The following is a 70,386-nucleotide window of genomic DNA, read 5'->3' as shown; positions in this document are numbered from 1 at the left end:
CCCTCTAGCAAGGGCTCTTTCTGCTCTTGTTTCACAACTTAAGACAGGAGCTTCAAGTGACTCATGTCTCTCCAGTGTCGTGCTCTGGAAATCCTGCTGCAGGTGGAGCTTTGTTTGATTTTCCTAACAATGAATCATTTTCTGATGCTTCAATTGTTGCATTGTTGGGTCAATTTGCATGCAATAAGACTCCCACAAGTCTTCTCTAGAATATTCTCAAAAGTTTGCCCTTCCTGACTTATGTTTTAAAGCATGCTTAATCTGATCAACAGTTATCAACAGAATGGCCTAAAATCTGGAAGTTAAAGGTTTGCTGTGACAAAAAGAAATTTATGTGTGAAAAATTAGCTTTTACTCACTCCTGCGGAGCGATATGAGTCGTAGAACAAGCAGGACCCCCATTATTCTCAAAACTATAAATATGACTTCTCTGTCAAAAGAAAATTTATTTGAAGATCACAATACAATTCCATTGTCACACCCTGATCATGGTGTTTGAGTCCAGTGTTTTATCAAATATCACGACTGCTTTTGTCACTTGGAAATTAAACTCCACCTTTTGCTTATGAAAGTCACTGTAGTAAACTAACTATGAATATATTAATTAGTGGAGCGTGGAAAGAACCTATGTTTTTGTTAACCACGTACCGTTTCAGCCTATAATTCATTTGCATGCCCCTCAGTTTTAGTTTTATTTTAAGGCTGCAATTGACTTTCCGTTCTTTGTCAAAGCTAGCACACCCTGCTCGTTCTCTTAATGGTGCAGAAAGAAAGATCAGTTGCCTAGTAATCTTAATTTGTAATTGATCAACACATGTGTTCATGACCACATTACAAGAATAACAAAGCGGTCATCTTAATTGTGATTAGTCCGCCCACCATTATTACCAATGTATTCCATGGAAAAGATTAATCCTCTCTTAAAAAGTCAACTGCAAAGCTAGCATAATGTTCTGGTAGGTGATTATTATTTTTTCCTAAGGGCATTCTTAGCAGTGCTTTTGAGGTAAGCTGTTTACTGTGAGCTTTTCACAAGGATCTTTGATTAACAGTTTTAGAGCAACAAGCCTTTTATGCCTCGTGGTTCTTGCCTATAACAATTTTTCCCCTTCATACTGCAGGAAGATATTATTTTTCTTTCATCTTTTGTGTACATCATTTATGCTATGCGCTTTGCAGCTCTGTGTTTACCTCTATGTTGCTTCAGTTTACCTACTATTTATCTACTGGGGTTGCACATGATCCGTATTTGGTACTGATTATTTATCCAATGATGTTGCATAGGATCCATATTTGGTACTGACAGGTCCTAGTCGTGCTGTTGTGATGAATGAGTCTGTGATCATTGAGGCTGAGCTAAAAGTGAAGGGTCCTGATGATGAAGACATATACGTATTCGCTCAGGCTGCCAAAATAAAAAAAAATCAACGTTTGGTGTCAGGGAGATTACGTTTGATGGCCGATGTGGCATGACACTGAGTTTTGAAGTTGGAGCACTCCCCGCATGTGTGGAGGCCACAATATTTATCCGAGTCATTGATGGCACATGGCCAGTTGGTTTCCATGGTCAATTTGCTGCCCGCACCTCATCCTCTAGAAATGAAATCACCCTTATTCAGTTTAACGGCGATGGCATGACTACTAGGGGTGGTAGTGATGGCAACATGATACATTTGCGCCATGTTGTTTCCGTTGAAACTTTGGGAGAGCTGGTGGTATCTTTCAAGGCTTGGAAAGGTGACACGAAAGAGATGGAAGGGCACGTGAAATTCAACCCGGAGATGTCAGGTAGAAGCTGTGGTTATCTTAAGGTTGGCCCGTGTAATGTGGGGGTACTTGTCGTCTGGTCACGTATGCGGCCAGTGTGTGAGGAGCTGATGTCTGATTCACAGATGCAGTTGTGTTTATGAGAAGATCAATGTGCGGCTGCTGCTCTAACTGAGATCTTGCTGCCCTCGCCAATTCGCCAGGCCGCCCGTCCACATCTCGCTGTTGCTTGCAGGCTACAGAAACAGAAGACTTGCATCCATCAACGGCTAGCCAGAGGCACCACCCCTTGTAAAGTTTGGTTTATTTTGATATTTACATATATTATATTATACATCCTTATGCTCGAAGGAATCCCAGCGACGGGAGCACCTCTGCCGTTTCTACGAATTGGTATCTGACGCGTGTTCATCTTTTTTTTACTGTGCAGTCCCACCTGCTCTTTTTCTTTCGTATTGGTTCCTTTTATTGTGGCCTGTAACAATTTTGGGCCTGCTCATGGGCCATGTTTCCAGAGCGTCCTACATCGTCGGTGTCTCTTCAATTTTTCTCTTACCTCTTGCTGGCCTAAAAGTATGAGCAACATGGCCGACCCCGTCACAGCAACATGACTCAATTGTGCTCATTGCAAATTCTGGACAGCGCCCCGTCACCGTAACATGGACGCAGACGGCAAAAGATTAAAATTATCCTATCTAACGCACAATAACCCCACAAAGAAGGCCCAAGTAAAGGTCATAGATTCTGAATTTTGAAGACAACACCAACGTAAATTATAAGGCACCGCAGTGGCGTAGTCTCATCACAAGTGCCTATTTTTCCTCCCCTTTTCTTTTTAGATTGGCGAACAACGATCTCAGCATGCGACTACTGGACTGCTTGCCAACACGTGCTTTGTAAAAGAAAAAGATTAAAGGCTACTGCAAGATTCAAGTCTTCCTGCTCACTTCGTAGAAAAAAAAATGATTGATTGGCTGCAGGTCCACGGCAACCAAGCAGAAATAAGCTCCAAAGCAACAAATTATTCCAAACCGTCGCAGCACTAGGAAAAATAAAACTGTATTTTCAAGAACAAAGGCAATCAAACCTGGTTCTTGCAATAGTATAAAACTACTCTCTCTGTCTCATTATTAGTCGTTTTGGCTTTTCTAGGTATATGCACCATAACAAAATCTATGTATCTAGAAAAGTAAAAAAAATTAAAAAAGAACACTACAGTACCGTTAGAATATACAAAGAACAACCATAAAAAAAGCAGTCAAACCCTATCCTAGAAGACCAGAGCCATCACACGACCCACATCAAACCTTGGATGACGCAAGTAATCTTGCAATGCTTGATGCCTTGCCTTCTTCTGTGAATTTGCAACGTACAGTTTTTACATAATAATAACGTCACGAGTATGTTCCACCCTCTTGCAATCCCATCACATAACCGACATACAAATTCACTCGACCGCATAACTACATGCGATCTGGCAAGGAGTTCACCCAGTACGGCAAGTCGGCAACCCACAACTCTGCTTTGTCAACATCGTAGTCCACCGAACCATATCACATAAACGAAGGCTCCACCACTTCATACCGGTCCACCAAATTATCCACAGAAAATAAAACCATATATATACCTACTTGCTCCACCAGAACCGCATCCTGAACTAAGGTCGTGTTTAGATATTTTGCAAAAAAAAAATTGCGATGTAATCTTACTAATTTGAAGTACTAAATGAAGTTTATTTATAAAACTTTTTGCACAGATGAGTTGTAAATCGCGAGACGAATCTAATGATGCTAATTAATCTATGATTAGCCAATAATTAGCGGATGTTTACTGTAGCATCATTGTTGCAAATCATGGATTAAGTAGGCTCATTAGATTCGTCTCGTGATTTACAGTCCATCCATGCAAAAAAATTTTGTAAATAGACTTCATTTAGTACAGCCCATCCATGCAAAAAAATTTTGTAAATAGACTTCATTTAGTACTCCATGCATGTGTTGAAACATTCGATGTGACTTTTTTTTTGCATTTACGGGATTTATGGAGTGGGACTAAACAGGGCCTAAACAATCAGCCTACTCTATGCCCAACGAATATATATTATTATATTTGAAGTCAGCAGTAGCGTAGCGTTTACTTTCCTAAAATAAATGACAAACACCGTGGAGCCACCGCATGCAGCCACATGCAATGCGAAGAACATACAGCAAACACATGCACATCCATGCATTCACGGACAGCCCGATACAACTTCTTAGTAAAAAAAGATACTCCTACATAGCAAACAGTAACGCTACACCAGTCCAGCCCCATCCACGGGCGCGGCGACGCGCGCTTTCCTACCTAGGTAGCTATATATACCCTCTCGTTTCCAAAAAGCGACGCGCCTAAAGGGCCTGTTCGTTTGTCTTTTCCCGACTTATTTCAGTTTATTTTAGCTTATTTCATCTCACATGATACTATTAAATCAGTCGAAATCTATCGGCTTTTCCACCAGCCGAACAGCCCCAAAACGGCAAGCCAGGGCCAGGCAAATCCTAGAGGCAGCTCCCCGGCCCACTCCCGCGGCCCACACGCGCACCCCCCTGTGCGCTCGCTGCAGGATTCAGTGGAACAGGTCTTGGGTTGGCGCTAGAATCTTAGCGCTACACTGAATTTTTTCCGCATCAAGAACTGAATGAAGTCTATTTGTAAAAAAATTTTAGGGATGAGTGTAATTTTTCGCGACGAATCTAATGACAGTAATTAATCGATGATTTGATATAGTGATACTACAGTAACTATTCTCTAATCGCACGGTCAAAGGCCTTATTAGATTTTTCAGGGTCACTAGCGCGAGGTTCTGAAGTTGGTTTTGTAAACTGATTTATTTGATACCGTAATTAATAGTCAAACTATAACTATTCACTAGCACGCTACAAAGTCATTCAGGCGTGCAGTCACGTACGGAGCTCATCGGCCAGCGGGGGCGTCCGGCTTCCGGGCGCGCGCGCGCCGGCTCGCCGTCGCCGTCGCCGCCGCAGGGAAAATAGGAACAATCTCTGGACTGATCCCAGGGGGACAGCGAGGAGCCCGGTCGGCATCGCCTACCTGCCGCCCTGCGCGCGTCAGCGTTCATGTGCGCCATTATTCCCCCGCCCGTCCTGCGCTCGCGGCTTCCGGATGAGGTCCGGCCGCCGCCCAGCGCCCGTGCTTCATCTAGCGGCGGCGCGCCCGGCGAATCGCCCGACCCCCACCTACCCACCCACCCGCGGTACCCGATCCCCATACAGCGTACGTGCATCAGTGCATTGCGCGCGGGAGCAATCCGATCATCCGACGGACAGAACAGAAGGGAGCTCGAGTCCAGGGCACCAGGCGAGTTACTGCTACGCTGCACACAAACGGACGTGCATGTTCCGTTTCTGTCAGCTGCAGCTGGTACAGTATGTGTGCGTGCGACCAATGACAACGAGGAGGATCGGAGACGGACGAAACGAAATGAAAGCTCGAGCGTGGTGTCTTCTCCTCGAAGCAAATGAGAGGGTCCGGGCGTTTAATTTGCACTGTACTCGCGTCAAGGTCGTACAATTAACTACATACTCCCTCCATATTAAAATACTTGACGTTTTGGACAAGGTTTGAGTCAAACTTCGAGAATATAAATGATGAATAAATCTCAAGTTGTTGAGTTTGAAAATATAAAAATTATATGAATAGATTCATCTTGAAAAATACTTTCATAAAAATATACATATATCACTCTTTGATAAATATTTTAATATAAATAATTAGTCAAAGTTGTGTTTTGGAGACCGTGCCCTTGTCCAAAACGTCAAGTATTTCAATATGGAGGGAGTACGCAGCAACCAACCGCAGATTATCTCACATTGCATCCCAAGGCCGGCGTCAGTTTGGGGTACGTTAGTTTCGTACACACACAGTGAGTGCGCGTGAGAGAGAGATCCTTTTTGGGTCGTCGGTTTCCTTCTCGTCAGAAGGTACAGGATCCACGTGGCATGTGTGCATTGGCACACGTTTATTTCAATGTCTTCATCATCACTAGCTCGCCACCTTCAGGATTACCCTTTACTCAATTGTGAATGTATAGTAAACTTGATCATCTTATCCCCGTTATAAGAGCACAATATTTTTAATAGTTTTAGGGGATGTCAATACCACACCTGGGTATTTTTTCTCTTCTCCACACCCGAATTTTTTTTACCATCAGATGAAGATCTGACGGTGGTGGATCTTCCTTGCACTGTTCATCTTCAACCTCCGACCTCCTCCTTCCTCAGCACCGGCGCCCCCGCCACCGCCCTGCTTCTCCAGCCGCGGGCACGGGAGGGTCTCGCCGGAGCCCCTCCCGCCGTCGCTGCCGCCGCCGCCGCCACATGGCCGTCGTCGCCCCCGCCCCGGCGTGGCCCAACCGGCCTCCTCCACCGCCCGGCCGGCAGCGCTCCCGCGGCGCCTCGCCCTCCGCCGCCGGCCGAACCACCACCTCCGCCCCCGACCTCCTCTAGATCCGCCGGCCATTGGAGCCTCCTCCGACCCCAGAAACTGTTATCGCCATAAATTTATGGGCCGAAATCAAGATGGGCCTAAAGCAAAAGATGAAGGCTTGTAAATCGGCTTCTGCGTGAGCGTCTGGGCCATATTGGCCGAGTATCTTTAGTTTAAGATTAGAGATAGAGTCCAATCGGGACAAGATTAGTTTAGATTGTTTCCCAAGTCTCCGGACTATAAATATGTATCCTTTGTTATTCATGAAGAGAGCGTCATCACGACTCGCAAACAACAACTCTCGGCGCATCGCCACCCCTAATCCTAGGGTTCCATCCAAGTAAGTGCCATGCTGCCCTGATCGCTTCTTGCGATCAGGGCAGTATTGTTCTTGCTTTTACCTTGGTATTACTCGTACTGAAGCGTTTTTGATGGCGAGTAGTACTAGTTATCATGATGTTCGTAGCATGGCTTTTAGTAGGTCTGTTGTGCTTCGTTGCTTATCATCTGCGAATATCATGTTGTCTCTGTGCAGTCACGTTTCAATCTCTTGCTAGTTCTTATCGCATAGAATTAGTCGCACAGGGGCAACACCCTGCTTCCAGTGGCGGAGGTAGGATTGGGGATAAGGGGGGGCTGAATCAATGGAGTTAGGAATTGAGATGGATTTTTAATGGTGAATTAATGTTTTTGCTACAGTATTTTGAGTGTAATTATTTGGTTTAGGGGGGCTGGAGCCCCCCCAGCCCCCCCTGTGCATCCGCCCCTGCCTGCTTCTTTCATGTTTAGTAGATCTGATATGTTATGGTTTGCTCTTATCTTAAGAGTTGGCATAATATCTGCTAGGTTAGGCCTTGCAAACGGATTGGATGATCCGGTGGCGTAGTAGATGCTTTATCTTAGCCTTGATAGGGATTGTTCCGGGAAACGGCTCTTGCTAGTTTTTAGGCCTCTGTTTTGGGTTGTGGTTTAGTTGTCTGTTATGTTCGCTAGGCCTAGTCACGTGTAGGATGTTCCGATCTAGCGGTGAAACTGTTACTATCGTGGATTAGATCAATTAGATTTAACTGAAGCAGTTTTATAGTGATTTGCTCTATTTATCATATCTGGATACAATCAGATCCCATCTGACACCGGGACTCGATCGGCTCTTCAAAGCCGATGCAAGAGTCGTCCCGGGGAGCCGACCACGGCTCGGACTTACGTTTACACGTGTCTTTGTATGCAGAAAACTGTTCGGAGCACGTCTGCACCCTCCTGATCGGGTATAGGTCAGGTGGCACGCCCGGTTTTCATACATCCTCCGGGCGCGTGACGGAAATTGCGGGCCGTCGACGAGGGAGCAGTGCCTCTAGCGCCCTAGCAACCTCCCGGCTCTTCGTGTTACCCGTCGTTGCTCGCCGGTGGATTTCGGTCGACAACACATTCTGGCACGCCTGGTGGGACACTCGGCAACAACATCCACCGCAATGATGATTGGAGCTCAAGATCAAGAACCCGCTCCCAAGCCCGTCACATATGAAGAGCTTCCTCCTGAACACAAGAAGAAGTATGATGAGATCAAAGCTCTGCTGGAAGCCGATCTCATCGGCTCTTTTGAGAGGACTCGCAACCATGGCATCAAGTGGAAGGGGTTCTCACCAGAAGGCGCTCTGGACAATGTAGATCTGTCTGTACCATCTGAAGAACGCACCAGAGCCCTGCGTCAGGAGATGAACTACATGGTGCCCCATGTGCTTCATCGGCACTCTCAGAGCTTGATGAACGAACTCGAGCGCATGGCGCATCGCGTCATCCAGGAGATAATCAAGAACCAGTACTCTCCATCGGGGCCAATCCTGGGGAGTCACACAGAGGAAGCTGCACTGCATTCTAGGCCGCAACTGCCATTCTCATTTGCAGCTCCCAGACCACACAGCTCGCCGATCTACGTCGTCCACAAGATCGGCGGTGATCCTGGAGAAGGCCAGTTCCTCACCGAGCCACCTAAGGAGATTCCGCACGGCTACACGTGCGCCTACATCCCTGACAGCGTCAGTCCAGCACGCTCGGTGCAGATGGTGAACCCAGGAGCTCCTGGAGCAGACGCAGAAAAACAAGCGTGGCTGGCAAAGTATGCTACTGGGCCGAGTGCTGAGCCATCGGCCCCAGGAGTTCTTAGTGTGGAGCAGGTTAGTGCAATACTCAGAGACCAGTTCGGCATCCTGCCCAAGAGGAAAGCGATCGGCTATTCCAAGCCGTATCCAAGCGACTATGACTTGATCCCACTGCCACCCAAGTATCGGCTTCCTGAGTTCACCAAGTTCAACGGATCAGAGGGAGCCAGCTCCATCGAGCATGTGAGCCTATACTTAACGCAGCTTGGGATGATCTCAGTGTCGGATCCATTGAGGGTCCGGTTCTTCGGCCAATCCCTTACAGGCCCAGCCTTTGGATGGTACGCGTCGCTAGCTCCGGATTCGATTCGGACTTGGAGGCAGCTTGAAGATCAATTCCATACCCAGTACCACTCGGAAGCTGCAGAAGCTGGAATTGCCGACCTCGCCCAAGTCAGGCAGAAGCGAGGAGAGACCGTGTCAGAGTACATACAGCGCTTCAGGGAGGTCAAGAACCGATGCTACTCGTCACGCATCACAGAGAAAGAGGCAGTCGATCTGGCTATCCTGGGACTTGCTAAGCCGATCAAGGATGCGGCTTTTCAGTTGGAGCTCACGTCTCTGGCGCACCTGGTGCAGAAGCTTACGGCATACGAGCATTATCATCCTGAGCTGTACCAGGACAAGTTCAAGCGCCATGTAAACATGGCACAAGCTGAAGAATCTGACGACTCGGGTGAAGAGCAAGAAGTGGTCGTGGCAGAGTGGACTCGGGGGGCAAATCCTGTCCCATGCAAGTGGATCAAGCAGCAGGGGCATGTGAAGGGCTTCGACTTCGACGTGACCAAAACAGAGCAGATATTCGACCTGCTCCTCAAAGAAAAACAGCTGAAGCTCCCAGAAAATTACAAGCTGCCGACGGCACAAGAGTTGCAGGGAAGGCTATACTGCAAGTGGCACCACTCGTTTACTCATGCCACTGGTGAATGCAAGCAGCTGTGTCACCAGATCCAATCGGCTATCGAGCAAGGCCGATTAATCCTGGCTCAGCACACTATGAAGGTGGACACGAAGCCCTTCCCACAAGCTAACGTGGTGGAACTGTCAGACTTCAGGTCCAAGGGCCGGGACTTGGCATTCCAGATCAACATGGTGGGACCTATGCGCCGCCATGACAAGCAGAGGAGAGAGGCCGCTTCTGGCAAGCGGCCGCAGAATGAACACGAGTTGGAACAGCAGCATGTGACTGAAGAGCAAGTACGTCACATCCGCAATCAGCTTCCAGCTTCTAATCGGCTTCTGGAGAAATACCAGTACCAGTACCAGCTACGCCGCCGATACGAATCGGAGGAAGACGAGTACGAGCACCGCTCAGGAAGGACATTGGGGAGGCGCCAGGCTATACGCGACCACTGGCATTGCCCGTTCTTCAGGTACTGTTGGAATTCCGGCATGAGCCGATTACCTACTATAGATGATTGCTTGGAGTGCAGGCCTCGAGGACACCAACAGGACAAGACATCGGTGTTCCGGCGTTTGGGGCCCAGAACACGTCAGGACGACCATGTGGGGCGCCCATCCGGAGGTGATTCAGAGCTAGAGGAAGAAGACAGGTACCATCGCCCACGGTGGTGTCCTGACGGGCTCAATCGGTCGCAGAAGCGCAGAGTACAGCGTTTGCGCAATCTGGAAGATGCGGAAGCAAAGTATCTTGACGTGCTGAGGAAAGCGCGTCCAGATCTCGCGGAGCAAGTTAGGCGACCGCAGAGGGAAGAGAGGCGCCCCCCGAGGATGGAGTGGCGCCCCAAGCAGACAAAAGCCGATGAGAAGCCATCGGCTGACGTGAAATGGTGTTCGTGCTCCCGTCGGAGTTTCGAGCACCCCAACCGGAGGAATTGGCCATCGCGCAGCTGGATCTCGGCCCACGGCCAATCATTTTCGAGAAGCCCAAGGAGAAGAGCCACAAACACTTGAAGGGGTTATATCTCAAGGGCTTCATTGACGGCAAGCCTATGAACAGGATGTTGGTCGACACTGGTGCTGCAGTTAAGCTGATGCCATATTCTGTGCTGCGCCGATTGGGTCGTTCTTCTGCCGATTTGATCAAGACCAATGTGATGCTTAACGACTTTAATGGACAGCCATCAGAGGCGATGGGGGTTCTTAATGTGGAACTGACAGTGGGCCGCAAGACTGTACCGACATCGTTCTTCATCGTTAACAGCAAGAGTACATACACGGTGCTGCTTGGAAGAGACTGGATTCATGCCAACTGTTGTATCCCTTCCACAATGCACCAGTACCTCGTCCAATGGGATGGCGATGAGGTAGAGGTGGTCCCTGCAGATGATTCCAGCGAGGTCTCGGTCGCATATATGAACGCCTGGGATGCAGAAGGACAAGAGCCGATTTCCGGGATCGCCCTAAAAGACTGTGATCGGATTGAGGCGACAAAAAACGGACTGAGGCTGGTCTTATCTACTGGCCTCACAGAATAGATGCACCCTGGCTAGCCACGGGGTGTAATAAAAATAGAGAGGCCGATCCCGGCGATCGGCCCCGAAAAATAGAAAAATTCTGTTTTTGGTCGGAATTGTTACATCATGTACACATGATGGCCTCCTCTAGCAGTTGGCTATCTATTGACTATTTGGCTCTGAGAAATAATAGAAGTATAGAAGCGGCCAGCCCGTGCGGTTGGCCAAATAATTTTTCTTGTCATCTCCCTGTGTTTGCTGCTGATATTGTGGATAGTGAAGACTCGCTTGCATTCGCGGCCGATTTTTTAGATGACGGCAAACTCGGATACGGATTCACATCAGCTGATGATTTGGAAGAGGTTGACATCGGTCCTGGGGATAAGCTACGGCCGACATTTATCAGCAGGAAGTTGGATCCGGCTTTGCGAGAGGAGATGATCACACTGCTAAAAGAATACCGGAATTGCTTTGCATGGGACTACACGGAGATGCCAGGACTGGATAGAAGCATAGTCGAGCATCGGCTCCCGCTCAAGAAAGGGTTTCGGCCGTTTCAGCAACGAGCACGTCAGATGAAGGCCGAAGTCCTAGAAGAAGTTAAGAAAGAGGTGGAGAAGATGCTGGATGCTGGGTTCATCAGGCCGTGCCGGTATGCAGAATGGATCTCCAGTGTGGTGCCGGTACAAAAGAAAGATGGCCGATGGCGTGTCTGCGTCGATTTTAGAGATCTCAACAGAGCAACTCCGAAGGATGAATACCCAATGCCTGTTGTAGAGACGTTGATCAACGCCGCTGCTGGCCACAAAATGATGAGTTTTATGGATGGCAACGCCGGTTACAACCAGATCTTCATGGCCCCAGAGGACGTGAACAAGACTGCGTTCAGAGTACCAGGTGCAGTTGGCTTGTTCGAGTACTTGGTTATGACCTTCGGACTGAAAAATGCCGGTGCAACGTACCAACGTGCTATGAATTACATTTTTCATGATCTCATCGGCAAGCTGGTAGAGATTTATATTGATGACGTTGTGGTCAAGTCCAAGTCAGCTGCGGGGCATTTAGAAGATCTGTGTCAAGTTATGGAGCGGACTCGAAGGTTTGGGCTCAAAATGAACCCAAAGAAGTGTGCCTTCGGTGTATCGGCCGGTCAATTTCTGGGATTCCTGGTGCATGAAAGGGGAATCGAGATCGGCCTAAAAAGTCAAGAAGCCGTGAAGATGATGAAGCCACCTACTACAAAGAAGGAGTTACAGAAACTCATCGGTAAAATTAACTTTGTCATGCGATTTATTTCTAATCTGTCCGGACGCATTGAGCCGTTTATGGGTTTAGTAAAGATCAAATCCGATGATGAGTTTCGCTGGGGGGCAGAACAGCAGCAAGCTTTCGATGAAATCAAAGAATATTTGTCAAAGCCTCCAGTATTGGTTCCTCGTCAGCAAGATAGGCCGTTCTATGTGTACCTATCCATCGGTGACACTTCCATTGCTTCGGTGCTAGTCCAGAAGCATGACGGCCAAGAGAGGGTGGTTTTCTACCTCAGCAGATGCATGTTAGACGCCGAGACTAGGTATCCTGAAATCGAGAAGCTTTGTCTTTGCTTATACTTTACATGTACAAAGCTTCGCCATATTTTGCTCTCGGCGGAAACAATTGTCATATGCAAATCGGATGTCATAAAACATATGCTGTCGGCCCCTGTCCTTAAAGGCCGGCTCGGAAAATGGATGTTTGCATTGTCAGAGTTCGATATCCGATACCAGCCTGCGAAAGCAGTCAAGGGACAAGCACTGGCAGATCTTGTTGCGGATAGGATCAGCATTGATATTGCTGCATTATTTATTCGTGCTTGGGCTATGTTCTTTGACGGATCGGCTTGTGATGATGGGTGCGGTGTGGGAATTCTGTTGGTGTCGCCTCGAGGGGCGACTTATTCCTTCTCCATCAGAATGACTGCCCCGTGCACCAATAATCTGGTGGAATATGAAGCCGTTCGCAAAGGGATGGAGTTGCTTCTCGAAGCCGGTGCAGAAGCGGTGGAAATTTTTGGAGATTCGAAGCTGGTGATTTCTCAGCTCACGGAGGAATATAGGTGTGAGAGCGAGGCTCTTTTCCCGATATGGATGCAGTGCCGTGAGTTGATGTCACGATTCAGGTACATCAATTTCCACTGGATACGCAGGACTCTGAACAATGAAGCCAATGATTTGGCACAGATGGCTTCTGGCTACAAGGAGACAGCCGATGGAGTCGAGGTGGAGGTTCAGTTTCTAGAACCCGGAGACTGGAGAGCCGATATCTTCAATTACTTGAAGGATTCGGCTCGGGGGGCACCCAGAAGGATAAGACTCAAGGCCATAAAGTATGTTCTGATAGGGGACGATATGTTCTACAGGACCTTGGAAGGACTATTACTTAAATGCCTGGGACCTTCAGAGTCAAATCGGCTCTTGCATGAGGTACATGAAGGAGCCTGCGGTACTCACCAATCGGCTCCCAAGTTGAAGTGGCTGATTAGGCGATCGGGTTATTACTGGCCCACTATGCTTGAAGATTGTTTCAAATATTACAAGGGATGTCAAGTGTGTCAGAGGTTTGGCAAAATTCAGATAGTGCCAGCATCAGTGATGAACCCTATCATCAAACCCTGGCCATTCAGAGGTTGGGGCATGGACATGATTGGACAGATCAACCCGTCGTCTAGCAAGGGTCACCAATGGGTCTTAGCTGCCACAGATTATTTCACAAAGTGGGTAGAGGCAGTACCCATGAGGTCAGTGGCATCAAGAGATGTGATCAGCTTTGTCAAAGAACACATCATTCACAGATTTGGGATCCCCCAGACCATTACGACCGATGGAGGATCGGTCTTTATATCGGAGGAGTTCAGAAAGTTTGCCGATGATATGGGGATTAAGCTGATCAGATCATCTCCATATTATGCCCAAGCTAATGGACAGGCTGAACCATCCAACCAGAGCCTCATCAAGCTCATAAAAAGAAAGATCGATGAATATCCTAGGCGCTGGCATGAGGTGTTGTCAGAAGCTTTGTGGGCATATCGTATTTCGTGTCATGGGTCCACCAAGACGTCGCCGTACCATCTAGTCTACGGCCAGGGTGCTATGCTACCGTGGGAAATCACAGCCGGATCAAGGTGTGTTGAGTTTCAGAATGATCTATCTGTTGAACAGTATGCAGCCTTGATGAATGATAACGTGGAGGACCTAATGGAATTGAGACTTTGGTCGTTGGAAAAGATCAAAGAAAATAAGGCTAAAGTCGCCCGTGCATACAACAAGAAGGTCAAACCTAAGGATTTCCAGGTGGGAGACTTGGTTTGGGAGGCAGTGTTGCCATTGGGAACTAAAGATAAAAAGTTTGGTAAATGGTCTCCAATTTGGCATGATCCGTACAAGGTTGATCAGGTTTTGCCTGGGAATGCGTACATGCTCGAGGAATTGGACGGCGTCAAGTTTTCTGTTGCTATCAATGGACAACATCTGAAGAAGTATTTCCCGAGCATGTGGAAAGACGAGTAATTGAGATCCATCTGGCTGCAGTGTAATAGGCCAACACGTTGAGTTGGCCGGTAAAAAAAAATAATATAATGATAGGCCAACACGTTGAGTTGGCCGATAAAGAAAGATAGCCGATGTATTACCATCGACTTGAGATGTTTTTAAACAAGTATAACTTTCAAGTTAACAGGCAGTACTAATTCTCTCTTGAGCCTATCTACTGGTTCAGGAATTCTTCTATGGCGTGGATGGCTTCAGTACGAACGGCATCTGCACGTGCTACAATCGCTTCATCATCCTTGTCATTGCCTGAAACTATCTGCCAACTCAAGGTGCTGATCTCTGCAAACTCTGCTTGTATTTGCTCAGATATCTTCCGGGTTTCTTGTTTGGAGTTTGCAATGGAAGTTTCCTCGGCCTGGATGAGTTCCTTGGTAATGCGGACCTTTTCTTCGAGTTCCGCCAGTTCTTTCTTCAGGAGGTCGAGTCGATTCGTGTTGGCAGACACGTCAGCTTTGATATCTAGAGTTGCCTTCTTCTGGTTGAGAGCCTTGCATTTTTGGGTAATGTCGGCTTTCAGAGAAGCTTGAGAGCGACATGCTTTCATCCTTTCTTGTGCTTTACTGACTTCTATCCGGAAGAATGGGAGGTTGCTGGCTGACCAGAGCTTGATTTGCAATGGTTCCGGGAGTTGGGATTCTATTTGCTCGAAGATGTTCTTTATTTTACTGGAATCATCAACCAGAGCAGTGATTGGGGCAGATAGAAGATCCTTGATAAGTTGAAGCTGATGTGTTAGGTTAGCCGATTGCTGTAGAGATGATGTTTCTGATCCAGGGACAGTTAGACCCATTGATGCAGGGTCAAAGGAAAGCAAACCTGAAATATCAAAACTCTATGGGCATATCTGGAGTTAGTGCAAGATGCATTTATGGAGTTATCGGCTGGTTCAGAATTGATTTTTTTTTTGTAATGTTACCTGTTCTGAAGAAGAAGTGTTGCACGGTTCAGGAGCAATCGTCCTATCAAAGCTGGTGTTGACGTCAAGAGCATCTGCTGCATCGCCTTGTTCCTCGCTTGTATTCATCAGTGCATCAGGAGTTGCAGCTGTCTCATGTTGATCCAGGGTTTTTACACTAGGGATTTCTTCAGCTGCATCCTGAACATAGAACTGCAGTCAACCAGAGTACACATGTATGAGATAAAGAAGAAGTTTCGGAGAAATAAGTTACCTGGTTGGTATTAGACTCTGATGGACTCGAAGAAGCTGGTGCTGGTTTCTTGATCACTCGCCTCGTGATCGTCTTCCTTTTCTTGGTCAAGACTCGGGGGGCAACGCTTGCAGAAGTTTGTCTTCGCTTGGAAGCCGACTAAAGTAAGTCTGGCTGAACAGACATTATCACTTTCTTCATTGGTGGTGATCCTTTGCAGGAGAGTACATCAGGAGCAGTTGGAAGAAAGTGAAATGGCTCCCCAGTACTGGTCATGGGTTCTGGACCATCTTGTTGCTGCTGACAGGATGAGCAGGTTAAGCCAAGAGAAAGGAATAGAGGATTTAAAAGGATGAATGCATAAAATCAGTACCTCTTCCTCGGGGATTACGTATTCAGGATCAATTTGCTGCATTTGAGGGCCTAGAGCTTTTCTGAAGACATGTGTTGTCCACATCTTCCACCAGGTATCAAAGCTGATTGATGAAGAAGTGAAGGACAGATCGGCTGGTATTGGAATGTGGAGGTCATCAAACATGCTGTAGCATCTCGAGCTAATAAGACCGTCAGGCAGATCGGCTCTGCTCTCCACCAAGTGGTGAATATGGAAGTGGGGAGGGACCTGTCTTAGGCCAAATTGCCGAGCTACTATGACTGGCTGGTAGGATTCATAGCCTGGCTTGATAATTCTGTTAGAAGTACTGATGCCAACGGGGAGGAAGCCAGGTCGAATCATCAAAGAATACAGATGCCGAGTGCTATCGTCATCGGCAAAGTTATCTAGTCTGAAGGCAGTTGGGTTCTCAAAGGATTCAGATTCAGTAAACGGAAGGTAGAGAGGATTATCTAGTCCTTTGTAGAAGACTCTAAACCAGTTTGTTGCATCTGCTGAATTTAGTTTACTGCCAGGAAGACTGAATAAAGCTTGGCCATAGCTTGTACATCTAATTGGTTTGCCACTCTCATCAGGGAAAGAGTTCTTGGTCAGGCCTTGGAAGTTGGGAACATGGTGCTGGAAGTACAGTTGTGCCCACAACTGAATAAACCACCAAGGGCCTCCAGTTCTCAGTTTCTTGTGGTTGAGCAAGTTAGATGTCATTAAATGGAGATATCTGTATGTTTCTCCGAGAAAAAGTTTGCCTAGGCCGGTGTGATTACCATGGGCCAGGTGGTAGGCCAAGGGGAGATAGTTCTTAGTTGGAGCTAAGGAAGGGCCACAGAAGATGAAGTGCTCTAGCCAAAGATTTAAGAAGGCTGTGTGTTCCTTCTCAGTCACTGGACCTTTTGTCTTCATGTGCTGACTCATGTAAGTACCGCAATTTGTGCAGTTGACTTTGGAAGAAAGTTTAAAGGGGACTTCTGTCATTTTGTGAGCAGCAGGATTGGGGGAGCTAATGTCTAGTCCGGTGATCATGACAACATCTAGCAGAGTGGGAGTCATGGGTCCATGACAAAAAAGGAAACAATTCAGAGCATCAGACCAGAAATAGCCGATGGTTTTCAGAAGATTTTCATCTTTGTCAAGGGGTGACAGTGATAAGCTAAGTGCATCGGCTATGTTCAAATCTTGCCACAAGGGCATGTGGGCTTTTGCTACTCTGTTATACCATGTTATCCAGCTTTCAGGTGGATTAGGCCAGGGTCTTAAGCAGTCGGCCCAGAGGTTCAAATCAATGTTTTGACTCACAAAAGGGATCATATTTGCTTCACAAGAGATCAAATCTGTGGGGGTTTCATGGGTTTGTGGGCCAAGACAGAAAGATTTTGGATTGGAGGGATGCGGCAGAAGGATGTCTGACACCTGAAGTTCAGAAATTCAGAAGTATGTGTATGGTGTCATATTTCAGAGTTTCAGTTTCAGAAGCTTAGTGAGCTGAAGAAAACTAAAAGATTAGGCCGAATATTACCGTCAAGCCGTGGATTGCCGCATCATTAGAGCTTGTTGTCTGAATTGCAGAATCCGCCATGGTCACAGATCTGTTGACTTAGGGTTTGATTGCTGGAGATTCTGGTTCGAATTCCGGTTGCCTGGAGAATTCTTGCTCGTATTTGTAGAGCTTGTTTTTCGAATTACACTCGAATTTGAGGGTACGTCGAGTTCGGTTCAAGCTGGAAGCGATATTCTACTCTTGTGCGGGTTGCTTCTAGTTTGAATTTCATCGGCTCTTGGATATTTATGGAAGCCTGATGCGTTGCCATCGGCTTTTTGAGAAATAAATGAAAACATGTGAAATTGGGGAAACTCGATTTCATTAAAAAGGGAAGTTTATTACAAGGAAAGCCGATTTTACAAAGGAATCAATCCTTCGGCTTTGAGGTCCTATTCCTACGATGCTACCTACATCTACCAGTCATGGGTGTCTGAGCACCTGCGGCGCTTCAGGCTGCGCGACGGTGCGTCTCCACCATCGTCGTCGTCATCATCGCCGTCGTCGCCGCCGCTGCTGCCATCGTCCTCGGTGCTGCTGCTGCTTCGCCCGCCGCTGCTGCTGCTTCGCCCGCCGCTGCTGCTGCTTTCTTCTTCGCTCCCCTCCAAGGGGGCCTTGAGGAATTGGTGGGGGTTTTCCCCTGCCGCCGTATCATCGCTGGAAGAAGAGCCGATCCCTTCGGAGGAGTCGGCTCCTTCCCAGGAGAAGGCGTCGTCTTCACTGCTCTCCAGTTCCTCTTGGAAGAGGGACTGGAGGTCTTCTTCTTCTTCGGTCATGGGCTCGTCCTCCTCGGAGGCGACCCCGAAGTCGAACTCCTCTGCATCCCAGTACAGAGGAGCCAGCGCCTCGTAGGCTGCTGTTGGGTCCCACTCGGGGGTCGGCTCTCGGCTCTCTGGGATAGAGTCGATAGAGGAGGCCGAGAGGGAGGAAGAAGAAGGAGGAGATGAGGAGGAAGAAGAGGAGTCTCCAAAAGAGTTGGAGCCGGAGGAAGAGGAGATGGCCATGGCTGGTGAATGATTGGATTTTCTGCGTTATTGGCTTTGGGAGGAAGAAGGAGTTTGCTGTGGAGAAGAGCCGATTCGGGTGAGATTAAATAGTGAAAAGATGGAAGATGGATCGGCAGTTTTCACGTTTTACGAGGAGCCAGTTGCAGAGACGTTGCGTCTTCCTTGGTGGTTGCAGTATGATTAATGAACATTAACGGGAAGATGAAGCGACGGATTGGTTTTGGAACTATCATTGCCAAAACCAGGGGGCATGTGTTATCGCCATAAATTAACGGGCCGAAATCAAGATGGGCCTAAAGCAAAAGATGAGGAAGGCTTGTAAATCGGCTTCTGCGTGAGCGTCTGGGCCACATTGGCCGAGTATCTTTAGTTTAAGATTAGAGATAGAGTCCAATCGGGACAAGATTAGTTTAGATTATTTCCCAAGTCTCCGGACTATAAATATGTATCCTTTGTTATTCATGAAGAGAGCGTCATCACGACTCGCAAACAACAACTCTCGGCGCATCGCCACCCCTAATCCTAGGGTTCCATCCAAGTAAGTGCCATGCTGCCCTGATCGCTTCTTGCGATCAGGGCAGTATTGTTCTTGCTTTTACCTTGGTATTACTCGTACTGAAGCGTTTTTGATGGCGAGTAGTACTAGTTATCATGATGTTCGTAGCATGGCTTTTAGTAGGTCTGTTGTGCTTCGTTGCTTATCATCTGCGAATATCATGTTGTCTCTGTGCAGTCACGTTTCAATCTCTTGCTAGTTCTTATCGCATAGAATTAGTCGCACAGGGGCAACACCCTGCTTCTTTCATGTTTAGTAGATCTGATCTGTTATGGTTTGCTCTTATCTTAAGAGTTGGCATAATATCTGCTAGGTTAGGCCTTGCAAACGGATTGGATGATCCGGTGGCGTAGTAGATGCTTTATCTTAGCCTTGATAGGGATTGTTCCGGGAAACGGCTCTTGCTAGTTCTTAGGCCTCTGTTTTGGGTTGTGGTTTAGTTGTCTGTTATGTTCGCTAGGCCTAGTCACGTATAGGATGTTCCGATCTAGCGGTGAAGCTGTTACTATCGTGGATTAGATCAATTAGATTTAACTGAAGCAGTTTTATAGTGATTTGCTCTATTTATCATATCTGGATACAATCAGATCCCATCTGACACCGGGACTCGATCGGCTCTTCAAAGCCGATGCAAGAGTCGTCCCGGGGAGCCGACCACGGCTCGGACTTACGTTTACACGTGTCTTTGTATGCAGGAAACTGTTCGGAGCACGTCTGCACCCTCCTGATCGGGTATAGGTCAGGTGGCACGCCCGGTTTTCATACATCCTCCGGGCGCGTGACGGAAATTGCGGGCCGTCGACGAGGGAGCAGTGCCTCTAGCGCCCTAGCAACCTCCCGGCTCTTCGTGTTGCCCGTCGTTGCTCGCCGGTGGGTTTCGGTCGACAACAGAAACCCAAACCCTAAAGGCCGCCGCCTCGACCTCCGCCCGCGGCCGGCGGCGACCTCGCCACCGGCCGCCGCCACCCACCTCCCACCCCTCCAACCTCGACGCGCGATTTAATAGGCAGGGAAATTCGAGTGTGGGGAGGAGTAGAAATGCTCGAGTGTAATATAGCTTTCCCCTTTTAATAACATAGGGAATGCACATATCTGCTTTTTTTCGTTAATAGAAAAAAAAACTGCTTTTCATCTCACCAGTCACCACATACTAGTTGCCGTCGAGAAAACCATACCGCCATACAATGCAACCGATCCGGTCGCAGCTAATCACCAGGCAATCACAGATTAGAGCAACCGACCCTGCGATTCGCGCGCGCCTCATCTTTTTGCCTCCCTTTACACGCACGTATAGACGCCGGGACACGTGGATCGTCTCCCGCCCCGCCCGGCTTCCCCCGGGGCTCGCAGCTCCTCCGTCGACCTCACACCTGGGTGCTAGGTGGGGTCCCCACCCATCTGACGATCTGATCCCTCCCGGCCTCGCCTCCGTTGACATCTCGCGCTCTCGGATCAGTATTTAAAGCCCCGTCGTCCTCCTCCCGGCCGCTTGCTCCTTTGCGCTGCGGCCACCGTGCGAACGGATCTCTACATCCTCCCCTCCCTCCGGCGTCCGAGTCTAATAGGCGGCTACAGATCATCCGGTCCACGCGGGCGCGCGTCTCCGGCCGTGGCCACCGATGGCCGGCACCACCGTGTGCTCCATGTGCGGCGACGTCGGCTTCCCCGACAAGCTCTTCCGCTGCGCGCGCTGCCGCCTCCGCTACCAGCACTCGTACGTTCGCTCGCCGGCCGAACCTTACTATCCTATACGATTGAATCCAGAGCTTGCTCCCTTCCCTTTACCGGCCGGATCGACTAACCGTTTCCGCTCATTTCGATGCATGCGTGTACGCGCGCGCAGCTACTGCACAAACTACTACGGCGACACCGCCCCGGCGGAGGCGGGCGCGGGCGTCTGCGACTGGTGCCTCAGCGACGAGGTCGGCAGCGGGAAGAAGCGGCCGCACAACTCCTCGGCGTCGTCGGGGTGCAGCAAGCAGCAGCAGCAGGCGGCGGCGCAAGCCAGGAGCAGCGAGCAGCCGCCGCCGTTCCCGCCCAGCGGATGCGGCAAGGGCGGCGAGCCCGCAGGTACAAGCTCCTCAAGGACGTGCTGTGCTAGCGAGCTGCCCGGCTACCTAGCAGCCCGGCGTGCTCGATCGTTGTGCCGTAACACAATGCTCGCTACTTATATTAGACAGGTAAAATTAGATTAGCTCGCCCTAGATCTAGATGGTTCGATCTTTTTTTTTTACCATGCGTCCTTGTACGAGTGCTTGTGGCTTATGAGGGAGTGGTTATGCATGTGTAGAAGCTAGCTGCTGCCTTTGCCGAGACTCTTCATCATCACATCATGCGTGTTGTGTTTGAGTTTGAGTTGGTTAGCCCAGCATCTCATCGTCAAATGCGCTTGATCTTGCGTATCAGCAACTCATGGTCAGCCAAGGGGCGTCACTTGCTTCCGTAAGATCAATCTGCCTTCGTATTTTGACTAGCCGGTCGATGTGACGAAAGTGTTTTTAGTACCTCAGGCCATAACCAAAGCACACTTCACCTACTCCTAAAGTAAAAAAGAAGAAGAAGATGGTCAGATGGACGTCTTAATCGAACCTAGAAGTCTTGCTCTTGCAGTACGCATGGGTTAGAACGAGAATAAAATGCTTGCGGAGATTCTTTTATTCATGGGTAAGAATGCGAGTGTTCCTGCCACCGTGTCTGTACATGGTACCCATGCCATGCGTAGTAAGTACTTTCAGTCTCCTCTCCACGCCGATGAGGTCTGGAAAGCTCTGGAAGGTGGTCGGCCGACGCCCGACGGCAGTTGCTTGGCACCGGCGGTGCCTGGTGGTGGCGAGCTGCTGGACGGATCGCGGATGGAATCAGCCTGCACGCACAACGATCGACGCCATGGGGATCGGAAGTGGCCGACACGCCCCATGTCGAAGCATGCCTGAAAGCCCCACCCCTGCAGCTAGCTAGCGAGAGCATCGCGATCGGGTTGCAGAGATCTTTGTGGGCGCGCGCAACAATCCACCCATGAAACGGCGCTTCCCCTTGATGGTATCCGTCTGACAGGCCAATGCCAATCTGTCTTATGGTCAGCAGTGCCATGATAGCGCCATATGATAAACGAACGGTTTGTGCTCTGCCATGCAGCAGGTCTCTGATGATCTCTTTGTTCGGGCACGTGAAACCTTGTCTGATTAAGTACGGAGCGGGTCTTAATTACCTCGCTGGATCGATTATTAGCTGGTGGGGGAATGTGTATGAATGAATTTGGTTTCTTCATAAATCGATTGATGGGAACTGATGATAAATATATTCCTCACTCGAGTGAGATCTCACCTCTCCTCACTTGATTTTTTGGACCCTTGGATTAAAATCCAACGACTGTGCTTCATCTTCTACCTCCCGGGATCAGCAGGGAGCCTTTCAGTTTCAGGGGATTGAAGTCTCAAGTCTCAACTAATGAGTGTATTGGACGAACCTCCTAGCGGGAGGATAATGTATGGGCCGGTGAAATCCAAGCGTGTTAACTTTTAAGGCCGGGAGCATTTGGTTGATGAGACGGACAGGATCGGATATCATCCCACTAGATAGGGAATGCTTTGATCTCATTCACGATACATGTATCTATATCTTTTTGAGGCACATGCATGCTATAATCAACTCGATAAATATAAAGTATGTGCGCTGATGTTTACAATAAGACTTGAGAGTGGGTGCTTTGGTTTATACTAGCTAGGACAGAAAAGATACTAGCTGATGCATCCACATGACATGCATGCACCAGAGAGCTAGAAGGTGGTCACAATGCATGCTGCACCGTACCATCATGCGTTGACCCTACCACATATGTTTGTTACGAAGATCCAGGTCCTTTGCAATACCAACCGTGTCCGTTCATCGATCGTTTCAGTCTTTCAGATGCACTGTACCGCATCTTTATATGCAGCTTAGCGGTAACGAGGCGCACGGGCCGGGCCAGGTTCGTTTTTGCATGCGTCGAAAGCTGCGGGAGACGAGAGGCCGGCGGCGTGGTCTGCCCGGCGGCCGCCTTGGTTCCCGCGGCAACGCGCGGGGTAATAACGACGACGAGCACACTGCACACCCTGCACCACCATTCTTCGTTCATTCGCAGGCGAGGCGACGTTGCTAGATTAGATTCGGAGATTTCAGAAGAAAAAGCGAGCGGCAGGCAAGTGCGCGATTTGCATGCAGCCTGCTGTAATCCTGTATGGTACCATCCCTCCTGCTGGAGTCTGTCTGGACCGTGGCGTGTGCGTGGCGTCGTTCTCGTCTGCTCGGTCGTCAACTGGTAGGCAAAGCTGGCCGGCCACTAGAACTTTCCAGTAATCCAGTTCCGTTTTCCGTCCCTCGCAGACAGACAAGACACCAGTACGGGTCTCTCAGCTGGGGTCAAACCGGCAAACTGCCGGATGCATGCATGTGCATGGTTGACGGTTGGCTCATACATTTCAGCATGTGCCCTGTCTAGCAAGGTATTCAACAAGTTGGTAAAGCTGCAGTAAAAAAATGTGAGGTAGCTGTGGCGGGTGCCTGTTTAGTTTTGTTTTCGCAGTTGATGTGGAATTGTGGAGTAAAATCAAAGTGGAAGTCAAAGCTGCGGTGGCAGAGGGATCGGTAATACAGCAAGCTTTGACCGATTGGGCCAGAATTTACTCTGTGGGCCGCAATTTGCAGATGCTTCTGAACTGGATGAGTCCACGATAAGCCCATATTGGCTTCACCTGGGCTCTTGCACACGACTAACTAACTGGGCCGATCTAATGGCCGCCATCAGCTCTGGTTACGCATGCACACAGGCTAGAGTCCAATTACAAATTTAGGCCTATAATTCCAAATCCAGCCTTTATTAAGCCCAGCCCAAAACCTAAGATTAATAATTTGCAACAATCCTCAGGTTCTGCTGAGGGGACCTAAGAATGCTAGGGAAGCTGTGAAACACTTCGGCCCAGCGCCTGGTGTGCCTCACAGCCACACCAAGCCATATGTCCGCTCTAAGGGAAGGGGGACTCGTTCTCGGCTCACCGGTGGCTACTCGGCCGCCGGTGGCCCGCGGCGGCGTTTGGAAGGCGGGAGTCGCTGCCACGGCTTTCGCCGCCGCCTGGCTCTTGCAGCTGTAGGTAGAACACGGGGCCCTGTATGTGCACCGGGTGCATGACCTTTTTGTGACCTCTGACGGCCATGGCGGCCGGCGGCACGCGCGCCTACATGCTGGCCGTGAGTGGGGGCTAGGGACGCCACGACACAAAAAGGTCATGCACCCTGTGCACATACAGGCCCCCGTGTTCTACCTACAGCTGCAAGAGCCAGGCGGCGGCGAGAGCCGTGGCAGCGACTCCCGCCTTCCAAACGCCGCCGCGGCCACCGGCGGCCGATTAGTCGTCGTAATCTGTGTGGCTGTGTTGTAATCTCTGGGCTCACCTTCGTGTGGGTGTTGTCTGTTTGATTCTGGAAAGCGTGGCTTTAATCGAGGCTTCACTCGAGGAACTACCGGTGAGTGCCGTTTTGGGTCAGCCACTCAACTAACACAATAGTTCAGTAGGCACAATATTCCGATTACATTTAAAAACATTAGGAAAAAATTATGAGAGAAAAAAAATAAATTAAGGTCCAAATTTGAAGTTATACATGGTGCGCACCTCCTCTTGCAGTCGGGGCATCACCTAGGACAGATGCTAGTCAGGCGGTCACCATTCCCCGCCGGACCGGATCCTCTGCGGCGCCCGTCGGCCGTCTCTGGTCGCTCTGCCGTGCGCTGTGTGCGTAGTGGATCCCGACCGATTAGTCTGACCCTGAAACGTGCAACTCTCTCTTCCAGCTCCAGCCTCCAGCTAGTTACCACAAACATTGGAATTGCTGGTTCTTCTCCTCAACTCCTATTAACTCTCCGATCAAAGTAGCCAAGTAGTTGAGGAGCTCCCCCAACTAGGGTTAAGTTTGAATAAAAATATGAAAACAAATACGATATCAGTAAGATCCGTCCGTATCCGATCCGTTTACATCCCTACTCCGCCGGCGCGAATAGGTTAGTACTTAGTAGGCACAGATTGATCTGGAGAAATGTACGTGCGTGTCGCACGTAATATAGTATGGAACACATATCTTATATCTATTTAATCAACATAAATGAGAATGCCACATAGTTTCTTTGGTCATATTATTGAATAGAAGTTTAAAGTCAGGGTATAAGTGCACTTCAAGCCAATTAAACAACCGTGCTTGCTTTTGAAATAGGCGAAGTAGAGCACACACGCGTCAGGCATGTGTTTTCAAAGATATCTAGTAAATAATTAAATACAAATTTGGATATGAGTCTGTGGGATTGGTAAGAAATGATTGTACTGCCCCTGAACTTATGATAGACAGTTTATATGGAAAATGATCATAAAACATTGTTTTGTTTAGATATTCACATGTAAATAGCTGTTTTAGAAAGGAAACTTATTTCTTTAGTTTTGCATCCATCATTAATATGTGGTCTACAAATACAACAATAGCATTTGACAAATCTCGAAGGTTCGAAACTTGGAGCACTTGGATTGTATCTTGATTATGATGAACACAATAATCCAAATGAATCGATTAATCCATTGAATGAAATCATGATGGTTTAAGACTATAAATAAATTCGCCATGCAAATAATAAAAACACACCCTTTCTAGGAGTACAATATAATGAGGAAAAAATATAAAAAAATAATTATCAATATCAGAGTACAGAATGTATTGGTCTACTCTGCTCTATCCAAATATGATGGAAGACATCAATTTTTTTTTTCTTCCGCGTGTCAATTTCTCTCTGGATCAGGCGGAGCGGAGGATGCCCACTACCTAGCCTCTCGAAGCCGTTGTTGCCGTAGTAGTACTCCATGGCCTGCTGGATCTCGGCAGGTGAGTTCATGACGAAGGGCCCGTGCTGCACCACCCGCTCACCCAGCGGCTGCCCGCCCACCAGCGGGAACCGCAGCGGCGCGCCAGACTTGTTCCACATGCTCATCCCGTCATCAGGGCCCAGCACGAGGCAGTGGTGCGCGCCGCCGGGGGGCCAACTTCTTGCGGCCGAACATGCCCTCATCTAAGACCGTCCATAGTGGAAAGAGGAAATGAAGGAGCAAATATACTGTTTGGCACTGTAGATGCACTGTTTGGCACTGTAGACAGAGAGGGCGTGGGAAACGAGGAGGGAGCAAATTTGCTCTTGCTCCCTCCGCTGTGGTCAGCCCTCAGGGATGGGCTGCTGGAGCTAGCTGTTGGACCCCGGCTGCATGGTGAAGTCCATGTACATGGTCGGGGTGCGCGTGTACACCGGGGAGCGCACGCCGAAGGCCTCACCGACGATGATCCGGACCTCCGCACCTTTATTGCAATGGATGTCGACGTCATAAAAACTATGTGCATTTGCGTGGCTAATATTGAAATTTTAAAAATTTGTATGTTGCTGTATTCTTACAATTTTTTTAAAAAATTATACTATTTGTTACCATACATCACCCTGTTCATTATCTTAAATTATTTTTTTATTATTGGTTAAAACAATCCAAATATGATCTATCTATAATAACAATTTGATTTGTTGAGCTTTAATAATATTAAATTTTTCACAATGACATTGATGGGTAATTTTTAGTTAGGCATATGGGTATTTTAGGCTATTTTTATTGTAATGACAGTGGTGAGTAATTTTTATTTTTCTATTTTTCTCCGATTAACGTGGGAATTTTTAGGCCTTGAGAGCGAACGTGGAGGCTCTGTTTGTTGGCCAAATAATAAGATAATAGATGTAACTTTTGAGTATTCGGATACGGATCGGCTACGGATATTGAATACTCGAAAACGGATACGGACGGATAAAAATCCAGACTGGACCGAATTCGAATACAGTCGAAAAATATACATCCCTACAGCGGAGTCCGACCGAAGCCTCCCCAGATCTCAGCAATGCGTGCGCGGGTGCTCCAACATTTGACGTTAAGCACCTGCCCCTCTAATGCAAGCTTCGTTCCTACTATTTATGACAGCGTCTGTACATTGCAGAATTTTCACTTTTTCAGGCATGCATGACGAATTTTGCTGCCCGTACTGATCCACGGAACGCTTTGGAAGGCTGACAGTGGCCTGTACTAGTCAATTACAGCTAGCTTCCTTCTAGCGTATGATTCCCATCTGAATTCCTTAGGTTAGCATCATTGCTGATTTCCTGCAATCTGGTTGATCTTCCAGCTGCATCACGGTTTCACGTTTCCTGTGAACTGCAAGTTAAGCAGGAGGAAAAACAATATTGTCAGGTACCTCTGTTCCTAGCTTGAAGTAAGATATCACTCCCTTCCCTTGGGTCACAAATACTTATGTTTTGGGCACGGTTTTGGTCAAATCTTTATTAGTCTGGAGACACGGAAAACTATTTGCGGAGCTTTTTGAAGAATGCTTTCATCCCATCATATTTCTGTTGAATTTTACAATTCTAATTCGACTGAGAATAGTGGCCAAAGGTATGCTGACACGTTCAAAACTGGAGCATTTCTTCCAAATCGACTATTGCTGTAGACCAGTTACGAGTACGTGGAATACTGTTTATTTCCCTGGAAAAAATGTAACTGGCACCGATTTCATATATAGATAGCTTGTGACTTGTGAGATCTACCATGCACGCTGGTAATGCTACTACAATTTTATTTGCTATGGTAGATGCCACCATTGGTTCCTACAGTCATATGCCTAAGCCTAATAGACGGACCCAGAGTTCTGAACCTTGGACTTCTTTAACTTCAGAGCTCTGTCACTATGTTAACGTTGGATCTGGAATTCTGCAGGAGCTGTGAAGAAAGGCCGTACCTAACATTTTCACTCACGAGGACCAAACTGGCAAGCCAGACAGTCAGAGAGACAGGGCTTCTTCGGCCAACTGGACAAGGGATTTGCCAGCCATGTGCTGGGAGATTCCAAATCCGCAATTGCAGACGTGCCTTCTCGACCATTTTGCACAAAGCGATAAGGTAAACAACCATTGGAGCGTTGTTAACAGCAGCCTGTCTGCCTGGCACGGCGCGATGCGTCATCTGAATAATGCGGAGGGCCGGACAGTAGGACAGGACACCTAATCCCTGCAAATTTTAGTGGCTGTGAGACACTGATCATGGCCCAAAAGTGCTAACCACTTCATTACAAAAACGTGTGGGTGTTGCGAGTTCCAACTTGAATGTTGTCATGGAATGGTAATGAAAATGCGAAAGATTCTCTGTGTTTTGTTAGAGTTTGTAAATTGGAATGACTTCAGCATGACAAGAGCACAAAACCATACATATTTGGTAAGACTTTGACTTGCAACACTACCCCTAAAAGAATGCTATAGTAGATGTTACGAACAAAAAAAAAAGGAAAACAGAACTAGCATTAGCACTTACTGTTTGATCGCAGTTGATCAAAGGTGCATGTATGGTCCTCAAACAAAGCTGTAGATGATGGCCAAAACACTTCTGGTACTGTATATCATGCAGTTGTCCTTTTGGTACATCTGAATTTTGTTCATATCATCACCATCAGAAGTTCAGAAAGCCTCAATGAAACAAATGGAAAGGAACACCATACTCAGCAGTAAAAGAAAAAGGTATCCAAAAGGTTGTTCCTAATTATATGCTATAGTCGTTGCCACCGATGGCAGCTGTACTATCATATTGTCGTGGTTTTTCAATTGCTGTACCTGATGCAAACGTAATGGACCGAGTTTACTAATCCTGCGCTCACCGACTTCAAAATGAAGAGTGCTCATTTGGTCCACGTCACCATCGCCGCCTCGAACTGTCTAGAATGGCAGGCAGAGCTGATTGGACAGGCAGGCCGGGAAAAAGAGAACCGATCACGATGGATGAGAGTTCCCACCATTGCGAGCAATGATTATCAGCCACACGACTTACTCCAAAAGAACAAAACCCTTCGGAGCTCACCACTACTGTCATCTACGCCTCTCAAAAAATGAAATCTTATTATCATGATCTACACCTACATCTCGACGTGAAACAGCCAGTCATGCTAAAAGCTAAACCTTTTATCGATCTCTCATGTTGGCGCATCAGAGAAACGAGAACATTCATCTGCAACGCAGCTCTTGAGCTTCTGTTTTCTGAATGACCAGCGAATGAATTTCCAAGCATTTTCAAGAACATAACATGACTTCTAAATATTCAGAAAAACAGACACAAGGCCACTGAATGAGCGTGGAGATAACATATCCTCCAAATGACAGCCCATCCGACACTTGCAGCCGTTCAAACGTACGATTAACAAAGTACTTAAGCGCTACGTGAGATAACATATCATCCAATTAGGGCGTTTAGTATTGTCATTAGCTCGTAGCCATGGCGTATCCTCACCTCACATGGACGCTGCGCAACTGCTTCATAATGGCAACAGACATCTGAACAAAGCATGGTGCGCGTGACCGGCCGGGCTAGTGCCAATCATGGAATAAGCTAGTACTACCCCTAAACGTAATTAAAATATTTTTAGCGATTATCCACGCCGCCCAGAGTACTCTAATCCACAAGTTTTTTTTTGTGACTTGGTCTCTAATCCACAAGTTGAGGCCGCCCAATAAGCCGTGCCAGGGGGCGGTGCCGTGTGTATAAACACCCTGTTCTGCTATTCTGCTCCGGCACCGGTCAACAGTGTTTTCCTCTCATACCACTCTAACAGCATCATCCAGCCACCAGCCAGCAGTATTTTTCTCTCACACCATTCCAATAGCAACTTCCAGCACCAGCACAGCGATCAGGGTGAAAAGGGGCCTGGGCAGAGTGGACTTGCCGCATCAGCGTAGCTGGCAACAGCAGTCTCGAGGAGCAGGTAGAGCGCTAAGCTTTCGGTGTGCGGAGCGAGGAGCGAAGCGGAAGCGAAGATGGTGAAGCTCGCGTTCGGGAGCGTCGGCAACTCCTTCAGCACCACCTCCATCAAGGCCTACGTGGCCGAGTTCATCGCCACCCTCCTCTTCGTCTTCGCCGGCGTCGGGTCCGCCATCGCCTACGGTGAGTTCAGCTGTTCCGGCGGCGATCTTGAAGCGTGCCGTACACAGTTTGACTTTTGCTTAGCTCGGCCTCTGTGCATGCTGGTCGATTACTTACTCGCCGTGGATCGATGTACGTGCAGGGCAACTGACCCATGGCGGCGCGCTCGACCCTGCCGGCCTGGTGGCGATCGCGATCGCCCACGCGCTGGCGCTCTTCGTCGGCGTCTCCATCGCCGCCAACATCTCCGGCGGCCACCTGAACCCCGCCGTGACCTTCGGCCTCGCCGTCGGCGGCCACATCACCATCCTCACCGGCCTCTTCTACTGGGTCGCCCAGCTGCTCGGCGCCTCCGTGGCGTGCCTGCTCCTCAAGTTCGTCACCCACGGCAAGGCCATCCCGACCCACGGCGTCGCCGGCATCAGCGAGCTGGAGGGCGTGGTCTTCGAGATCATCATCACCTTCGCGCTCGTCTACACCGTGTACGCCACCGCCGCCGACCCCAAGAAGGGCTCCCTCGGCACCATCGCCCCCATCGCCATCGGCTTCATCGTCGGCGCCAACATCCTCGCCGCCGGGCCCTTCAGCGGCGGCTCCATGAACCCCGCCCGCTCCTTCGGCCCCGCCGTCGCCGCGGGCAACTTCGCCGGCAACTGGGTCTACTGGGTCGGCCCGCTCATCGGCGGTGGCCTCGCTGGCCTCATCTACGGCGACGTGTTCATCGGCGGCAACTACCAGCAGGTCGCCGACCAGGAGTACGCCTAAGTCCGATGGACTCAACCGCGATCGAGTGCAGCGTTTCAGTCTGAATCGTCGTTTGCATTGCTCTTCACTACGTCACAGGGTCACGAATTTGTATTTACGAATGATGTGTCGTTCATGGTTCTTCTGTCCATTTCCCTTTTTTTTGTTTGTTAAATCGATGCAAAGATCTCATCCGATCTGCAGTTCTTGTCTTTCAAGGAAAAAAAGATGTGTTTACTTTTCAGTTCGTTTATTATGCATGATGAATCGCTGGTTCTTTTCAGTTTTAGACATTTCTGAAATCCAAATTGTGACGGAGCGCAACGATGCCAGCAACTAACCCTGCGCAAACTTCCATTTCACGGGCGCGCCTTCGGCCTTTTAAACGAGCAACAGGCCTGCCAGTTTGTTTGGAATTCTTGAATCGCATACGAACAAGAAGAAAAACACCGAGACAAGTTTGAAACCATGTCTTCCGCCGTGGTGGTCTGCTGCTCGCAGCCGCAGTCCTTCTCTCCATCGGCGCTCCGGTCGTACCTCGCCGAGTTCATCTCTTCCTCTTCGAGTTCGCCACCGCCGGCTCCCCCGTCTCTGCCAATCCATCGAACGCCCCCCTGGTCTCCTCTGTCCACGAAGCTTTAGTTACACTTACACAAACTGCTCACGCCGAACTCACTATCTGTTTCTTGAATTTTTTTTTATGCGCCCTGCAGGTATGCTCACGCCGCCGGAGTCGACATCTGACGCCTCGTCCCTGGTGGCCACCGCCGTGGCCCAGGCGTTCGCGGTGCTCATCGCGGCCGACGCGTCCGGCGGCCACGCCAACCCCACCGTTCGCCTTCGCCATCCGCGGCCAAATCGATTGCCGTGCCGACCGCCGTCCTCTACTGCGCCGCACAGTTGCTCGGCGGCGCCTCCGCCTACCTCGTCGTCCACAACCTCTCCGCCGGGCCAGGTACTACCGAGATCCGTGACCGCGCAACCGTCCTCCCATCACATCAGCATAGCGCGCACTTCTCTCGTGAACGAATCTGACGTATCTCTGAGCATTCCATGACTCCATGTGCCGTATGACAACACGCCGATGACCGAAAATCTTCACGCAGGCCGTGCCGGTGACGAGGTGCGCCGCGCGGAGACGGCGACGGGGTCGGTGGCGATCGGGCTGGTGACGGGCGCGACTCCAAGAACCAGGCCGTGTACTGGGCCGGCCCGGTGTTCGGCGCGGCCCTTGCGGCGCTGGTGCACCTGCGCACGTGGCTTCGTCGCGGTCCGGGAGCGTCCAGACCGTTGGTGGTGCAGTCTAGGCGTTTGGGGTTTGGGCCCACTAACGTAGCGTAGTGGCATGTTGTAGCATCTGTTTGTGAATGGTGATCAGCGTTGCATGATTGCATCTCTAGTTCTTTCTTTTTTTTGATTAACGGGGTGCATCTCTAGTTCTGGATTTGAAGTCGTGAACAGTGATTGTTATGATCTTGTGACCTCTCCTTGCCTTGAATCTTGCTCAGCACCTTGCCGTGAAATGCATGTTCGTCGCGACAATCTGTCAGTGTGCTTGTCTAAAGTGTGCCGTGAAATGCTAGTTAGGGGGTGTTTAGTTCCCAAACAATTTTCTACAATAACTGTCACATCGAATTTTCAAACACATATGCATGAGACATTAAATACAGTTGAAAAAAATAATCAATTTCACAGTCTAACTGATTAGCACGAGATGAATCTTTTAAGTCTAATTAGTTCATTATTAGATATTATTTGTCAAGTAACAACGAAATGTACAACAATACTAAAATCCAAACTTTTTCACCAACTAAACACACTCTTACTACAGCTTTGCCGCGGGCCAGTGGTCTAGTGTGCCGCAACTCGACACAGACGCGTGGTAAATTTCACCAGATGTCCACCGATCCACCACCCCTCGCGTCCTGACTCGTGTCCGTTTGCTCCGACAAGCTCGGCGTGGATCCACCCGTGCTACGAATAAACTACTCCCTCCGTTCTAAATTATAAGTCATTCTAAGAATTTTGGAGAGTCAAACAATCTAAATATTTGACTAATATTATAGAGAAAAATATAAAAATTTATAGGACTATAGGAGTGCAGCCACGCCGACAAACCCCGATGCGCCTGTCTCCCGCGCCCTCCCACGCCGCCGGTGCAGCGTACGCGGGCGGCGATGGCCTTTCCGCAAGCAACACTACCTACGTGTCGCTCGATCCGCGCCGACCTATGAGGGCAGGGGGAGGCAGCGGCGTCAGAGGCCGAAGCCTTGGTGTTTCCTGCCGCCCCCGCAGCCTCTCCTCCGTGCTTCGTGCTTGCCGAGCTCAGGCATCGGCGCTCCGCCGCCTCGGATATAAAGGTGGCGTGGCGGGTGGCCACCGGCTGGATGCGATGCGATGCAGATGCAGCACAACGAACACACTGCAACGGTCGAGGAAGGGAGTGAGGAGCTGAGGATGGAGGGGCAGCTGCTGGCGACGATGAGGAGGAGGGACCACCTACTGCTGCTCACGGACAGCGTCGGGGCGGCCGGGCCGCTGGCGGTGCTGTCGCCGCAGACGCCGATGGAGCCCATGGAGTTCCTGTCGCGGTCGTGGAGCGTGTCGGCCTCGGAGATTTCCAAGGTGCTGGCCGGCGGCATCGGCGGTGGCGGGAGGCGGAGCTCCAACTTCGTCGTCGACCGCCTGTCCGGGATGCTCATGCCGGAGACGCTCGCGCTCGCGCTCGCCGCCGCCACTGGCACCACCATCAGCCCCCGCAAGCGCGTAAGGATCGGTCCCATCGAATTCTTGTGCATCTCTCTGCAATGCTAGTGCGCTTGAACTAATTATGGAGATTGTTATTCGCGATTTGCGTTGCAGACCCTCAGGAGCAGGAGCGCCATATCCGCGCACCAGGTCCACCACTCGGTCCATCACACGGTCCACACGATCGGAAAGTGGTTCCACCACTGGGATTCGAGCAGCCGGGTGGACAAGGCACGCGCTGAGCGGGCGCGCGTGCACGCCGCGGTCTCGGTGGCGAGCGTGGCGGCCGCGGTCGCCGCCGTGGCCGCTAGCGCCACGGGCCCGGGCGCGGACGTCGAGGGCGCCAGGATGGAGACTGCGCTGGCGTCCGCGACGCAGCTGTTGGCGTCACACTGTGTTGAGATCGCCGAGCTCGCGGGTGCCGACCATGACCAGGTGGCCTCTGCCGTGGAGGCCGCCGTCGACGTGCGGAGCCCCGGCGATCTCCTGACCCTCACCGCTGCCGCGGCCACGGCCCTCAGGGGAGCCACGGCACTGAGGCACCGAGCACAACGGGAGGCGAGGAGCAGATCCGCCGTGGCGCCATACGAGACGAAGGCCGGGAGCTACCGCGCGGACGTCTGGTGCAAGGAAGGGGCGCTCCTCAAACGCAGCCGCAAAGGCGCTCTGCACTGAAAGCAGGTGGCCGTGTACATCAACAGCAAGTAGCAGGTGATCGTGAAGCTCAAGAGCAAGCACATCGGCAGCGCATTCTCCAAGAAGAAGAAGGGCGTCGTGTACGGCATCTACGACGACATCCCGGCGTGGCCGGCGCACGAGGGCGGCGGCGCGTCGGGCTCGACGGCGGAGGTGTGCCACTTCGGGCTGAGGACGGCGCAGGGCCTGCTGGAGTTCCAGTGCGAAAGCAGGGCGCAGAGGCAGGATTGGGTGGAGGCAGTGAAGAACTTGATCCGGCAGGTGGCCGGCGGAACTGCTCAGCTCGAGCACTCGTTCGAGTCGCTCAGGCTCAGCTCGTCCTAAAGTTTGGACGTGGTTGTCTGGTCTGCCATGTAAATTTGCACTCGTTTGGGTTTGTCCACTCGGTTTTGTCGCAGGGAGCAACCGAGGTGCGCTTTGCAGAATAATGTGCAGAACTGTATGCAGTAGATAAACGTTAATCAACCCAATCGATCCTCTTAGCGGGACGGAGCAATGCCGTGTAGAGGTGGAAGACCTACGGGGTGTCAACTTCTTTTCTCGGAGAAGAAATAATGACGGTATCTGAGGAATAAGCATCGGCTAACTCTCCCTATATTAGCAACAGGGGGAAAATAGATAATGAGCATGTGGTAAGAATTCCGTATTGATCCGAATCCGTATGCGCCCATTTTTAATAGAATTTCGGCTAAAAGCATACATGTACTGTAATGTGCTTCCCCATAGGTATGTAGTAACAACATATGTAGAGGTATAATCGGCAATTTGACAACATAACCAATAAGGAAGCCAAAATACAGTAGTATTTCCAATGTCGCCGGGTATGATTGATTAATCAATCTTTCCAAATTTAAACCGGGTTCATTTGAACCGTATAACCCCGTACCCAGAACTCCAATTAAGAAAAAAAAATGGAACTGCCTGTACCTGAATACAGACGCCCCCCCCCCACACACACACATGGATAAAAATAAGTAAACAGGGATTAATTCTAACTCCCATATGATAAAAAAGTAAAAGGTCTCGTGAAGAGAATAATTCTATTTGACCGCTATACATTGCTAGAATCAGGAAATAGACGAATTCCGAGTAACCAGCTGTTGTCGGCCAAAACCCACCGGCGAGTAGCGACAGGCAACACGAAGAGCCGGGAGGTCGCCGGGGCGCTGGCAGGCACTGCTCCCTCGTCAACGGCCCGCAATTCCAGCACACGCCACGGCTTATGAAGACGCAGGGCGTGCCACCTGACCTATACCCGATCAGGAAGGTGCGAACGTGCTTGCAACGATTTGCCTGCATACACAAAAATATGGAAACGTAAGTCCGAGCCGTGGTCGGCTCCCTGGGACGACTCTTGCATCGGCTTTAAAGAGCCGATCGAGTGCCAGTGTCAGATTGGATCTGCATCTATCCGGATACTGATAAATAAAGCAAATAAGTGTAAAGCTGCTTCAATTAGATCTAACTAATCTAATCCACGACGGTAAAAGCTTCACTGCTAGATCGGAACATCCTACACGTGATTGGGCCTAATGAACATAATAAATAACTAAACCTTAACCAAAATAGAGGCCTAAGAACAAGCAAAAGCCAATTCCCGGATCAATTCCCTGTTGAGACTAAGGCAAAGCATCTAATACATCACCAGATCATCCAATCCGTTTGCAAGGCCTAACCTAGCAGATATCACGCCAACTCTTATGTACAAGAGCAAACCGTAACAGATTGGATCTACTAGACGGAAAAGAAGCAGGGTGTTGTCTCCGTGCGACTAATTCTACACAACAAGAACTAGCATAGGATTGAAACGTGACTGCACGAAAACAACATGATATTCGTAGATGGTAAGCAACAAAGCACAATAAATCTACTAAAAGCCATGCTACGAACATCAGGATAACTAGCATTACTCGCCATCAAAAACGCTTCAGTACGAGTAATACTAAGGTAAAAGCAAGAACAACGCTACCCTGATCGCAAGAAGCGATCAGGGCAGCATGGCGCTTACTTGGATGAAACCCTAGAATTAGGGGTGGCGATGTGCTGAGAGTTGTTGATTGCGAGATGTGATGACGTTCTTCTTTCATGAATAACATAGAGTACATATTTATAGTCCGGAGACTTGGGAAACAATCTAATCCTATCTTGCCCCGATCGGACTCTATCTCTAATCCTGAACTAAATCTAAAGATACATGGCCCATGCGGCCCAAATGCTCATGCAGGAGCCGATTTATAAGCCTTCTTAATCTTCTGCTTTAAGCCCAACTTGCCTTCGGCCCTCTGTTAATTTATGGCGATAACACCAGCCAAGCCGCTAAAGTAGCTAAAGTAGTGATAAATTCTGTCAATAAAATAGATCCTAATGAAAGTCCATCGATTCCCAATCTCGAGTGGAAAACCAAAACATTTATCCATTTAGAATCCTCTATTAATTGGATTAAGGGAGCCTCCAATTGAAATGATAACAAAATGCATAAGTGTGGCAGAACTGCAAAAATTAATTCGGATTAAATGCGTAAACCATCACTATTAATACTAAAATGGTTAATACACACTTAATACAGAATAATTTGACAGTCTGTCGGGTAAAATCCCGATAAAACCACTGAATTTCGGATCGAAACAACATACCTCACGCAAAGGTGAGTCCAGAGATTACAATGACTGTAATAGAACTTTAATAGTAAAAGTTTATTATAAACTAAGTCTGAAGATTTAAACAAGATACCTCAGAAATTTGAAGTAGATAAGTTCTTCAGAGTTTAACAGCAAAAAAGAAAACGATATCTAACGACGATATATGACATCATGATGAAGCCCGTACATGACGTCAATATCACCAAGTATCTCAAAGTTTACCTGTAAACAAAGTTACAAGCAAGACTGAGTATACTAATACTCAACAAGGCTTACCCGAAGAAGGGTATAAAATATCCTTCAAACTAGACATGCAAGGCTTGTGAAAACTCTGGGTTTACTTTTGCTGAAAAGCAACTAAAAGTATATCCTTAATTTCAAATTTTAGCTTTAGGTTCTAATTTCATTAACCATTCTAGGTTTGCACCTATTTATACAAGTATGGTAGAGAAATTATTTGCATTCAACCAAATTGAGATCATCATTGTTCAACTTCTTACTCTATGCAGCAAAGGGATTAAGCAGTCTCAATCTTCGTGAGAGGCGGACGATTCCAAATTGAATTTCAAACCTTGCAAGGATAAACCTAACACACACGCTTGGAGTACCGTTGAGTCACTCCCAAGCAACCTTTGGCTTCTCTTTTTCGATTCATGGACAGGCCCACTTTCCCTGACTATAGGGCACCACTCCTCGTCCCTCATAGTCGTAGTGTAGCGCTACCAATTTCATTTTATCCATTTTATTCATCCTATCCCTAAGAGAGAGTGGGAAGTATGTCCACTTGCCGGGCTGAGGAAGTTACTAGGCTTGCCACGTACCATATTTACGGCATGTGGCTAGTACTTTCAAACGCTTAACCACCGCTACCACACGCTGCGACCTTAGCAGATTTATCAACACAGACGGATTACCACCATGAAACTTGTATCCCAATCCGTCCATGGTCCTTATAGTGATTGCATAAAGTAAACAATCAACTCCTATAAGCTCGCGAGTGACTTTTACCGGTCCTATTAGCATAGCATCTAGTCGAACTCTATTTCTAGTGTTCAATCAATAGGTAACTAGGATTATGCTTCTAGGTTTTCATTCAACTCCAATAACTTAAATGCACAAGAAAATAGATATAGAAAGTTGTATAAAATAATAGGATTATGCACCGGAGCTTGCCTTTAGTGACGTCTATAAAGTCAGTAAATCTTGATTCTTCCAAATCGAAGTTCGGGACGTCAGTTAATTCCACAATGTTGATCTGGGCTTCAGAAATATCTCCGTCTGGATCCTGGATGAGTTCGTACGTTCCATTGACTAACGATATTATTTCTATATGCAATGCAGTAAATGTAAATTAGTGAAGTGCTTGAGTGTAGTTTTCCTTCACTAAAAAGTTGTTATTAAAATACTCAAGTCAAGAAAACAATCATTTCATTTCCTACTTACTGGGCAGTCATTTATGGAGTAAAAGCAAACACAAGGAACTCCATAAGATAACAAGAACTAGTTACACTAAGAAAGTAAAGATGGTTCTAGAAATATGGGGTAATTCATAATACAATTCAACCACTAGGGTTTTAAAACAAACATCACTTCAAAGTCCAAAAAGAAAGACCATGCATATTAAACAAGCCCAATCATAAAGTTTATAAAAGAACAACACTAGCATGAATTAACCTTAAAACTTAGATATAAATTAATTAAACAATGTAAGAAAATTATTTCAAAATTATCATAAACTAATGAGGATCAGTAGATTTTATGATAAAAGGATGACCCTAAGAAATTAATAAAATTATGTTTTAACAATATAAACAAGTATAGAAACTAGAGATAAACAAAACACATGAAATAATAGGCAAACATCAAGTATTTGGGCCACAAATTTTTCACAAAGTTATACATGGCAACTGAAGGCTAGGTTCCAAGAATCAAGCATAACATGGCTATGGTCAAAGAAATATAAATAAAACACTTATTTGCTAATAATTAAACTAGAGCACTCAATATAAAGTGTCATACAAACTTTAGTAGCCTAAGTTGTAAAGCTAATCAAGAGGAACACAACAAAACTAATTTCACATTTTTCTGATTTTTCTACTATTTTCTAGGATTTTTCCAAGTTCACAAGAAATACATAAAAGGGTTCTAGACTTTTTGCAAGGAAGACCCTAGAAAGATTTAAAACCAAGCAATCGGGTCCCTGGGTCATGGGGAAGAAAAACAGGGGAAGGAAAGGCCAGCCGATCCCGGCGGCATGGGTCGCCGGCGGTGAGCCAGAGGTTGGGGGAAAGTAAGAGGGCGTCGAGAGCAACTTGTAGATGGGCTTGGTTAGGGCTGGGGTGGGCTGTAGTGGCGGGTCCGCGAGCTCTGGCGGCTGGCGGCGGATTGATCCGCGGTGGTGGAGCTCCGGCAAGGCAAGGAAGTAATGGTCAGGCCTGAGAGCTTCATTGTGGCAAGGATAAGCTAGTGTGGAGGTTGGTTTGGGCAGTGAGAGGGAGGAGAAGTGGCTCCGCGGGCGGCCGGTGAGCGGCGGCACTAATGGAGGGGAGGGGCGGCAGGGGTTGGATGGGAAAGGGATGGTCGGGCTATTTGTAGCCCGTTGAGCAGGGGATGAGCACGAGAGGGAAAGGGGTGAGCTCGCCGGGAGCTTGTGGGCGAGGATTCGACGGCGGCGGCGCTTATCCACGGGCGACCGGCGAGGTGGCAGGGCGCGGCGGCGTGGCGCACATACGAGGAGCCAGCAGAGGCGACGAAGTGGCAGCGGGTTGCTTCAGGGCGACGCGTGGGGTGGCGCAGGACTGTTGACTGGCAGGGAAACCGACGGCGGTGGCCGGAATCAACGGCGAGCGGCGGCGGGGCGGCGCCCCTGTTTCCCAGCAGAGAGAGGAAGAAGAACAGTTGAGACAAGGGTGGTTTTGTGATTTTTTTAAATTACAGGGGCCTAACTGAAAAACAAAATTTTCCAGTGATCTAGGGCTTGAATCAAAACGTGTTCAATATGAAAAGTTGTGTAGTTTTTCAAGACCTACAACTTTTATATTGTGCAAAAATTCACTAGGTCAATGGTTTTGAAATTATTTTGAAATCCGTTAAAACTTTCACTTGCAAATAAACCTAACTTAAATTTTAAAATCGCAAGGGTAGCCCTAAGTTTAAAAATATCTTTTTTATGAGGGTAAAAGTGAAAAACAAAATATACATTTTAACCCCTCATAAATTTTAAAACTTTGCCTTTTGCAAAACTATTTTATAAAAAGGACTTTGCACCTTTCCAAAATTTCAAAAATACCCTTGCTAGGATAAACATGGTTTAAATTTTTAACCAAACACCAAAATTTATGTTTTGAACTGAATGTTTTTAGCCCATAAAACCTGGGTTGTCGCAATAGGTCATTAGAAGGAATTCTAATAAACAAACAGATATAGTATACAACCTAACGATTTTATTTCCTTTATGAGGTAAAAAAAATTAATGAACCTGCAAATATCGGCAAAACAACAAGTATTGCTAACCAAGAAAAATAACTCATGATAAAGTAAAGCCCATGCTCGATTATTTCGAGCACAAGCTTCTTCAGTAAAGAGGAATCAGACGATTCAAGTGGAGTTTTTTGTAACGTATCAATAAGATAGAGCCATGCTGCGGGTTGTTTTTTGCCCTAAATAAACGCGGACACTTAAAATATCTATTGGGCAGGCGAATTCACATCTCTTACAACCCACACAATCTTCGGTTCTCGGCGCGGAAATAATTTGCTTGGCTTTACATCCGTCCCAAGGTAAAATTCTTGTTTTTTCTTTCCAAAATTCGATATAGGCTGGGCTGAGATGAGAGACAAATAGATAAAATTTCTCTTCAGTGGGCAATTCCATATAGGATTTGTTAGAATAAAACAAGTAGGTTATAAAAAACTCTTTTTTATTATTATTTATCCACAAAGCAAAAAACAAGGTTGTTATCAAACCCACAATGCTGACTTGGAATCCCATTCTAAGGATTCTTGTGTTCCGGGAAATCCAGCTATAGGAGAACCAGGAACGAGGAGCTCTCCCCTTTTTAGGCCCGACTTTGATCTTAACTTAAGAATGCTGGTTTTAAGAACGAGTGATTGCCCTTCTCCGACCCTTACTGCCCAACCGGAGAGCGGACGGCTAATGTGTTCCACTTATTGAACAGGGTCTATGGTCGGTCCGTGAGCCCTGGACGCCGAAGGCGTCCTTGAGGTGATCTCGTAGTTCCTACGGGGTGGAGATAATGGGGAGGCTCTATCCATTTATTCACTAGACCTAGAAAATTGGAATTCAAAAAAATGATTTTATTACAACATGCTACTTTTTCCATTCATTACCTTTAAGGATCAGTCCTAGTCTTCTAGACTCTACCAAGAGTCTGGACGAATGTGTTGCTTCATCCAAATGTGTAAAAGATCATAGTTGCACTTAAAAGCCGAGTACTCTACCATTGAGTTAGCAACTTAGATAAAATAGGATCTCTTAGACACCTTTGTCCTGCCCATTGTAGCATGTGTGTCGCCCAGGGCATAAGGGGCATGATGACTTGGCCTCATCCTCCCCTTCCTCCGGCTTAACACCAGCGGTCTGTTCAAGGTTCCAAACTTATAGAGGCAACTAAACACGAGGATTGCGCTCATTGCGAGACTTAACCCAACACCTTACGGCACGAGCTGACGACAGCCATGCACCACATGTGTCTGCGTTCCCAAGGGCACCCCAATCTTTCAAGAGGATTCGCGACATGTCAAGCCCTGGTAAGGTTCTTCGCTTTGCATCGAATTAAACCACATGCTCCACCGCTTGTGCGGGCCCCATCAATTCCTTTGAGTTTCATTCTTGTGAATGTACTCCCGAGGCAGGATACTTAATGTGTTAGATACAGTACTGCACGGGTCGAGTCGCACAACATCTAGTATCCATCGTTTACGGCTGTTGGCGTTTCATAAGCCTTTAGAATAATTCCGCAAGCGCATGGAACACCATTGTTGTATTTCACTCAGGAGTATTCCAGAGTAACGTATTTCCCAAGGGAAGCAGTTGAGTGATGGATACTATGTTATCAGTCATCTAAATGTTATCAACTATTCCAAACAAATGGTATGGAAGGAAGGGAAAGATATTGGCACGCATCCTCACCACAAGGATACAGATAGCCGGGAGTGAAACAAGACAAGAGCGTGGTTCATATGATGGGTCATTCTCACGCCAAGGGGGCAGAAATGTAGGTTAAGGTAGCACTGTACGAGAGGTATAGCTGCCACGTGGGAGACAACTTTCTATAGAACCCGATGGCAGTGGGAATGTAATCTAACATTATCTTTCATTCACTTCGGCGGTCTAAGAGGAGGACTGAGACTGGGATGAGAAGGGAGTCCAACGTCCGTCGGCAACTACTGCTATGAAAATATCCGAACGTGGTGGACTACAAAGGACGGACAAGGCTGTCACCACCTGCCGCCTACCACTGCGGTGCCGTGGGGTGGAACACAACCCAAGGTAACTATCAAATCTAAGCACCATGCCTAAACTATCAAGTCACTGACTTTCGCCTCATGTTAAGACAAGAAGAAACCCCAAATGGATAGAACTTGCCAATCACACGGACAAGGAATCCCGTGAACGAAAGAGAACGCTCGAGAACAACCCAGCTACTTAACTCTACAACTATTCCGGTACTAATCTAAACATTAGAAAGTACTGCGGAATGTAAACAAGGCATGAAAGAAATGTGGAGAAGACCACTATATTAAATAAACAAAGTCTTACAAGAAAGTAAAGATACAATGGAACTCATACCAAGACTCCTGAAGACAACTCCGGAACCGAAGAGAGCTCCTGACTCTAACTCCTGAACTAACCTTTGAATTACGCGGGGAAGCGCCACCCGAAGGGGCGCCTCCCCAAGTGGGAGAGAAGTGATGAGGGATGGTACAAGTGAGAGTGAGGGAAGATGGGTCCTATTTATAGCTTGGAGGTGACTTGGGAGAGTGGAGATGCTCATGGAATCCAAAGGGAATCTTCTCCTCCAATCATTCTCCTGCTGCCACATTGCGTGAGTTCCACTGTCTCCAACCTCCTCATGTCGGTTACTTGCCGCCATAAAAAGATGGGCCAATTCTGTGGAAAAGTTGGGCTGGCCGGCCTCACCTAGGCCGGCCGGCCTATGAATTTTGGGCTTTGCTTCGGATCTTCTAGATTTAGCTCCTGGAGGCCGTCAACTTGCTGCACAAAGTGGCGGTTATCGATGTCACCGAAGTTGGCACCGGCCGGCCTGGGATTCCACCAAATTCATCCATCCAACTTCCATTGTGTAGTGGATGGGTAGCATAGATCAGCCACACTTGGTTTCACTGAATTTGATTGAGTTTGCTTCGAGTTGTGGCCGTCCGATCCATGGTGGAAGCCTTCCGGTCGTATCCTTTGTATTTGCTAGTATATCAAGTGTATAGGGGTCCATTGGAGGGTCCCTAATGGTCTTGTGGCAAGATATAACATGCTTGGCAAGGGTGTGGGGCCGGCCGGCCTTGTCCAGCCCGCCCGGCCTATGTCAGCCCGCCCGGCCGGCAAGGCCAAGTCGGTGATTTTCCCAGAGGCATAACTTTTCCGTCCGGACTCCAAATTGGGTCATCCAAGTGTCCATTTTGATCATCTTGATGAGCTCTTCAACATGGCAATGTCAAATTTGGCATTTGACAATGTTCATGGTGGTGTCATCTTATATCCATGTTTCGCAATCATTGCATATGCTCCATTTAGTATTGTTTCTTGCATATTCTGAACATAATCCTGTAAAACACCTCAAACCACCAAAACTTGTGGAATTTGTTAGTTTAAAGCAAATAATGCATAGAAATATGTTTATACCCACTTTATTTACCGAGAAGTTGGTGGTCGATGTTGTCATTAATGACCACCAACAACGGCTAGGACTACTGGGGTCTCTAATCCCATTTGCTCCCCTAGCTTTCGTCTCTCAGTGTCAGTGTCGGCCCAGCAGAGTGCTTTTGCCATTGGTGTTCTTTTTTTATCTCAATGCATTTCACCGCTCCACCAAAAATTCCCACGGCCCCTATCGTATTCCAGCTTGGTAGTTTCCATTGCCTATCCAGGGTTGAGCCCTGGGATTTGATGGCGGACTTGAAAAGCCACCCACAGACTCTTTATGCCCAATCATTACGGATAATGCTTGCATCCTCTATCTTACTGCGGCTGCTGACACAGAGTTAGCCGATGCTTATTCCTCAGATACCATCATTGTTTCTTCTCCGAGAAAAGAAGTTGACGACCCGTAGGCCTTCCACCTCCACGCGGCATTGCTCCATCAGGCTTTCGCCCATTGCGAAAAATTCCCCACGGCTGCCTCACGTAGGAGGCTGGGCCATGTCTCAGCCCCAGTGTGGCTGATCATCCTCTCGGACCAGCTATTGATCATCGCCTTGGTAAGCTATTGCCTCACAAACTAGCTAATCAGACGCGAGCCCCTCCTTGGGCGGATTTCTCCTTTTGCTCCTCAGCCTACGGGGCATTAGCAACCGTTTCTAGTTGTTGTTCCCCTCCCAAGGGCAGGTTCTTATGTGTTACTCACCCGTTCGCCACTGGAAACACCACTTCCCGTTCGACTTGCATGTGTTAAGCATGCCATCAGCGTTCATCCTGAGCCAGGATTAAACTCTCCATGAGATTCATAGTTGCATTACTTATAGCTTCCTTATTTGTAGACAAAGCGGATTCAGAAATGTCTTTCCTTCCAAGGATAACTTGTGTCCATGCGCTTCAGATTATTAGCCTGGAGTTCGCCACCAGCAGTATAGCCAACCTAACCTATCGGGCCCTTTCAGCTCTAATCAGATAAAGGGGGGGTAAGGATCCGCTAAGTTCCTACTTTTTCATGTTTACAAGATGGATCCTCCGATTACTAAAGAGATGAACCCAATCCAGAATACGAACCGTAAAAGAAAACACCTATTAAACCAATTACAAGAATACCAGTTACTGTACCTATCAGCCAAAGAGGAATTCTTCCAGTAGTATCGACCATTTCCCCTACTTTCCTCCACATTTTCTCAAGTGGTCATGCTAGAGACAAAAACAGTTATCATGCTTCATGGTGAAGTGTAGAATTCTCTAAAGTAAAGATTTTTGTATGATAGGATAAAAATAGAGAAAACTCTAGAAATGTAGAAGAGTGTAGAAGGTGGACACATGGAAACAACATATGAACCATGAAGTCCTATAAATAGGGGTGTCCCCCTCCCCCTTGATATACCATGGCATAAGAGATCTCAAGTCGGAGATGACAAGGTTGTCATGTAGTTTAGTGATGTCATGGTAGGATAGCCACATAAAGAATGTAATTGTCATCTCGTGTTGTATCAAGTTGAGTTGTGAATAAAGATTTGAGTTTTTTTTTGTAAGTGTTAGTTTTCCAATTTCTAAGTAGTGTATAAGTTGTGATCTATAGACTGGCTCTACCACCCGTGATCACAAAGAGTCTGTGCTTCATCGTAGGAAGGCTCTGGCTCCTGTAAGCCAACTTCTTATGTTGGTAGGCTCTGCCACCCAGAAGCGAGAAAGTGGCTCTACCGTCGAAAGAACCTTATACACTAAGTAGCTAGAAATTGAAAAACTTAACCGACTCTAGAGTGAGTTGGTTGTTGGGTATTTTAACGACTGCGAATAAATCCGCAAGCGCACGGATATCATTGTAGCTTTCACCCATGAGTATTCAAGGGTATCGTATCCACAGAGAACATGTGTGCACTAACTCCTAACTTAGTCGGTCCAACGATATGTAGCGAGGATGGAGAGGATTTCTGCGGTAGCACTAAAGATGAGTTAAAGGTCGATCTCTCGGGCAGAATACTCTCTTCGGGCACCGGCTTACCCTTGAAATGGTCAGGAGACTCCGGCCAATAGTTCTACGCTATATCCGAACGTGGAGGACTACGAAGGACCGACAGGGCTGTCACCACCTGCGGCCTACCTCACAGACCGTGTAATATAAGGCAAACAAAGGTAACCCTTAGCCCAGACACCACGTCTGTGCTACTGGTTACTACTGCAGTCTAACTACGTTTGTCGACCCGTAGCAAACTACAGAACTCCGTATAAATATGGAGCGACGAACCCGCGAGTAAGAGAACTGATCTCACTCAAGTAATAGTACTATGCAAGAACAGAAATCACAAATACCAACTTACTTTACTAAGAAGGAAACCAGCATAAGTAGAGGTACATAACCAGAGAAGACCGCCGATAGGCCCGGTGCTTCCCCGAACTACTCCTCACCCTCCTCCTACTCTAAGCACTAGCCTAGGTAGGGCCTCACCTTTGGAATGGAGCACTACTTCTTCTCTTGAGTGGTGTGTGTTGTGAGGGGTGAGGGAGGCTCCTTTTATAGCCCAAGGAGGTCGGTTCCCGCCAGAATTAAATATGGAAACACTGGGCACCACCTTCAGGAGGATAAGGACGATCTTCCCGCCAAAGATGAGGCCGAGAGGCGCCGACATGGGGCCGGTCGACCCTGTGGTTCAACCAGCCCATGAGTGCCGCCGCTCGCGCCGCCTTTCGTCCTAGACACTGCCCGGTGGGCCCCCAACTTGTGTATGTCGGTGCCGGGGCTTTGTACGTCAGTTTTCTATGTCAAATGGGCCTCTTTTAGATGTGTAACGCAGCAGCGATGTTTTGTGTATCTCTGTTGTGTCTTCTGCATGTTTTTATGTTATTCCCGACTTGTGTCCCTGTAATCAACAATTCACCAACACTCGTGGAATTTGTTAGTAATAACTCCTACCACTACTGTTGATGTTCCTTTTTCATGTCTTTATGCAGGAGTTGACGGCATATATTTTGGACTTAACAACCGTCAACATTGGTGTGTGTCTCTGCATAGTGGGTATTAGGGCCACCTCGGCTCCCAACACTATTTGATGATTGTCCAGTGCCCAAAAAATCATTTTCCTAGATTACCGATACACTTTTGCAAAAACGGTGGCTATTTCTCCTTTTTGAATTTTATAAAGCTCTAATTGATCCAAAGAAGCCAACTTTTGCTCACTTTTGCAATGTCACAAGCTAAAAGCTACCTTCCACAATCTCTATTTGATACACACAGGGTTTTAGTTTGTTGAAACTCTGTCAATTGGCCCACATAACATACACTGAAAACTATATTAGGTGATCAATTTTCTTGCCACAAAAATATACGCCACGGCTAATAATCTTATAAAAGTCAGTTGTTTTTCCTCTATTTTGCACTATAATGGTAATTTTTCCTATATTTTACGCCAATGGAGCCCATGGACTTCCTATCGCGGTCCTGGAGCGTGTCGGCCTCGGAGATTCCCAAGGTGCTCCGGCGGCGTCGGCGGCGATGGGAGGTGGAGCTCCAACTTCGTCGTCGACCCCCTGTCCGGGATGCTCATGCCGGAGATGCTCGCGCTCGTCACCGCCTCCGGCACCGCCATCAGCCCCCGCAAGCGCGTAAGGATCGATCCCATCGAATTCCTGTGCATCTCGATATCTCTGCAATGCTATGCGCTTGAACTAATTATGGAGATTGTTCTTCACGATTTGCCATGTAGACCCTCAGGAGCAGGAGCGCCATCTCTGCGCACCAGGGTGGAGACCGCACTTGCCTCCATGACACAGCTGCAGGCGTCGCACTGCTTCGAGATCGCCGAGCTCGCGGGCGCCGACCACGACCTGGTGGCCTTTGCCGTGGAGGCCGCCGTCGACGTGCAGAGCCCCAGCGATCTCATGACCCTCACCGCTGCCACGGCCATGGCCCTCAGGGGAGCCACGACGCTGAGGCACCGAGCGCAGCGGGAGGCGAGCAGCAGAGCCGCCGTGGCGCCGTACGAGACGAAGGCCGGGAGCTACCGCACGGACGTCTGGTGCACGGAAGGGGCGCTGCTCAAACGCAGCCGCAAAGGCGTTCCATGGCCGTGGACATCAACAGCAAGTCGCAGGTGATCGTGAAGCTCAAGAGCAAGCACATCGGTGGCGCATTCTCCAAGAAGAAGAAGGGCGTCGTGTACGGCGTCTACGACGACATCCCAGCGTGACCGGCACATGAGGACGGCGGCGCGCCGGGCTCGAATGGGGAAGCGTGCCACTTCGGGCTGAGGACGGCTCAGGGCCTGCTGGAGTTCCAGTGCGGGAGCAGGGCGCAGAGGCAGGACTGGCTGGAGGCGGTGTAGAACCTGATCCGGCAGGTGGCCGGCGGGACTACTCAGCTCAAGCACTCGTTCGAGTCGCTCAGGTTCAGCTCGTCCTAAAGTTTGGATGTGGCTGTCTGGTCTGCCGTGTAAATTTGCACCCATTTGGGTTTGTCCACTCGGTTTTATCGCAGGGAGCAACCGAGGTGCGCTTTGCAGAATAATGTGCAGAATTGTATGTAGTAGATAAACGTTAATATCAAGAACCCAATTGATCCTCTTTGATTATTGTCCAGTGCCCAAAAAGTTATTTTTCTGGATTACTGATACACTTTTGCAAAAGCGGTGGCTATTTCTCCTTTCAGTGCTCACTTTTGCAATCTCACAAGCTAAAGGCTACCTTCCACAATCTCTATTTGATACACACATGGTTTTAGTTTGCTGAAACTCTGCCAATTGGCCTAGATAACATACACTGAACACTATATTAGGTGATCGATTTCCTTGGCACAACCATATACGCCACGGCTAATAATCTTATAAGAATCAGTTGTTTTCCCCCTATTTTGCACTGCAATGGTAATTTTTCCTCTATTTTTGCGCAACTTTGTGATTTTTCTCTTACTATTCTCAAGTCATTCTTTCTTCCTCGTGCTACTGCAAAGGTAAAGATGTATGGCACGCGGCGTGCTGGCGGTGGCGAGCCTGGGCTCGCCGAGATGTTCGTGATTAGAGCAAGTTTAATAAGCGGCGGTAAGCTGGCGGAGTCCGACGTGGAGCACAAAGAAACAAGGAGAGAGAACTGAGCAGGCATCTCACGAGTCACGACGCGCCCAATCGATGCCGGCGCAGACACGCAAGCGCGGTTGCTATTGGCTGAAAGGGTTGCAGAGCATTAAATTTTTGCGGGATCCACCGTAAACGGGCACCACCTCACCGCGGGTTACAGTCAGTTGCCGACGAAATCATTAAACTTACTCTTATCTGGAGCTTCTTTGTGTGCATGACCTCTGAGGCGTGGGCTCTCTTCACGTTCCATAGCCTGGTTCGTGCTCTATAAGTAAAATCACGTTGACTTGTAAATAATAGGGCAAAACCACAATGTTAAACAAATAAAGTGTGGGCTCTCTTCACGCTCCATAAATCACGTTGACCTGTAAATAATAGGGCAAAACCACAATGTTAAACAAATAAAGTGTGGGCTCTCTTCACGCTCCATAGCCTGGTTCGTGTTCTGCCAGCAAAATTGCGTTGACTTGTGAATAATAGGGCAAAAATCACAAAGTTAAAAAAAATAAAGTCAAAATTACAATTGCGCTGCAAAGCAGGGGCAAAACAAAAATACCCCTAATAATATAGTAGCCTTTAGATCTGATGGTGAGCCACCCAACTCGATGAACTTGATCCGACACGCCTGAAAAAACCCAACCTAATTTCACCCGACAAATGTATGGGCCGAGTGGCTCAGGCCGACATTTTTAACCCAAACTCTGAAAAAACCCAACCCAATCCGAACCAACGCGAAAGTTATAAATAAAACATTGAGTTTTACCTGATCTGAACCTTACCTGACCCGACCTTGTGTCGGACCGGGCTCGGGACGAAAAATCCGATCCAATGATTTCCTTTGATCTGACCTGTCCCGACGGGTATAGTAGTCTTAGATTAAAAAAATAGAGAACTTTTAATTCTTATTGGGCCGCATGTCCGATGGACCAGGCCTGTTTGGCTGTTCCAAATCCCGGCCCAACGATGAAATGAAACAAGACGCAAGCCGGATTTTCTGCTATTTCGTTTCGCACTAGAAAATGCACGCGGCCTTGCCGCGCAAGACCAATATGGGACCATTTTATTTAATAGATTTACCTAATTGACAATTATTTTGAGTAGAATTTTGATATAAGTACTGTTTACTTGTCTGAAAAAGCCAACATTAGATAAAGTGGTCATTCCAGTATCGTGCAACTGATTATATATTGTATGCAATAGCTCCTAGTATTCAACTTTGGGTGCAGTGGCAAAGCCACGTATTGGCCTGTGGATGCGGATGCACCCCCCCAAATCCAAAAACAAGTTATTACCATCAGATTTTGACCCTGTATGCACCCCCCCTCGGGCCAATATGCTGCGCCCCCCACAGCCCAGCTCAAGCAGCAAGCCCAATTAACTTGAGCCCATCACAGGAAGCCAGCAAGATGAAAAGTGCAGCGCGTATACGTGTTTTCCCTCGAGGCTCGCATCCGTCACGGCGGCGGCCGACGGTCTCTCTTCCCATCCCATCCGTGCATGTGCACTGTGCCTCTGCTTTCTGCGATCCGGCGAGACGGCGAGTCGGCGACTCATGTGCCGCAGCCAGCGGAGCTGTGGAGCACCTCTGCAATCCAGCCGCCGCCGGCTAGCTGCATGCCTGCATCTCGTACGAGCACTGCTTGAAGTTGCAGAGGTACATAAAGCTGCTATCTATTTATTTCTTGTAGATATTTGCCTCTTTCTTTCTCAAGTTATTTAATCTCTATTTATTTCTTGTAGATATTTGCCTCTTTCTTTCTCAAGTTATTTACTGGACAGTGTATATACAGATTAATCGATGGAAAGATTTTTCAAAAGAAAAGTGCCAGAGCCAGATAGTGCCAACATTGCTAGCAATCTGTGTTTGGATGATATCAATTGGGAAGAGGAGATTAAATATGATCCAGGTTTGCGGAAACAAATTGATGACTACCATCCTAATCTCAGATAAATGGTGAGAAGAAAGTACTTGGAAAAAGGGCCTTGTCAACCTCGCACATGTAGTTTTCCTATAACAAATATTGGAGGAGGGCCAAGAAGGTTTATTCCAGATTGGTTCGATGAGTTTGGAAGTTGGCTTGAATATAGTGAATCTACAGGTAGAGCATATTGTTTTTTTCTGTTTCCTATTCAGAGGAAAGAAGGATGGTGCATATGAAGCTTTTGTGAAAAATGGTTGGAATGGTTTTCACAGAAAACAAAGGCTCAGAGAACATGTGGGTGATGTTGGTGGCTCTCACTATCTAGCAATGAAGAAGTGTGATGATTTGTTGCAAACAAGACAACACATTTATGTGGCTTTCCGTGGTGTAAATGAAAGTGCTAAGAGGGACTATATGATTCGACTGAATGGGTCTATTGATGTCGCTAGAATGTTAGCAAAGCAAGGCTTGCCTTTCTGAGGCCATGATGAGTCAAAGGATTCTCTAAATAGAGGGAATTTCAGGGAATTTCGTGATTTTGCAGCGGAGCAAAATCCAGTCTTAAAAAAGGCAACAGGTAAAGGAAAATCAGAAAATAGTCTTTTGGTTTCTCCTGAAATACAAAGGGACATTGTGCATTGTTTTGCAAAGGAGGTGTTACATGCTATTCTAGAAGAAATTGGGAATGATGTTTTTTGCTTGCTAGTTGATGAGTCAAGAGATGTTTCTTGGAAAGAACAAATGGCTGTGGTCTTGAGATATGTAGATAAATGTGGAATTGTGAAAGAAAGATTTGTTGGACTTGTTCATGTAAGTGAAACAACTTCAGCCCATCTCAAGTCTTCCATTGATGCACTATTTGCTGAGCTTAACTTAAGTTTGAAGCAAGTTAGAGGCCAAGGATATGATGGTGCTAGCAATATGAGAGGTGAGTTTAATGGCTTGCAATCATTGATCATGAGAGAAAATAGTTCAGCTTATTATGTTCATTGTTTTGCTCACCAACTCCAGTTAGTCCTTGTGGCTATTGTGAGAAAGCATAAAGGGGTTAGTGATTTTTTTACCAAGGTTTCCATACTATTAAATGTTGTTGGTGGATCAGCTAAGAGAAGGAAAATGATTAGAGATATTAACCTTAAAGAAAAGAGTAAGGCACTTGGGTGTAGGCAACTTCAAACTGGTATAGGGTTAAATCAAGAGCAAAGTGTTCAAAGACCTGGAGATACTCGTTGGAGTTCTCATTATAAATCTCTAAAGAGTATAGTTGACATGTTTTTTACAATAATGAAGGTACTAGAAATTGTGGAAAAGGATAAGGACTGGAAAATTAGAGATCAAGCATCAAATCTTCGGGAGTATTTCCAGTCTTTTGACTCTATTTTCTATTTGCATCTCATGTTGACTATATTAGGAATCACAAATACCTTGTGCTTAGCACTGCAACGCAAGGATCAAGATATAGTGAATGCTATTAACTGTGTGAGAGCCACTAGATGCCAATTAGATGAGCTTAGAAGAGAAAAGTGGGAAAAACTAATAGATGATGTGTATGAATTTTGTGAGAACAATGATATTGCCAAATTGAAAATGGAAGATGAATATATTGATCCAAAGAAGAGGAGGCACAAATCTGGAATCACAAACAAGCATTACTATCAAGTAGATTGTTTCAATGATATTATTGATTGGGTACTCCAAGAGCTTGACAGCCGCTTCAACGAGACAAGCTCTCAATTGCTTGTATGCTCGGCCTCTTTTAGTCCAAGAGACTCGTTTTGTGATTTTAATGTGGACAAGTTGTTGAGCCTAGCAAAGCTTTATCCACATGATTTTGATTCTGGAAATCTGAGGGACCTTAGCAATGAACTTGGCCTCTACATATTTGATGTGAGAAATGATGATAGATTCTCCAACATACAAACTATTGCCGAGCTTTCTCAGAAAATGGTGGAGACTAGAAAACATGATCATTACCCACTAGTTTATCGACTTCTGAAGCTTGTACTAGTACTGCCAGTTGCTACTGCTACAGTTGAGAGGATTTTCTCTGGCATGAAGATTGTGAAAACAAATTTGCGCAACCGCATCGGTGATCAATTTATGAGCGATTGTCTTATTTGCTATGTGCAGAAAGAAGAAATGATGAAAGTCACGAATGAGTCCGTGATTCGTCGCTTCATGAAAATGCAAGAACGCAGATTTGATGATAATTAAAGGTGACATATAATGTATTTTGCCTATTTTAATAGTTTTGACCTTGCTAATAGTATTTATATTGCCATTTTCTTTTGTTACTCTTTTATAGTCGCACCCCCTTTGTTACGCTCTAGCTTCGCCACTGTTTGGGTGACCAAATTATTCCCCAGTGGGAGCATGTAACAAAGATGTGGTAGAGCAAGTATATTATTTTAATTTATAAACTGAGTTATGTGCAAAAGGTTAGGTTCGGTAAACTTGTTGCAGCATGGGTTCGTTAATTGTGCCTGTGTTTTACACTACATTACTATATTTGATGGACTATTATTTCATATGCGGGTACTATTTTTGTGTAGGCGAATAGATTTTTTAAAGGATTGTAAGGTGGGTAAATCGCTTTATTTCATGCATGGAATAAGAGCGTACTTAGCTTGATACACCATTTTGTTAACGATTTCAATATAGTTGGCAAGAATATGTCAATTCGTTATCTCCGTATAGTTTGTTTTATTCCCAAGTTATTGTTGCCTTTGCTATTTTCCTGCTAGAATAACATGTTGTAGTTTTATATATATCTGAAAGCTGTCTCCACTAAAAAGTTTTAGATTTAGAAATCCGTATAGTTTGTTTTATTCCCAAGTTATTGTTGCCTTTGCTATTTCCCTGCTAGAATAACATGTTGTAGTTTTATATATATCTGAAAGCTTTGTCCACTAAAAAAGTTTTAGATTTAGAAATATTCCGCAGCTTTCATTTGCAACGTTTTTTTAATATGATGATATTTTGGTGTTCTAATTATAAGTGTATATTCTGTTCTAATGTAAAATTTTATGCAAGTGAATTATAAAAGAGCTTTGAATTTCAAATTTTGTTATGTAGTGAAATTATAATTTTAGATATTTTAATCAACTTTTATATTCGGTACATTTTAATTTGAAGTTGTTTCGGTGTTCGAGTTCTAGGTTCAATAGATCCTATATGATATAATTGAACCAACATATTGAGCCTATAAACTAAGAGGGAATAGAAAGTGGGTTAATTTTGGTAAATATGGGGGGAATTTTGGAAAATTTTCGGAGAGGAGGCTTGGATGCTGGATTCATTTTGGTAAAGATTGAGTTTTTTTAAAATGTTAATATGAAATAGTCTTCGAAGTGCAAGCTGATTTGACTAAAGTTCGAGTCCTTTCTTTTTTCAAAATACAGGGGCTTGCACGATCTAAATCATCATCCCGCCAATGGCCAGGGGTTGTCCGCTACGTGGCCTGTTTTGCTGGCTTTATATCTCGCCTAGAATCATAAGAAGGAATTATATAGATTCAAAACAAAATTAGAGTAGTCACATTCACGGATAAAACATTATTATAAATATGATTAAAATAATTTATATTCTAATTAAAGATATTTTGGTGTTCTAGTTGTAAGTGTATATTATGTTTTAATGTAAAATTTTATGCAAGTGAATATAAAAGAGTTTTGAATTTCAAATTTTGTTATGTAGTGAAATTATAATTTTAGATATTTTAATCAACTTTTATATTTGGTACATTTTAATTTGAAGTTGTTTCTGTGTTCGAGTTTTAGGTTCAATAGATCCTATATGATATAATTGAACCAACATATTGAGCCTATAAACTAAGAGGGAATAGAAAGTGGGTTAATTTTGGTAAATATGGGGGGAATTTTGGAAAATTTTCGGAGAGGAGGCTTGGATGCTGGATTCATTTTGGTAAAGATTGAGTTTTTTTTTAAAATGTTAATATGAAATAGTCTTCGAAGTGCAAGCTGATTTGACTAAAGTTCGAGTCCTTTCTTTTTTCAAAATACAGGGGGTTGCACGATCTAAGTCATCATCCCGCCAATGGCCAGGGGTTGTCCGCTACGTGTCCTGTTTTGCTGGCTTTATATCTCGCCTAGAATCATAAGAAGGAATTATATAGATTCAAAACAAAATTAGAGTAGTCACATTCACAGATAAAACATTATTATAAATATGATTAAAATAATTTATATTCTAATTAAAGATATTTTGGTGTTCTAGTTGTAAGTGTATATTCTGTTTTAATGTAAAATTTTATGCAAGTGAATATAAAAGAGTTTTGAATTTCAAATTTTGTTATGTAGTGAGGTTATAGTTTTAGAAATTTTAATCATCTTTGTATTCGATACATTTTAATTTGAAGTTGTTTCGGTGTTCAAGTTCTAGATTCAACAGATCCTATATGATATAATTGATCCAACATATTGAGCTTATATTGTATAAAACTATGAGGTTATTAGAGAAAAAAAGGACTGAGAGAGAATGGAGTGTGGGTTAATTTTGATAAATGTAGGGGAAATTTCGGAAAATTTTCTAAGAGGAGGCTTGGATGCCGGATTCATTTTGGTACAGATTGAGGTTCTTTTTTAAAAATGTTAATATGAAATAGTCTTCGGAGTGCGAGTTGATTTGATTAAAGTTCGAGTGCCTTCTTTTTTCAAAAAACAAGGGTTTGCACTATCTAAGCCGTCATCCCGTCCAATGGACAGGGGTTGCCCACTACGTGGCCTGCTTTGCTGGCCTTAGATCTCGTCTAGAATTGTAAGAAGGAATTATATAGATTGAAAACAAAATTAGAGTAGTCACATTCGTAGATAAAATATTATAAAAAATATGATCAGAATAATTTATGTAAAATATGATTAGTTTAAATTATATATTGTAGACGATATCAATATCATAATAATGAACCTATATTTTTTTATTATCTGTACAAATTTGTTCAGCCCCTACATAACATTTCACTCCGCGGAAAGAAATAAGCTAAATACTGTGCTGCACATGCTGTCCACTCTTTTTTTTTCACCACGATGGTGAGCTGCAGCTGCAGCTGCAGCTGGTCAGATCACTTTTACTGCAATGCTTAAAAAATCGGAAAGGTCACAGCCAGTCGTATCTTATCTCTTCCTCTCCTCATCTCCTTTCCCTATCCCATCGCAGCACTCTCTCTCTCACTCACTCTCGAGAGCCCTCTCTCTCCCCACCCGGTGGCAAGGCCTAGAGGGCGCGGGTGGCCCCGGATGCTGCGCTTGATGGATTGGTCCCGGCTCGCGGCGGCGCGTCCGGCTCCGGTGGCAGCGCAGGGTGGCCAGGCGGGTGCATCCGGCCCCGGCGGCCAGCCGCGCGGGGGTGGGCTGACACCCCGTCAGCGGTGCGGCATCCGGCGGAGGACTCCGCCTCCGCGACAGCGCGATGTGGCGGCTCCTCCTCCCCCGCGGTAGCCCGTCAGCCAGATCGACGCGACGGGACAGCAAGGCGTGGCGGGCTCGGGCGGACCGGCTCGCGACGGCACAGGCCGTGTGCGGTGCCTCTTCCGTGGCGTCGCGGCAGCTCCTTTTCCACGGCGTCGCTGCAGCTCCTCTTTCTCTCTGCGGTGGTGGGCATCTCGGTGGCACGGGCCGGTACTTCTCGAACCTTCCTGCCGTATGGCGCCCGGGTGGGACGCCCGATCCAGCCAGCCCGTTAAGCCGGACCCGATCTGCTCGGCCCGTTAAGTTGTACCCAATCCGACGCCCGATATTGCTCCATGGTCAAATTCAACGGCTGGCGGGTTAACGGGCGACGTGGATCGGGTCCCCGCTGGTGGAATTGCACAGCTTTCGTAGCTAGAAGATAGGTTCGGGGCGCCGTCGGCGACAAGAACGGAAGAATAAGCCGTCAGCCGGATCCGGCAGCGTCAAGTCCCACGGCCGCGGCCGGCGGGCGGCGGCGGTGGCAGTTTGGTCAACGCGTCATCCGATCGTCGTGCGATGTCTTGCCCAGTCGTGCGTGCCGGCCTCCGTCCCTTGGTCTGCTCCGGGTCTCCGCGCGGTGTCCTGGATCGGTGGGGCTCTAGCCGCTCTGCCGCCACGCCACGTCGCGGCCGGCCTCGCCGCGCCGATCTCTCTCTTGATTCCTTCCTGCGCTGGTTGCTTCGACGTCCTGTTTTTGGGCTTGCGGCTTGCCCCCTAGTTCGTCGGAGGAGGCTGGTTGGCCGCGAGGCTCCCAGCCCGTCGCTGTCTCCTGGATCCCTTCCGGCCCGGCGCACGCTTCGTGCCAGCGCAGCGGTTTCGAGTTTCGACGCGTCGCAGCTCCTTCCGTTCCATGTCGCGTAACGATTTCGACGTGCGGCGCGTCATGTCGTGAAGGCAGCGCACTCGCGGATCAATCGCGGGAAGTGTATTCAAGCGTCACGAGAAGGAAGGAGCTCGCGGCTGGGATCAACGCGAGGTCATTCCGTACGTGCGTTACCTGGCTTGCCTTTGTGAAATTGTGCACGTTCTCGGAAGTCGAGAAACGGATGAGAAGGTTAGTGGCACGGGCTTTTTTGACAGCTTTCGCTGAACGCTGATCACCGGCGGGGGTAGAGTAGCGTGCGCGGACTCTGAACTGCGGCCTTGTGCAGATTGTAAAATTTTTAAAAGAACATATTTCTATATTTGAAATACTAAACATAGACTAATTACAAAATAAATTACAGAACTCGTCTGTAAATCGCGAGACGAATTTAATGAGTCTAATTAATTCGTCATCAGAGGTTATTTACTGTAGCATTACTGTAGTAATTTAGCGTCTAATTACGGCCTAATTAGGTTCATTAGATTCGTCTCGCGATTTACAGGCAAACCGTGCAATGCGTTTTTTATTCCATCTAGATTTAAATCTCCATGCAGGTGTCAGAAAATTTTTTTTTGGAATTTTGAACTTTGCAACTAAACTAACAAAGGGGGTGCGTGTGGGACCGAAAGTTCGGTGGGCGTTTGTACGAGCTGTCCGCTGACATGCACCAGCGCGCGGAACCCCGTAGGCCCGTACATACCTGGGATGTGTGGGTCGTCGTTGCTCCTTGGGCGTCCACAGTGGAGGGAGCAAATGAAGGAGTAAATACACTGTTTGACACTGTAGATGCACTGTTTGGCACTGTAGACAGAGAGAGCGTGAAAAACAAGGAGGGAGCAAATTTGCTCTTGCTCCCTCCGCTGTGGTCAACCTAAATCTCCTTATAGGTGGGACGACGGCTTTGGCCATTTGCGGCGCAGGATCTTGCGGCGGGGCCCGAACGGCGACGTGGATCGATTCGGCCCGCCCCGTAACGAGAAGCGGGCAAAGCAACGGTTGTGGTTGCGGGGATGGAAAACCGTTGGTGCACAGCTGAAGCTACATGGCCGGCGGCTTTCAATTGCTCAGCTTTTCTGCATGTTAATCTCTCCAATTAATCTCGTGAGCATGGGATAATGCTGTTTGGTGTGGTTACCTTTTTTTGTTTTTTGTATAAACAAATAACCTAATTATATGTATGACATCAGTCTCTATCGTCAGCATGTACCTCACCACCCTTTTTTTTTTGCTAAAGAGTTTTCTTGGTTCGCTTAAATTACACTATGAAGGTTATGTTTGGTTGGCCCCTGTAAAAATTTTCATGAAAATTTTTAGGCTTTTTGACTACTAATTAGGAGTATTAAATTAAGTCTAATTATAAAATCAACTCCACAACTATAGTACTGTAGCTAATGAGGCATTTGACCGTACGATTAGGGGATGATTAGGTGTGGTTATTGTAGCATCACTGTAGCTAATCATGGTGAAACTTGGCTCATTAGGTTAGTCTCGAAAAGTTACACTCGTCCATGAAAAGGTTTCGCAAATTAACTTTGTTTAGTACTCCATGCATACATTCGTCTTTTTATGTAAAATTTTACTAAACACGGTGGAAAATATCATAGCAACAAGGAGTAGTCTAACTAAAGGGGTCCCTTGATTCAAAGTATGAGGTCGGCTCGCCTACTAGAATGAGAATAAAACCTGCTTCGAGATGATCATTTTTTTACTAGAACAATAATACGTTAATAATTGTCATTTGTAGATTCTTTTCAAAGACCGGTCAATTGCATAATATAGAAACCTAACTTGGTGGAATCATATGCTAGAAGAGTATAGTAGTAAAATAGGACAACCAATAAGCATGCTCAACACCGCAAGAAACCGTCCGAGTAGTTTGGGTGACCCCTAGCAATACTCAACAAATTCATTGGGAGATTTTTGCAACTCCTCAAACCTCCAAGGGCCCAAAAACTTCCTTCCTGCTCAAGCCAATTTTTTTAATCTACTATATCCTATTGCGCGGAGGCAGTCACAGACGAGAGCGGATTGGATAGCGCGCGCGGTGCAGGCGAGCGGACCTCGGAGCCCAAGACATCTGCTTCCCGCCGGCGATGAGGAACCCGCCGGGCAGGCACCTCCTCCGCCTCACCAACCGCGCCGTGCGCTCTTCTTCCTCCACCTCGTCGGGCCTCGGCGCCGGGGCCGGCGCCTCCACCTCCATTGCATCCCCACGCTCGCGCACCGCTGCCGGCGGCCTCCCCCTTCGCGCCAGCTCCCCGCCCCCTCCCTCCGCGGTCGCCGCCGCCGCGTACTGGGAGTCCCGCGCGTTCCGCCCCGACGGGGAGGAGGGGGACTGGGAGGAGGTCGTCCCCGGGGCTCCCGGTCCCGGAGAGATGGAGGAAGAGGAGGAGTACAGGGTGGTGTTCTGGTCCCCGCCCACCATAGATGAGGTCGCTGGCGCCGTCACCAGCATCCAGGAGTAAGATTTGCTGGCGCACCTCGTTAGAGCAGAATTATCTCGCAATCTCGCTTAGATTGGATCTACCTTTGCGTTTTGATGTTCCTTGTTTTAGTGACGGGCTTGATTGCTCAAGTTAACCTTTGCTTCGACGGATTGAATTAGATTGGAGCTGTTTCTCTATATAGTTTGATGTGAGATACTCCTATATAGATTCTGGCGGGGACATGAAGCCTTCCGTGCTTTCTGTTCATTGTATGGGAGCGTTCTATTGGTGGTTTGTTTGTCTTCATTCGTGATTTGATCTGGGTGGTCCCTGAAATCTTCGGATGGAGAGAGCCCAGGGAGTTGCATGGACAGACATCCACAGCAACTTGCCGTACCAATTTTGTCATCCAGAATTCATGAACCATCATTAATGAGGTTCTACTGAATCGTTGGATTGCTCTTTGACATGAATTTATGGTAGTCTGTTGTATGGACTGTTATAGAGTGTTCGGATCCACCTGATTATGTCTACTAGCTGCGATATGAGGAATCAAAATAGGAATTGTGGTAACTCCCAGTGCATGTTTGCTTGCAACTTTTTCCAACATTTGGGTTGTACTACTTGCACACTTTGGTTCATTCCTGCAAGATGATCACCGGAACTATCATTGCTGCGTTAACAATTTTGCATTTAGTTTGTAATCCAAAAAAAAATCCTATGCATCATGAAAAGGATCTTTTCCACCCTTAAATGAAGCTGTAATAAACCTGTTAACAATTTGCATTTAGTTTGTAATCCAAAAAAAATCTTATGCATCATGAAAAGGATCTTTTCCATCCTTAAATGAAGCTGTAATAAACCTTTGCACATTAAATCGCATCGAAAAATTGGACATTAGCTGCTGTTGTTCTTTGCTCCATCTAATTGAGCTATCCTTTCCTTTAGGGTGTTTGAGAATCCTTTTGGTGTGGATTCAGATACAACCAACAGACAAACAGCACTACTGTCCACCTCAGGACATTCATCTGGCAATTCATCAGGATCAGATGACTGGATTGAACCTGCTGCCTATGTTCTCAACTCAACGGCTCTTCTTTCAAGGGAACATAGGCATGTTTTGGATGCTTTCCGTCTGTTGCAAAAGGATCCTACAGTTCAGGTTTTAACTGAACCCATTCTTCTTATTTATTTCACATAACTTATTTTTTGAAAACTATATTTCACATAACTTAGATACTGGCATTATATAGTATATGCCACATCATGTTACATTGCCCTGTGATATTTTGATGTACCACTCGTGAAGTTTCTGAACAGCTTATCTCTCCGTTACTGTGTTAATCTTGTTCATCAATGCAGAAAATGGTTATGTCTCTGTCATGTGATAAGGCTGTTTGGAATGCTGTCATGAATAATGAGGCAGTTCAAGATTTCAGAAGATCTTTACATGATGGTAAGTTGCACAAAACTTTCACGCACATGTATGGACATACTCACATATATTGTTCTGTTTGTTGATTCCAAGCAGTACTCTGACGAACCATCGGATCTTAGCTGTGTAACTATTGCTTCTCTTTTTGGTCTCTGTCTTAACTTATGTCGTCTAATCTCATCTTCCAGGAAAAGAAAATGATAGAAAGGGCGGCGCTGGTGGTCCTTCTGAAGTGCTTAAGTGGATCCTGGACAGTGCCCAGACAAAAATATTGGAATTCCTGGATAATGTGATGAAGATATTCAACATGCTGATCCGCCCTCAAGAGGATGAAGAGAAGCCAGATGCATACAGTGATGCAGTGAAGGTGTCATTCATGCTCACCGTGTTTGTCTTCATCGTGGTGGCCATTGCTCGTATCAAGTGAGCACAACAATCCGTCGACTTTACATTTCTATGTTTCGTTGTCTCTTGACTACACATGGGAGCAACTCTAGTCAGTTAGTTACACACGGGAGCAACTCTAGTCAGTTAGTTAAATCAAGATTGGTGATGGCAGCATTAGTTTGACAGGCCTAGAATTTGCATTTGCCACTGTGATTGTGGGGGAATTATGACATATCGCAAAATATTAACAGTATTATTGTTGCATTCAGCGTGCTTATGCTTTTCCCTGGTGGTTTTGACTACAGTTGTGAACATTGGGATTTCAAAGTGTGGTGATGCGAGATTCTGGCATTCTGCAAGCCGTCTGTACATGTTTTGTAGAACACGCCAAGCTTCATAACTTAGGTCCACACGAAATTATAGATTATTGATTTATTGTTTACTATTTAACCCTGGCAGATCATGTGAGGGAATGTTGTTCTGGGTCTTTTACTTATTATCTGTGCGCTCAAACCTTGGAGCCACAGAAGTTCAGTTGGGTGAAGAAAAACAAATAAATTTCCATCAATAAAATTTCTTTGTATAGATAAAGTTGCAGGTTGAATTTGATTTGATGCAGTCCATGAATAACATATAGCCCACCAGCACCAGGTCACGGCAATACACTCTTTGGTTCAGTTGACAAACACTTTGGTGCATGAGCAAAACAATTCCGGCCAACACTGATTCACCACTCACCTCTCGCGCAAACAAATAACACGGCTCACTATAAGCTTTCAAGCTTCAGCCGGTGATCATGGTGCCGGTGCCCTCGTCCGTAAGGATCTCGAGCAGCAGCGAGTGCGGGACACGGCCGTCGATGATGCTGGCGGTGCGCACGCCCTGCGCGATGGCGCGGACGCAGCACTCAACCTTGGGTATCATCCCGCCGCCCACCTTCCCCTCCGCAATCATCCGCCGCACCCCGGCGGCGTCCACCTCCCTCACCAGGCTCCCGGGGTCGTCGCGGTCCGCGAGGATCCCGGACACGTCTGTGAGTAGCAGCAGCTTCTCGGCGCTGATCGCCGCCGCGATCTCCCCGGCCGCCGTGTCCGCGTTGATGTTGTAGGCCTGCCCGGCCTCGTCCGCGGCCACGGTGGCGATGACCGGCATGTGGCCCGACGCGATGATTGGGTGGAGCACGGAGGGGTCGACGCGCGTCACCTCGCCGACGAAGCCGAGGGAGGCCGCGTCGCGGGAGGGCCGCGCGGTTAGGAGGCGCGCGTCCTTGCCACAGAGGCCGACGGCGGTGGCCCCCGCGAGGCTGATGAGGGAGACGAGCTGCTTGTTGACCTTGCCGACCAGCACCATCTCCACGACCTCCATGGTGACCGCGTCCGTCACGCGGAGCCCGTTGCGGAACTGCGGCTCCACGCCGACGCGCGCCAGCCAGGAGTTGATCTCGGGCCCGCCGCCGTGGACGAGCACGGGGCGGAGGCCGACGCAGGAGAGGAGCACCAGGTCGCGGATCACCGACGCCTGCAGCTCCGGCGACTTCATCGCCGCGCCGCCGTACTTGACCACCACCGTCTTGCCCTTGAACCGCTGGATGAACGGGAGCGCCTCCGACAGCACGTCCACGCGGCTCAGCGCCGCCGCGGCCGGGGACGCCGGTGTGGGCTGCGCCGCTGCCACGGACGCGGCGGAGACGCGGAGGCTGCCGCGGCGGCGGGAGCTGTACGAGGGTAGGGGCGTAGCGACGCGGTTGGCGGTCGGGCCAGGCTTCGGGAGCGCCGCGGAGGGGGAGGGGGCGGCGAGGGAGGACGGGTGGGGCTTCGTGAGGAGCATAACTGCGACGGGGGGCCGTGGTGCTCGACGAAATGCCTCACCCGGTGGACGACCTGTGTTTGGTGAGGTCTGGGTGTCGAGCGGGAGCGGGCTGGTGCTCGGCGCTGGATGTGCCGCTGCGGCGCAGCGGAAGTGGCTAATTGTAGGGAGATGGGACGGCGGCGGAGTAGGTGGAGGGTGGCGACACCGGAGCTGGTAGAGCCGCCGGCGGTTGACCCGAGCACGTGTTTTCGTTTTGGGAATCGACTTGCTCGCAGACTCGAGTTTTTAGTTGCGTGCTCTAGCTTTGACCGTATGGCATCGGGTAGCAGCAGCACATTTGGTTGGTGTGTGTTTAGTTGATAAAAGAGTTTGGGTTTTGACACTGTAGTATATTTCGTTGTTATTTGATAAATAATGTCTAATCATAGATTAATTAGGTTTAAAAGATTCATCTCGTGCTAATTAGTAAGACTGTGTAATTAGTTATTTTTTCAATTATATTTAATGCTTCATGTATGTGTCCGAAGATTCGATGCGACAGATATTGGATGAATTTTTTTAGAAACTGAACGGGGCCTTGATTGAGAAATTTGTGTCAAAAATCTGAAAAGCGCAATTCCCATCATGAGATGTCTTTTCGTCCTTGTGAACTTTCTGGTGGAGTTTCTCTGTCTTTTTCACAGACATCCGATGGAGTTTCAGTATTCTGGTGCCGACACACAGAACAAAATAGGAAAAAATATCAAAGAAAAAAAAAAAGGGTTTCCTGACGGGCCCCGGCTGCTGTCTCAGCCCAGTCTTGGGTATAGCGTAGGCTGAGCTGAACCGTCTTTAAGCCCAAATCAGCTTCCTTTGCAATGTGAGAAGGCCAGTATAGCCCAGCCCATTATGAAAATAAACCCGACACCCTTTTATGATGATGGGTTAGGTTTGGTCAGCCCATTGACAATACTATGTATGGCGAGGGCCCAATATCATCATCGTAGCCTTCATTTTCTTGGGCCGTGGATCGGCAGGGTGACCCATTTTGGGGAGTTTTGGAGATATTGGGCTGTAGTGGATTGGCTTTGTTGGATTTGCCGCCAGTCCTCTATAATCCCCTGCTGCTTGTGAAAATTGCGGCCCTGTCCAGGAGTAGGGTCACAATAGAAACGTACCATATACATTGTAAACAGGCAGTTTGTAGCTCTCTTTTCTGGCTGGGTTGTATGCAGCCATATGCAGTTTAGCTCGTGTTTATCCTTGAATCACTTGACCATTATTTTTCGGTTCTTTTCGAAGATACTGAGATCACAGTGAAATGCAGTGTGTTCGTTGCAGTGTACAAAACAGCCAGAAAGCTTATACAAAAGCTATATAAATATGTCAGCTAAAATACTTTACCGTGTATTTGGGGCTGTCGGCATACGCTACAATGCGCATTGAGTAATCATTAGTTTTCTGGCAGCGTGTTGTGGACGGGCCCGTTTGTAACCTCTGAACGGTTTTTACAAGCTCCATCCATTCGCTCATTCGCCGGCAGCAGTAGCAGCACGCACATTGATGGATGGTTTCCCTTGTTCCTTTGTGGAGACAAGTTGGTAAAGACTGCAGTTTCCCTCTCCCTTTTCAGCCCCGTACTGCTACGCCGGAGAGTCATGTCAATCAGCGACAGGCCGCCCCCGTATTCATTGCGGATTGAAGCCTAGATACGCCCATTCATTGTGGTAAGCTCCCTCTGCTGCTTCTGCTTCCGACGTGGTGCCGCCCGGTGGTTGGTCACGGTGGCCGGCCGGGGGGGTCATGTCATGAAAGGCAAGCACCAAGCCGGCATGGCGCATGCAAGCAATGCACTTTGAATGAATCAATGGATGGTTATGGGTCCTGCGTACAGGTATCATTCGTGTTTTGACCGCCTAACAGTACTTTGCTGCCACAAAAGCGTGCGGCGCTGTTTGGCCATTACATTCCTCCAGGCTCGTGTTCATGCTGCACGCGCGCGCCACCTGTTTTCTTTTAGCCGTGAGAGAGAATCTAGCTACGAATTATATTCCATCATGTTTTCCATAGAGGTCTCCATGTGCATCCCTGCTGTCCATGCTCTGTAGCAGCTAACCGGAGGCTCGTGTTTTCAGGCTTAGCGGATGGCGGTCGGTAACATAGCTAGGCTGCATTGGCAACCTCCGGAAGGGAATCATCCAAAGCCACTTTTCCGAGGGGAATAAACCCTCAGAATCCCCTCGGGGGCACAGCGCGGTCGACTGGTTGAGTAGTCGTGACGTGCGGTCCTCCTGGTAGAGTATTGATTGCCGCGAACACTGCAGCACCGACCTCCCGTCGCTGCTCCGGTGTCCGGACCAGCACGGCAGAGCGCCAGAGCCGTCCAGCAACCACACGCCCCGCCGTGCTCCCACATTCAATGCCTGTTCATCGAACCCGCTGCTCAACAGTCGCCGGCTCATCCCTGGCGCCGCCCGCCCGCCGGTGAGCCCCGGTGCCCGCGCGCCGCTGCTCCTGCCGATCGCGTGGACCAACCGAGATTCTGGGGGACGGCAAGCCCGGCAAATGGCACTGCGCGCTAACGCTAGCCCCGCGGCCCTCACGACCTGCCGCATGGGCGCGCCGCCACCGGCGCCGCGCGGCCACGCCGGGCCGGCGCCACGCGCGCGGGCCAGCCGAACCGCACCTGTGGATGGAGCGCGAGCACTCACGCAGTCACGCGTTGGCGCGGCGGTAGGTGCACTGTGGTTGTCGCGGGCTTCACGAACAGTGGACGGAGATGGATTGTGCTGTTGGGTTGGGCAGTTGGGCTGAGTGAGACTGTGGGAGCGCCCTGTCGAGCAAATCATGTGGTCGCGCCGGCCGGCCCAGCCGCCGGGACTGAACGAACGGGACGCACGGGGGCAGCTGTGATGGACCGCGAGAGTTTGCCACTCATCCGGCCGCCCACCACGTAGCATGCAGATTACTTGATCTCCTGCTCTGCTCCTATCTACTGTTGCCATTCTGACCATGACCAAGGCATTCCAGCAGGCTCGATCGTTTCCCCATGTTTTGTTGCTAGTAGCTGCTAGCCAGCTGAAACCATGCTGCATCTCCCTATATATGGATCCTAACCCTATCTATCGACCTCCTCTCGCATTCTCTATTTAGTTTTGTTTAGTTGCAAAATTCAAAATTCCAAAACTATCGTATCAAAAAAGAATCTTACATGCATGAAGTATTAAATCTAGAATAAATAAATAAATAAATTGCAAAATTTACTTGTAAATTGCGAGACAAATCTAATGAGCCTAATTAGGTTATTACTAGACACTACTTTGTAACTGCTACAGTATACATGTGCTAATGATAGATTAATTAGTCTAAATAAATTCATGTCGTAGTTTACAGACAAATTCTATAATTAATTTTGTGATTAGTCTATATTTAATATTTAAAATGTGTAAAAATTCTATTTCAAAAAATTTACACGCGCAATTAAATGAGGCCGTACTATATATGCTGCACGTCGATACAACTTTTTTGTCAGCCCAGAGCCATACAACTACTGGTAAAAAAAAGAAGAAGCTTTGGCACGTACCACGGTCCACGGCAACAATATAATAGAATGGTGCTGAACGACACACACATCAGCCTGCCGCAGTGGTGCCACGTAATACTCCCTCCGTTCCAAATTACAAGTCATTCCAAAAATTTTGGAGAGTCAATTTTTTTCAAATTTGACCAAATTTATACAACAAGATAATAACATTTACGATACTAATTAAATATCATTAGATTCTTTGTTGGTTATATTTTTATAGTGTACCTATATAACATCATAAATCTTTGTGTTTCTTTCTATAATTTTAGTCAAACTTTGAAATGCTTTGACTCTCTAAGATTCTTGAAATGATTTATAATTTGAAACGGAGGGAGTAGCTAATTAGCTAGTACAGTACTAGCCTAGGGCATTCATTCCGTGCTTGGCGAGGGACCAAGACCAACCAACAGAGGCCTGAGCCCTGAGGCCGGATGCTTTGCCCCAGTACAAATTAAAACGCAGCTTATCATTACGCGTACGTGGCAATAACTTTAACCTACTGTTTTAGTGTTCTTGCACATTATTGAAGCTGACCCGCCTGCATAACCGTACTGTGGATCGTAGTAGTTAAAAGCCGGGGACGAGCCCGTACGTACGTACGCACACTCGTAGCTGGCGTTTGCCGGAACTGGGGGCCGCCCGCTGGCCTGCCTGTAGAACGCCAACAGCCATCAGCCCATCACCAGAGGTTGGAATCCGATTCCCGTTCCACTGCCTCCTTTTACCCCCACTCACGCGCCTGCGTATGGGATTCCCTATGCGCTCTCTCTCTGCCCCTTTGCCTTTGGTTTCAGTATTCAGGATTTGGAGCTGCTCCAACAGTCCAACCTGGAATGCTCTCGACGATCATGCGCTCGCGGCCAAGGGAAAGCGGGTTGGAGGGAGCCGGGGCACCTCACCTGGGTGGCTGGGTGGGTGACGCGACGCCGCAGTCTCAGGTCGCCCAGGGGCCAAGAGGACAAGGGGGAGGGCTTTGGCGCAGCCGGAACGGAATGGTGACGAGTGATGACTCGTGTGGTGACACGAGCACGTATTCGCCGGGCGATATCACTCACGAGGCCAGCTCCAGCCGCTGGAAAACCGAGACATGTTTTCGTACAGTGAGGCACGAGTAGTGCACGACTTGCGGAGCACAGACATCGCCGGCGGCGATGCCATCGAGTACGTGAGCCCCCCACCCAAAAGAAAAGGTGAGAACCTAGTACGACGTACCTGGATCGGCATTGCTTTATTCAGGCCTCTTTCTCCCTTCTCATTTTTGTGCTTTCCCTAGCGCCGTTCAGGCTCCGTCTACTACAGTAGCACTACGGTCTGGTCTACTTTAGTCTAGAACCAGCAAGGACCGACCATTTCTTTGGACTGGAGCAGGGGTTCTCTACGCTCTTTTGGTGCGTATATATTTCCTTTCCCTGCTTTCGCTGCTGGTTATCAATGCAAGGACGACACATACCTCACCACTGCCCCCAATGAATGGAACGAATCCATCGCCAGTGATCCATGTAGCTTTAGCGTAGCACCTTCCTTTTGTGCCTACGGATTTTGTCTCGCTCGCTCCACCATGACCGAGCGAGGAAGATTTTCCTGCCCACTTCTTATTTACCAGCCACCCCCACCTGTACCTGTAAGTGCACTCGTGCATGGCGCAAAGTAACCGGATGAGAGCACGATCGATCGATGGGGTACGTACCCTTGGTTCCGATCCACTCGACTAACCATCGGCGTTGCACCTGCCTTTAGTTTCACCGCCGGCCGGGCCCCACGGGAAGCTTCGGCCCTCCTTTTGTTCAGGTGCACGGGGGGTGCTCGTCCTCGACCTCGACGAGCGGCCGCTCCGGCAGCCATGCGATCGATCGATCGCGCCGCGCAATCATGGGGAATCTAATCTCTTTTAACGAAACGCCTTTGATCCACGTCATTACGCACGACGCTTTATTCACCCTGTCTCTGCTACTCTCGGCCAGTCTACGTGTGCGTAGCGGTAGTGTCTCCCCATCAGCTTTATTAATGCTGGAGGGTAGCAAGGCCGTGCCACACGTGACACGAGCGTGCATGCAGACATTGACACATTGTTGCCAAGGCCGGGCCTGGGCCTGGGCCTGGGCCTGGGGCTACCTAGCTTGTTTATCTCCTCAAAACAAATTGTCTGCTACTAGCCTACTATACTAGGCACAGCCATACTGGTCATGTCCGAATTTATCTGCGGGGCTCTGGCCTCTGGTGGGAAGGGAGTGGGAAGGCATTGTGCACGCGCGCGCCATTGCATCAGAGGCGATCTGCTCGGCCGCGACGGGAAATGAATGCAGCTACGGGGTCTGTCCGAAACTTGGCGAAGCGTAGCGTGATCTGGACCGCATGGCCGGTGCGTTGGATCAGCGTCGGAAAACGATGGGGACCTGTGCTGTGCAGGGCCGGGGAGAATAAGGCGCTTTGGAGGGTTCCGGCTCCTTGAAGCAGGCGGAGCTGGTTTATATATAGGATCTATTTGGAAGCATTCCACCTCCAAAATAGCCACTCTACTCTATCAACTCCACTCCACTCCACCACCTGTGATCCATTTTATCTGGGAGAGCTCTGTTCCACAAATCTCAGAGGCCCAATTCTCTCTACCCTACCGGCCCAAGAAGCAAGCAACGGCCCATCTCAGCCCATCTCCACTTCTCCCACTTCCACGCGGGCCCCGCTTGTAAGTTCTCTTCTACCTCTCCACCCCATTCCTGAGTTCCCGTTCTTCCTCCCTCCTCTCATCTGAGCCCTCCGGCCGGACTCTGGGCGGTGGCGGCGGGACTCTGGGCGGCGGAGGAGGGACTCCAAGGCGGAGGTGGCGGGACTCCGGGGCGGCGGAGGGACTCCAGGCGGCGGCGCGGATCTCCAGCTCCTGGGAAGGGGCGGCCAGATCTTCAGCTCCTGGGAAGCAGCGGCGTGACCTCCAGGGCACCGGCGGCGGGACTCCAAGGCGGTAGCGGAACTCCGGGGCGGCGCCCGTCGGACCTCCAGGCGGCGACGCAGACCACCAGGTCGGGGCTGCCGGACCTTCAGCTCCAGGAAGCGGCGGCGCAACATCCATGCATGGCACCGGCGGCGAGACTCCGGGGCGGCGGCGACGGGACCTCCGGGGGCCGCGCAGGCTGAAGCAGGCGGCGGCCGGACCTCCAGGGGGCGGCGCAGGTGAAGTAGGCGGCGGGCGGAGCTCCAGGCGGCAGTCGGAGCTCCAGGCGATGGGCGGGGTCGCGGGGAGACCGGTCAGCGCGAGAATAGACTGAGTGAATCGTTTTTCTGTGTAATTGATGACATGGTGGGTAATTTTTTCCAACTCCACAAGCTCCAAGAATTGGTGGAGCACCTCTTGAGGAGCTCCACAAATAAGGTGGAGTGAAGCCAATTTTTGGTGGAGGTGGTTGAGGTGTTTGGCTAATTTTTCATGGAATGAGCCAAATTTGGTGGAGTGGAGCTCTCCCAAACACCCCCATACTAGCCTATCAACCCGTGCTCCCGCACGGGCTAATTAAAATTAATATAAGAATAAAGTCAATAATTATAATTATGTATCTCACGCTCTTTTTCATTATTAAATATTCTAACACGTACTCTAAAATATATATATATATTATTATTTAGTTACAATAAATTTCATTTTGCATCCCACCTCCACATGTATTCGATATATA

General features: G+C 48.0%; 5 protein-coding genes and 3 pseudogenes across 5 annotated transcripts; 6 read left to right on the top strand and 2 right to left on the bottom strand.

The window, feature by feature from the left end:
- Positions 1-20,518: 20,518 nt before the first annotated feature.
- Positions 20,519-21,379, top strand: LOC120654182. The gene is made up of 2 exons (XM_039931724.1): positions 20,519-20,765; positions 20,895-21,379. Exons 1-2 carry the CDS (start codon positions 20,671-20,673, stop codon positions 21,244-21,246), a joined length of 447 nt encoding a protein of 148 aa, XP_039787658.1. The 5' UTR covers positions 20,519-20,670; the 3' UTR covers positions 21,247-21,379.
- Positions 21,380-25,631: 4,252 nt separating this feature from the next.
- Positions 25,632-28,032, bottom strand: LOC120653678 (annotated as a pseudogene).
- Positions 28,033-29,698: 1,666 nt separating this feature from the next.
- On the top strand, positions 29,699-31,051 carry LOC120656695 (aquaporin TIP2-1-like). Its single transcript, XM_039934879.1, has 2 exons — positions 29,699-30,075; positions 30,197-31,051. Exons 1-2 carry the CDS (start codon positions 29,949-29,951, stop codon positions 30,817-30,819), a joined length of 750 nt encoding a protein of 249 aa, XP_039790813.1. The 5' UTR covers positions 29,699-29,948; the 3' UTR covers positions 30,820-31,051.
- Positions 31,052-32,899: 1,848 nt separating this feature from the next.
- Positions 32,900-34,566, top strand: LOC120656694 (annotated as a pseudogene).
- Positions 34,567-47,200: 12,634 nt separating this feature from the next.
- On the top strand, positions 47,201-48,256 carry LOC120654181 (annotated as a pseudogene).
- A 3,794-nt stretch (positions 48,257-52,050) lies between these two features.
- Positions 52,051-53,018, top strand: LOC120653677. The gene has a single exon (XM_039931367.1). It carries the CDS (start codon positions 52,051-52,053, stop codon positions 52,978-52,980), a length of 930 nt encoding a protein of 309 aa, XP_039787301.1. The 3' UTR covers positions 52,981-53,018.
- Positions 53,019-59,015: 5,997 nt separating this feature from the next.
- Positions 59,016-61,932, top strand: LOC120656693. Its single transcript, XM_039934878.1, has 5 exons — positions 59,016-59,560; positions 60,474-60,687; positions 60,888-60,981; positions 61,149-61,383; positions 61,653-61,932. The coding sequence occupies exons 1-5, from the start codon at positions 59,193-59,195 to the stop codon at positions 61,681-61,683; spliced, it is 942 nt and encodes a 313-aa protein (XP_039790812.1). The 5' UTR covers positions 59,016-59,192; the 3' UTR covers positions 61,684-61,932.
- On the bottom strand, positions 61,906-63,451 carry LOC120656692 (acetylglutamate kinase-like). Its single transcript, XM_039934877.1, has one exon. It carries the CDS (start codon positions 63,172-63,174, stop codon positions 62,131-62,133), a length of 1,044 nt encoding a protein of 347 aa, XP_039790811.1. The 5' UTR covers positions 63,175-63,451; the 3' UTR covers positions 61,906-62,130.
- Between the last annotated feature and the right edge of the window lie 6,935 nt (positions 63,452-70,386).

The sequence above is a fragment of the Panicum virgatum genome, chromosome 1N, assembly GCF_016808335.1.
Source record: "Panicum virgatum strain AP13 chromosome 1N, P.virgatum_v5, whole genome shotgun sequence".
Lineage (NCBI taxonomy): Eukaryota > Viridiplantae > Streptophyta > Magnoliopsida > Poales > Poaceae > Panicum > Panicum virgatum.
This window is presented reverse-complemented; position numbering and strand designations above follow the sequence as displayed.

What these genes read in the sequence shown, in the direction of transcription:
- LOC120656695 (XM_039934879.1), top strand. Translation starts at nt 29,949, where the DNA reads ATGGTGAAGCTCGCGTTCGGGAGCGTCGGCAACTCCTTCAGCACCACC. An exon ending in CGGGTCCGCCATCGCCTACG is followed by an intron (nt 30,076 to 30,196) that starts GTGAGTTCAGCT and finishes ATGTACGTGCAG; the next exon opens with GGCAACTGACCCATGGCGGC.
- LOC120656693 (XM_039934878.1), top strand. Translation starts at nt 59,193, where the DNA reads ATGAGGAACCCGCCGGGCAGGCACCTCCTCCGCCTCACCAACCGCGCC. An exon ending in GCCGTCACCAGCATCCAGGA is followed by an intron (nt 59,561 to 60,473) that starts GTAAGATTTGCT and finishes CCTTTCCTTTAG; the next exon opens with GGTGTTTGAGAATCCTTTTG. An exon ending in CAGAAGATCTTTACATGATG is followed by an intron (nt 60,982 to 61,148) that starts GTAAGTTGCACA and finishes CTCATCTTCCAG; the next exon opens with GAAAAGAAAATGATAGAAAG.
- LOC120656692 (XM_039934877.1), bottom strand. Translation starts at nt 63,174, where the DNA reads ATGCTCCTCACGAAGCCCCACCCGTCCTCCCTCGCCGCCCCCTCCCCC.
- LOC120654182 (XM_039931724.1), top strand. Translation starts at nt 20,671, where the DNA reads ATGGCCGGCACCACCGTGTGCTCCATGTGCGGCGACGTCGGCTTCCCC. An exon ending in CGCCTCCGCTACCAGCACTC is followed by an intron (nt 20,766 to 20,894) that starts GTACGTTCGCTC and finishes ACGCGCGCGCAG; the next exon opens with CTACTGCACAAACTACTACG.
- LOC120653677 (XM_039931367.1), top strand. Translation starts at nt 52,051, where the DNA reads ATGAAGGTACTAGAAATTGTGGAAAAGGATAAGGACTGGAAAATTAGA.